This window comes from Peromyscus californicus, unplaced genomic scaffold (assembly GCF_007827085.1).
Source record: "Peromyscus californicus insignis strain IS unplaced genomic scaffold, ASM782708v3 Scaffold_10__1_contigs__length_136768540, whole genome shotgun sequence".
In the NCBI taxonomy this organism is placed as follows: Eukaryota; Metazoa; Chordata; class Mammalia; order Rodentia; family Cricetidae; genus Peromyscus; species Peromyscus californicus.
In genome coordinates this window covers 131,800,106-131,872,194 of record NW_026294391.1, presented here as the reverse complement: position 1 = coordinate 131,872,194, position 72,089 = coordinate 131,800,106, and the positions used below count along the sequence as shown (strand labels likewise).

At 41.2% G+C, this 72,089-nt stretch overlaps 1 protein-coding gene and 1 non-coding gene across 2 annotated transcripts; both read right to left on the bottom strand.

Moving 5' to 3' along the window:
* Positions 1-33,976: 33,976 nt before the first annotated feature.
* On the bottom strand, positions 33,977-38,187 carry Gpr50 (G protein-coupled receptor 50). The gene is given in 3 exon segments (XM_052747520.1): positions 33,977-34,440; positions 34,443-35,519; positions 37,977-38,187. Coding segments are annotated over 3 exon segments (1,752 nt in total).
* A 7,660-nt stretch (positions 38,188-45,847) lies between these two features.
* Trnak-cuu (transfer RNA lysine (anticodon CUU)) lies at positions 45,848-45,920 on the bottom strand. Its single transcript has one exon. It is a non-coding gene; the product is annotated as a tRNA-Lys (tRNA).
* Between the last annotated feature and the right edge of the window lie 26,169 nt (positions 45,921-72,089).

The window sequence follows — 72,089 nt, the reverse complement described above, 5'->3', positions numbered from 1 at the left end:
CTGCTACTAACTGTATAAGATTCTCTGTTATTGTTTTGTGCTTTGCTATGGTTTGATTCAGTGGAGTTCCTGGTGCTCACACATTCCAAATATCAGCTATGCTAGGACAGAAAAGGAATGTCTGTTGGCTCCCATTGCCCTGTGCCAGGTCTACTCAGTTTGTTTGCACTGCTCCTGGAACCTAGGATTGTAGAAAGTACTGGTGACTCCTCTTGTGTGAAAGAAAATGAACCCATTAGGCAAAGAGGGAGGTGCTCATAGACCCACACACTCTCTCACGTCCTACACTCAACACATGACATGTTGAAGAAGGAAACAGTAGGGCTTTCAGAAATTTCAGATCAAAGAAGTCTACATTGTTTTGTAAAAACCCCCAGGAAATTTTCCCTTCCCACAAATTCAAATCAGGGCTTTCCTCTTCTCAGTCTGACAAATCTACCTCACACTTCCCAGGCTTCCCATCATTATTAGTTTATAAAGATTCATTGATATTCAATTAAGTAGTTCTAATGTTCTCAATGCAGCTCTAGACAGCACTTGATAAAGAATACATCTGCCCTCTGGAGATAGCTGGAGAAGCCAATTAGTCTGGTAAATTTGCATATCAATCCAGCCGTGGAATGAAGTCAGCCTTGTTCACCAAGCACAAAGTGAAGAGCAGAGGGAGAGATCCAAGTGCCCCAAGTCCTTTATTCTCTCACCTCAAGGGAGCCCCAGCTTTCATGAAAGCCTGTGAATACTGGGAGAGAAAAACTCATAAATGTTCCCATTTGCTGCCAAGTTTGAGCTATCACTTAGAAGCAATTATTAATGGGGAGTGTTTAATGGCCTCCCAAAGGTTAGACTAATTAACATAAATATTGTATCACTTAGCAAAGGAATTTTGTTTGGGGGGTTTAAATTTGACTAGTAATTCTATTGTCAAGTTAAACTTCAATATAATGAAATTCCAATTTTCTAATTATTCCATCATATAGAAAAGATTTGATTCAACTCAAAAAATGAAAACATTTAAGGGTCACTACTATGCAAAGTACTAGAATTTGAGGAAGCACTTTGGCAAGGCAAAAACAACTTTTAGTGATAGCAAATTCATTCACTGTGTGAGTTGGAAGCATCTAAGCTCTCAGATATCTCTTCTGTGCCATTGCAGTCTATATGATGCTTATATACATCTCTTGAGGCAAGGCTGAATATTGACAACCCATTGTTTCTACAATGTTTTTGAATACATAGCATTCCATATAATCAAGGTACATGTTTTAAGGTGCATTTTAATTGTTAGACTGTCTGAACAAAAGACAGAGTGTGTCTTTGAATAATGAACTTTTTGTCCCTTTCCCTGTTTCTCCTTCTCCATCCCTGACACAGTCCTAGGGACTAACTCCAAGTCAATTTCTCTAGCTCTCTACCAACCAGCTAATCCCCTAACTGCATGTGCATACCTCTCTTTTATATCCATGAAGTGCTTTGCAAATGTAAATGACTGCTATTCACATTATTAGCCAAGAACACTGGGTAATTTCCAGTCAGCATTGCTCACATTAATTTAGGGGGAAAATCAAGGTGCTGAGAAATAAATGACTTCCGTATGGCCTTGAGCTCAATATAGCTCAGACAATGAACTAAATATCATTGTCCATCTTCATTAGAATCAAGAATGAACAGAAGCAGATTAAAATGTTTGTAACTGTAGCTTCAATTTCTTTTACTATTTTGATTATTTTTTCTGTCTTTTTGCTAGTTGGGCTTTTTCTGATCCACCCCAACATATGCCAACATTGTATTCATACAAATTAGACAATTTTAAAATGTTTGGGAGGTACTAGGGCAATAGCTCAGTAGTTAAGAGTACTTGTGAAAGCAAACAGACTAGAGTTCAATTTCCCAACATCATGCAAAAGGCATGCATGGTTGAGTGTTCTTGTAAGCCGAGCATTGAGGGGACAGAGACTAATGGATCACAGATCACTGGACAGCCAACATAGCCGAAACAGTGAGCTTCAGGTTCAAAGAGAAACCTTATCTCAAAAAAAGATGGGGAACAATAGAGGAAGACCCTTGATGACTTCCTCTGGCCTCTGCATGTTTGTACACAGGTACACACACTTGTGAACATATGCAAGCACATAAAACACACACACACACACACACACACACACACACACACACACACACACACACACATATATATATACAATCACTTTTTGAGGATAACTATTATAATTTGATGATAACTAAAGTAGCAAGTTTCATGAAAACATCTATTAAAACAAGAAACTCAAAGTCACTTGACTTTAACATGCCTCTGAGAACTTCCAGGAAGGAAAGGTAATTTCTTGCCCAAAGACATCAATGGAAGTTCAGAACCCTGTAGGAAATAAATATAAGAACTGATGACCACAGGTCCAGACCAAAGATTGACAAATATGAGCAAGGATGCAATTCTGTTCCCAACTGCAAGCCTAGCAATGTTTGAAGATCAGTTTGGTTATGGGAACTGCTAGCATCTATATGGTCAGGGTGACAAGTAAGCATGGTGCAATTCTTTCTACCACAAAAGAATTTCTAGCTCAAAATGCTAATCTTGCCATTGTCAAAAAAGCCTGGTTGTAGATGAAATTTTAAACAGTCTTAGTAAATAAGAAACACAGAGCCAAATACAGAGTTAAAAGCCCAAGAGATCAGAGCAGTAGCAAATAGCCTTTAGCTTACCACTCACTGTCGTTGCTTCTCCAGAGACAGAGAGGCTCTGGATTTGTTCCAGATGAAGATACATCAGGTTTGACCAGCCAAGACCCCCTGAAAGGTCTCTGATGACACCATGCATGGCCCAGATGATCCAACATCCAGAATGTTTTCAAGGCAACTGGCTCAGACTATACAGCCTCACGGACTACTCCATAATCCTAAGTTCTTTGTGTCCCCATAAGATACAGAGCCCCCCTCCAGCAGGAAGTAGGATGAGAAACTACACCCAAATTCCCAAATATACCAAGCTGTCTTTGGAGATGAAATTGGCTCACTCCTTCTCTAAACCCAAGCATATTGCTTAAAAAAAAAAAAAAAAAAAAAGGTTGAGAGAGATTTGTCCTGACCGTGGGCCAGGCAGGACCAGGAAAACTATAGCTTCACCTGGTCTGAAGACAGAGTCTTTCTACAGAGCCCAGGCTAGCTCAGAAGAGCAGATCTTCCCACCTCAGCCTCCTGACTACCAGGATTTCAGGGGATCCCACCACGTTCTGCTGAGGATTTTGTTTCCTTTCTATGAGGAAGTATCACTTTGGATTCAAAACAAAACCATCATTACATGTTTTTAAAGGCAGTGGCAGGAGGAGTCTAATCTGATGCTGGTGGCCACAACTTGGGCACACAGCTAGATATCTGGCCTTCTCAGAGTCAGCCATTTGATGGGGCTGCCTCTGTTTAAACATCTACTCATTACCCTGTGCTTTAGAGCCTTCCTGCTCTTCGAAGAATGGGCATCTGAAGAACACCAACAGTATCAACTTTGACAATTCCATATACCACAAGACATCAGAGGACTAGTGTAGCTTGAGAATTTTCTCTCTGGTCCTGCCAAGCCCAACAGCCCACTTATAAAATAAATACACAGATGCTTATATTATTTAAACTGCTTGGCCTAATGGCTCAGGCTTCTTGTTAACTGTTCTTATATCTTAAATTAACCCATTTCTATTAATCTACACTTTGCCACGTGTCTCGTCGCTTACCGGTACCTTATATCTTCCTTGTCATGGCAGTGGCTGGCAGTGTCTCTCTGCCTCAGCCTTCCACGTCCCAGAATTCTTCTCCTCCTTGTCCTGCCTATACTTCCTCCTGCCTGACTACTGGCCAATCAGTGTTTTACTTACTAATCAATCAGAGAAACACATCTGACATACAGAACATCCCACAGCAGACTAGGTCTATAGTGTCACAGTCAGAACCACCACATCTACCTGTCCAGACAGAAGATTAGAGGATCGTGTGGCATAAACAGCTTTGATAGCCCTGTTCCTCTTCACAATCTGTTGTCAATCATGAACAGGAAGAACACTTTATCCCTGTTCCTTTGAGAGCGATCTCCCTACCCAAGACTGACCTTGACACCACTTTGGCCTCCATGCTTGCTTTCCCAGAGCAAGAAAAGACCAAAGGCACACTGGAAACCAGTGAATTGTCTGCCTGGTTGTATATTTCTTCTAGGAAAAAGGACAGGCTGGGGGAGATGCCTGTGGAATTGATTCTAGGTGGGATTTTGTCTTGTCTCCATTTGAAGAAGAAAAGTTCCCAGAGTCAGAATGTGCACTGATTAGATTTTTTAATTGTTTTGTTGTTGTTGTTGTTGTTTTTGTCAACTTGACACAAACTAGGAAGAAGGAATTTCAATTGAGAAAATGTCTCCACCACATTGTCCCATAGATAAGTCTGTGGGGACATTTTCTTGATTCATGATTGATGTGGGAAGGCCTAGCCAACTGTGGGCAGTACTTCCCCTGATCTGGTGGTCCTAAGGTACATAAGAAAGCAGGCATACCTGGGCAGTGGTGGCGCACGCCTTTAATCCCAGCACTCGGGAGGCAGAGCCAGGCGGATCTCTGTGAGTTCAAGGCCAGCCTGGACTACAGAGCGAGATCCAGGAAAGGCACAAAGCTACACAGAGAAACCCTGTCTCAAAAAACCAAAAAAAAAAAAAAAAAGAAAGGAAAAAAAAAAGAAAGCAGGCTAAGCATACCATGAGGATCAAGCCAGTAAGTAAAAGTGTTCTTCCACGGCTTCTGCTTCAGTTCCTGCCTTGAGTTTCTGCCCTGACTTCCTTCGGTGATAAAGTATGGTCCAGGAGTTGAAAGCTGAAATAAATCATTTTTCTACAAGTTGCTTTTGGTTGTGGTATTTATCACAGCAACAGAAAGCAAACTAGTACAGGATGGTATCTCTCTAAAATTACATAAATGTTATAACTGACATGACACAGTGGCATCCTCTCTTGGATTCCTACATGGACACACCTGAAGTGATTACCCTGCTCTTTAGTATGCAATAAGGAGACACTGTGCCCCACTCTGACAAGCTTTTCATTCTAAGTGTGTAAATAAGTTCCTCTGATGATGTAGGTACTTTGTGTCTGCACTTTGTATATTTATTAAAACAGTTATCACCTATATGTAGATATGGATGATCTATTTACAAACCTTAGTTGCTGTAGTTGTTAGTGAAGGTCTCTGAGATGCCACATCTTTACATACAAAGATTATTTGCGTGGACTGGACTGTATACAGTGACTTTGAGAAGAATGAGGCTCATATGATGTGTGTAGGTTGCTTTGGGGGATTTTAATCAATCACAGCAGAACATACAGGCTACAAAAGTACCTACACAGTGGTTTTAAACTTTTAAAAGTTTAAATTTGTTTATTTAGATTTGTTTATTTATTTTATATATATGAATGTTTTGCTTGGATGGATGCATGTGTATCATGTGTGCTTTGTACCTGTGGAGTTCAGAGGAAAGCACTGGGTCCCTTAGAACTGGAGTTACAGATGGTTTTGAGTCACCATGTGGATAATGGGTACTGAACCTGGGTCCTCCACAAGACCAACAAGTGCTCTTAATCACTGAGCCATCTCTCCAGCCCTTGATTAAATTACTTAAATTATTCATTTAGTGAAATAAAAGAAAAGATAAGGAAAAAAGAGATGCTCTTCCAGATACACAATTGTTTATTGAACAAATATTAAGTAGCTTACTGTGGATCTCAGTTTGTCATTGTTTAGCAGGTGCCCACTAATTTACCACATCTATAAATTGGGAGATTGTAATAGTAGCTGTGCTCAATTAGTAGGGGCCCTTCTCTCACTCCTCACCTGTAACATTTACTTGGTCTAACCATTAGACAATTTTCCTTAAGCTTTTGGAGACTCTAGTTTTTATTTGTAAAACAGATCTAGTGCTTTGCGTGGATGGTGACCTTGACTTTGAAGACAAATAGGGTTTTGCCTTTTTAGTCAAAATGTATGTGCTTTTTTTGGAAGTGTATCTCACTGAGAAAAAGAGCAACCTAAACCAGTGTGCTTTTATTTTATGTAGTGAGGAGGGCTGCTAGATTCTAGACCAAGATCAAGGGTTATGCGGCTTCCTTCTCAAGTCCTTCTCACGGAGTCACTTCATTCCCATTCCTGTGAATGGAATTTCAAAAAAAAAAAAACCTCCTAAGGCGTCAGACATTCTGGAACTTAGTCTACCTCCTCTGTGCTCAGTGAACTTGTAACAGGATACAGAAAACAAGAGAAGGAGATGGAGGGCATGATCACTGAGCACTGATTCTATCCCAGTACTAGAATGGGAGCTGTGGGGCATAATTTTGTCTTCCTCCTATTGCACTGGTCAGATTTTCCCAGAGAAATAGAGCCAGAAGACATCTCTTAATCTCTTTCTCCATTACACACACACACACACACACACATACACACACACACACACACACACACACACTCATATATATATAGATATGTGTGTGTGATATTTTATCTGTGTCCCCCAGTAAAGTTTATCTGAGGATCAGAGGAAAAAGCCTGCCACTATATTAAACATAGAAGTCAGGCAATGGTAGCACATGCCTTTCATCCTCATCCTATCACTTGGCAGGCAGGGATCTGTCTGGATCTCTGTGAGTTCAAGGCCACACTGGGAACAGAGCCAGGCATGGTGGTATATGCCTTTAATCTCAGCACTAGTTAACCATAAAGGTCTGGAGGTCTGTACAGACAGACAGGAAGTGATGTAGCTTGGCAGAGAGAGGAAATGAGATAGCAGAACAGAAAGGCATATAGGCATGGGTATACAGGAAGTAGGGCTCTTTGGCAGAGGATTTCCAAGTAGTAAGAACATGGCTGGCTCCTTTCTGCTGTTCTGATCTCTCAGCCTTTTACCGCAATATCTGGCTCCAGGTGTTTATTAATAAGATCGTTTAGCAAGTTGGAGAGAAAGGGGTTTATCTGACTTACACTTCCATATTGGTGTTTATTATTGAAGGATGATGTCAGGACCGGAACTCAAACAGGACAGAAACCTGGAGGCAGGAGCTAATGCAGAGGTCATGGAGGAGTGCTGCTTACTGGCTTGCTCATCCTGCTTTCTTATAAAACCCATGACCACCAGCCCAGGGATGACACCACCCACCATGGACTGGGTCCTCCCCCGTTGATCACTAATTGAGAAAATACCTTACAGCTGGATCTCATGGAGGGATTTCAACAATTGGGACTCCTTTCTCTCTGGTGAGTCTAGCTTGGGTCAAGTTGACATAAAACCAGCCAGGATATCCCCCAATTGGTCATCTCATACCAGATGGTCATCCCCGAGAACATAAACATGCAGATAACGTTGTACAGACTGAGCAAGTTTTACCTATGTATTTAGGAATATATATTATATTATATATAAATAATTAAAGAAAAAGAAACCATGAATTTGAGAGAGAGCAAGGGAGGTGCATAGGAGACTGGAGGGAGGAAAGGGAAGGAGGGAAATGATGTAATTATAACTTCAGAAAATTAAAAAATTATATATATATATATATATATATATATATATATATATATATATATTTGAATTTTTGAGATGGGATTTCTCTGTGTAGGCCTAGCTGTCCTGGAACTCACTCTGTAGACCAGGCTGGCCTCAAATTCAATTATCTGCCTTCCTCTGCCTCCCAAGTGCTGGGATTAAAGGTGTGAGCCACCATCACTCAGGATATTATATATTTTTTAAAGATAAGATTGTGATGTAGGAGAGTCAAGTATAGTTCTGGTCCAAAAGCCAATAAACTTGACACTCAAGAAAAGTCCATGATTCAGTTTGTCTGAAAGCCAGAAAACATGATGCTCTGCCTTAAACAGTCTGTCACCATGAGTTCCCTCCCCTTGGTTTTTCTATTCTATCCATGTCTTCAACTGCTTAGATGAAACCCAAACACTTTAAGGAAAACAATCTTCTTTACTAAGTCACAGAGACAAATGATGACCTCATCCAAACCGCTCTCAGACACACCAAGAAGCATTCTGGCCCCACTCCATGTCGAAAATAAAACTGACCTAGAAAATTAACTATTACAACCTGGGCAGTGGCACATACCTTTAATACCAGCACCTGGGAGGCAAAGATGGGGGATCTCTGTGAGTTCAAAGCCAGCCTGGTCTACAAAGTGAGTTCCAGGACAGCCAGGGCAACACAAAGAAACCCTGTCTCAAAAAAAACAAACAAACAAACAAACAAAAATTAACTATTACATCTTCCTGTGTGTATCACTACACACACATACTCAGTTGTGCAATGCCCTAGGGTGGCTGTCAAGTACACATTTGGCTCACCACTACCTCAAAAACAAATAACAAAGCCAGGAAAGAGAAAAGGAACACAAATGAAGTGGGCTTAGTGGAGTAAGTCTCTTGCCAAATTCTTCCAGGTGTAAAATGAGACCACAAAATGAACTGTCCTTTGGATCTTTCTCTCTAGCTGGGTTCTGTCATCTCAACAAAAATGTTCAGATGCCCGACTTCAAAAGATCCTTTCCTCAGACCTGTATCTTGTAGCTACTGATGTATCACATCTCCCTTCCCCCTTAACCAAACTCCTTAGCAAGACAAGTTTTTGGACACTGCCTCCTTTGCTATTCTCTCTATCTATGGCTCAGTCTCCGGCAATTTTTGGCTCAACCTCAACCCTTCTCCTTAAAATATAAGTTCTTAAAGTGAAATTCAGCTTCAGCGGACATGTGTCAATTCTCAAGTCACTGCCTGACACAATGCTTACTCAGCAGCACTTCATTTTTAAAGTTTCTCTTCTGACCTTGCTTCTAGGATACTACTGTTTCCTTATTTTCCTTCTACTTCTCTGGAAGCTTCTTCTTAGTGACCTGCTCAGACTTGCCTTCTGCCCACTGTAAGCAATTATATAGCTACCACAGTGTGGAGCAGCCTTGAGCAGTAGAGTCCACTCTATCACTAGCAGTGTTCAGCTCAGTGTCTGTGAGAGATATTGTAGATAAATTCCTCAAACTCTACACAAGGTTCAGGTCAATTGCCTTTAAGGTTCTTCCCAAATCTAAAATATTCTGTGTCTGTATGCTCAGCACCAACTCAGGAGTACTGGGAGCAGGGAAAGCTTCTCTAGTTTTGAGCTAATTTAGTCTGAAGGTAAGTTGGCAAATCCTAGAAGACACAATAATTAAATGAAATAGACTCACTTCAGTCTACACTCAAATAAAAGATTTCCAGAACTATTGGCCAAGGTTTTCACAATGGCTTTATTTGATGAGCAGAAGGAAGAAGTGGATTTCACAACGGAATTAATTGCCTACACAATTAAATACCTGTCTGGGCTGCCCCTTTGTCAGGTGCTCTGGGCAGGTAGTAAGTAGGAAGGAGTAAACTAAACCAGCTCCAAATGCCAGGCTTCTTTCCACCACTCTGCCATCCATGTGCCACATTCCACTGCACATCACAGCTCTTACAACTTTCCATTCATGGTCCCATCTCTGAGTATCTCATCTAGGGACTCAGAAAATGATAAAGAAGCTGGGAAAGCAGGATTGTGCTATTATATAAGACAGACCTGAGTTTGACCCCTAGGATCCACATGGTGGAAGGAGACAACCAGAAAGTCTAGAGGAGATTTGCAATTCTCTTGAAATTTGACCACAGTAGAGTTGACCGGAAGCAGCTTCAGAAGCTCTTCAAGAAGCTCTCTCTGCATCTTCAAGATCACAAACTTAGCCACTGACTGTGAGGATGGAGAAGAGACAGATTAAAGAGCTATAGAAGAAGCAGAATTTTCTGAAATTAAACCACGGGTGAAGTGGGAGTCCTGGAGAAAAGCCAGGCCTGTCTTGCACAGGCCTGATGCAGGCAAGCACAGTGTGACCATGTTTGCAATGGCTATATCATGGTTCAAAGAGAGCATTCCACAGCCCCTCTCCCTGTCTTTCAGCTCTGATATTCTTTCTGCTCTTTCTTCCTTAATGCTTGTTAAGCCTTAGCAAAGGGGGTGGTACAAATGTCCTGTTTAGGGTTGATCACTCAAACATCACTTATTCTCAGCACTATAAGCAGCTATGACTCTGCATTCACTGTGTTCATTACAAAGGAAACTTCTTTAATAAAGGATGAGAGTAGTATTTGTCAATAGAGACAAACATAAATATTTAGAAATGGAATTAAGAATTTTTTGCAACACAAAAGGAACAATTTAGAGAATGGGAAAATATCTCTGACAGCTACACATCAGAGAGTGGATTAGTATCTAAGAAATATACAGAGCTGAAATAATTAGACACTAGAAAAATCAAATCATCAAATCAATAAATGGAATAATAAACAATTGAAAAGGTTCAAAATCCTCAACCATGGGGAAATGCATATTAAATGCAGTTGAGACTCTATCTCATGCCAGTCAGAATGGCTGAGCAGAAAACAAGTAACAGATACTGTCAAGGATTATGAAAAGAACACTCACTCACTGCTGGTGGGAGTGCAAACTATGGGAATCAGTATGGTGGTTCCTCAAAAAAAAAGAAATAAAGGAAGGAAAGGAGGCGGAGGAAAGGAGGGAGGGAGAAAGGAAGGAAGTAAGAAAAAGAAAGAATGAAAAAGAAAAGAAAACTATCATGATCCATGTATGACTCCCGGGTATATACTGAAAGGATTCTTTATTATTTTTTTTCAAGTACTAGGAATTGAACCCATGGCTATGCAAAGCAAGCACCCTACTACCATGTTACAACCACAGCCTTCAAACCCAAAGGATTCTATATCCTACCACACAAAAACTTATACATCTGTTGTTTATTGTTCCTCTAATCACAATAGGAAGGAAATGGAATCAGCCTGAACACCCATCAAATGATGAAACGATAATGAAAATGTGACACAAATACACAATGAGATTTCTTTCAGGTATAAAGAAAAACAAAATTATTAAATTTTCAGGAAAATTGATGTAACTGAAAATTATTATGTTAAGTAAAATAAAATTCAGAAAGACACTGAGTGTTTTATATTTGGAACATACATATATGCTTAAATGTGTGTGTGTGCATGTGCATATGCATGTGTGTCATGAAACTAGAAAAGAGACTGTGAAAAGGAGTGAGAGACTGTAAGGTATGGGAAGGACAGAGCATAGCGTAATATATGTGACATAAAAACAGAAGGCAGCACTCTCTAGGAGAAAAAGGGAGACCAGTTGGCAGGAAGAATAGGGAGGCCATGAGGGAGAGTTCAAATAAGAACAAAGCAGAGTGACTCATATGTATGAAAATGCCATAATGAAACCCATTACTTTATATGTTAACCTAAAAATAATAATTTAAAAAAACAGCTTGACAAACATTCAAATAAAATAACTATAGTATTTACATTTAAACTAAAAATATTTTCATAATACTCATAGGTGCTTCCAATATACAAAATTGTGATTACGTTCTAATAACTTTTTACTATTGCTGAAACATGAAACATGTGACTTTTAAAGAATAAAATGAGCATTATGCTGGACATGGTGATGAAAACATATATCCCAGTGCTTGGCAGGCTAATGCAGGAATTTTTATAGAGAGAGACTACATAGCGGAAACGAAGGAAGGAAAACTAAGCATTACATCTTTGCTTTAAAAAAAAACCCACAAATGTTTCTCAATAAATAGTACAAACCATGTACCTCAATTCTTTTTGATGCTGGTGTATTTGTTTTATTTATCCATTTATTTTTGGTTGACAAAGTGTATACAAATTTATGATGTATAACATAAAGGTTGGAAATATGCTTCCATTATTGAATGACTAATTGAGCTCATATTCCAAGTATGCTATACACTGTTGTTAACCTTGTCATAGTCAACCCAGAATCTTGTACTGGTCTCTTCTGCCTAAGTGCAATTCTCTGTCTCTTAGATATTACCTCCTTATCTCCTGGCATCTATATTTTATTCTGTTTCTTTAAGGACATAATTAAAATAGATTATAAGGTTAAATGTAAAATCTAAAGCTACAAAACCCCTGCAAGATACATTGGACAAACCTAGGTGATCTTGAAGATACAAGAAAAGGGCAATCTATGAGAGAAAAAAATAAGAACTTATCCTTCAAAATCTAAATGTTGTACAAGCAAGAGGACATGAATTCAAATTCCAAGAACCCACATAAAATCCAGGCATCTAACATATAAGAAGGAAGATTGCATTGTGGTGCAAGCCTCTAATTCCAGCACAGAGGCAGGAGAATTTTTGTAAGTTCCAGGCCAGCCAGAGTAAAAAGTGAGATTCTGCTTCAAAATTTCTAAGAATGCTTACAATTCAAAAAGAAAATAAGCCAATAAAAATGAGGAGTAGATTTAAACAGACATCTCAACCAATAGATGGAAACAATCATATAAAAGATTTTACTCAGAATTTAGCAACATGCCTTTTTCTACTTCTGTGGTCATGTCTTTTACCAACTTCATATACCTCTAAAATAAGTTAAATCTTACTTACAAAATGTCTAAGATAAGAGACATTACCATGGCAGTGATAGATCACTTAGAAAATGTTGCTTTAAATAAGATTTTAGAGGGTAGACCTAGTGAGTACTGGATTAAGAAAAAAAATAAGAGCTAGAGAGAGATGCTCAGTGGTTAAGAGCACTGGCTAAGCAGACGTGACTTCAATTGTCAGCACCCACACTGCAGCTCACAATCCTCTGTAACTCCAGTCTAATGCTCTCCTCTAGTCCCTATTAACACTATATACTCAGGTGGTGTCAGACATGCAAGCAAAATATCCATGTGCATAAAGTAATTTTTTAAATCATATAAAAATAAACCTCCTAATTATTTTAAGTTTAGATCATAGAGAATAAATCTGTGCTATTGAGATTAATCTGATCAAAAGTACAATAAGTACTCACTTACTAAATAAGAAAAAATAACACCCAGCAAGCTACAAAAATGAAATAATGTGATTTTCCATGAAATAGATGAACCTGGAGATTAACATGCTAAGTGAAACAAGCGACTCCTGCAAACATAAGCATCACATATTTTGTTTCATATGTAGAATTTAGAGGGAAAAATAAAGGGCATGAAAATGAAGGGAAGATTGTCTTAGTTAGGGTTTACTATTGCTGTGAGGCGACATCATGACCACAGCAACTTTAATAAAGGAAACATTTAATTGAGGGTGGCTTGCTTACAGTTTCAGAGGTTCAGTCCATCATGATCATGTCAGAGAACATGCAGTATACAGGCAGATGTGGTGCTGGAGCTGTGAGTGCTACATCTTGCAGGCAACAGGAAGTCACCTATCACACTGAGGGAAGCTTGAGAAAAAAAGACCTCAAAGTCCACCCTTACAGTGCCACACTTCCTCCAACAAGGTCACACCTCTAAATAGTAATACTGACTTTGAGGGCCATTTTCAAACCACCCCAGGGATTATTAGAAAGTATGTAAGAAGAGGAAAGAGTCTGGAGGGAGACAAGGGAACAATAGAGGGAATGAATTGATTAAAGAACATTGCATCCATGTTTGGAAATGTCGCAATGAAACTAAGAAGGTGGAAGAAAAGATCATGACATGCTATTGAGGATTTGTTTTTACTTTTTAAAAATAATTTTATGAGTTGCTGGCCAGCAGGCAGGTCTCCTGCGAGAAGGCCCCTCCCTCACCAAGACCTCCCAGTGGACCCTGCAATCTACATGCCCTACCCCATACCCATCTGCTCAAGACCCCAGCCACTTCCTGAGGCTTAGAAACCAACTCCCAGCTCTCATCAGGCCTACAGAGCTCTCAACAGGCCTAGAGAGAGAGCCCTCATTGAACAAAGAGCTGTCATTATACCAAGAGTAACCTCAGGAGACAGAGAATCTGCCAGCCCTCATTAGACCAAGAATGGCTTCCTGAGAAGTACAATCTGCCACCTGTCATTGGACCAAGAGAGGCTTCCTGAAACACAGAATCAGTCAACTCTGACTGGACCAAGAGCCCTGATAAGACTAAGAGTGGATCAGTGAATCACAGAATAAATTAGCTTGGGTTGACCCAAGAGAAGCTCCCTGAGACACAGAACCTGCCTGCTCCAATTAGACCAAGAGCTAAGATAGGACCCAGATGGGCCCCCTGAGACACAGACACAACAAGCACAGAGTGGACCAATGGTAACTCGCTCAGACACAGGCACCTCTTGTATCCATTAGAGGAGAAGATGGGCAGATGTCAAGGCAGAAGTACATATAACAACATAAAGAGCAAAACAGCATCTCCAGAACCTAGCCCTCCTCCAACAGCAAGACCTGAACATCACAAGGTAGACGAAGCAGAAGAAAGCGACCTTAAGAATAGAATCATAATACGGTCGACAAGGCAAAGCAACAGCCTACAGAATGGGAAAAGATCTTCACCAGCCCCACATCTGACAGAGGACTGATATCCAGAATATATAAGGAACTCAAGAAATTAGACATCAAAATGCCCAACAGTACAATTAAGAAATGGGCTATAGAACTAAACAGAGAATTCTCAACAGAGGAAACTCAAATGGCTGAAAGACATTTAAGGAATTGCTCAACATCCCTAATCATCAGGGAAATGCAAATCAAAACAACTCTGAGATACCACCTTACGCCTGTCAGAATGGCTAAGATCAAAAACACTGAAGACACCTTATGCTGGAGAGGATGTGGAGCTAGGGGAACTTTCCTCCACTGCTGGTGGGAATGCAAGCTTGTACAACCATTTTGGAAATCAATATGGTGCTTTCTTAGAAAATTGGGAATCCATCTCCCCCAAGATCCAGCTATACCACTCTTGGGCATATACCCAAGGAATGTTCAACCACACCACAAGAGCACTTGTTCAGCTATGTTCATATCAGCATTGTTTGTAATAGCCAGAACATGGAAACAACCTAGATGCCCTTCAACTGAAGAATGAATAAACAAAATGTGGTACATATACACAATGGAATACTACTCAGCAGAGAAAAACAATGACATCATGAAGTTTGCAGACAAATGGATGAATCTAGAAAAAATCATCCTGAGTGAGGTAACCCAGACTCAGAAAGACAAACATGGTATGTACTCACTCATAGGAGGATACTAGATGTGGAACAAGGATGACTGGACTGCTACTCACATCACCAGGGAGGCTACCTGGAAAACAGGACCCCAAGAAAGACACGGGGATTGCCCAATGACAGAGAAATGGAGGAGATCTACATGAACAGCCTGGACATGAGTGGGGGTAGTGAAGGGCGAGGGTCCAGGGAAAGAGAGCTTGGGGGAGCAGGAGATCCTAGCTGGATCAACAACAGAGAGGGTGAACAAGAAATAGGAGACCATGATAAATGAAGACCACATGAGAATAGGAAGAAGCAAAGTGCTAGAGAGGCCCACAGAAATCCACAAAGATACCCCCACAACAGACTGCTGGCAATGGTCGAGATACAGCCTGAACTGACCTACTCTGCTGATGGGATGGCCAAACACCCTAATTGTTGTGCTAGAAACCTCATCCAACTACTGAGGGATCTGGATGCAGAGATCCATGGCTAGGCCCCGGGTGGATCTTTGGGAGTCCAATTAGCGAGAATGAGGAGGGTTTATATGAGCAAGAATTGTTGAGACCAAGGTTGGAAAAAGCACAGGGACAAATAGCCAAATGAATGGAAACACATGAACTATGAACCAATGGCTGAGGGGTCACCAACTGGATCAGGCCCTCTGAATGGGTGAGACAGTTGATTGGCTTGATCTGTTTGGGAGGCATCCAGGCAGTGGGACCGGGTCCTGTGCTCATTGCATGAGTCGGCTGTTTGAAACCTGGGGCCTATGCAGGATCCCTTGGCTCGGCCTGGGAGGAGGGGACTGGACCTACCTGGACTGAGTCTACCAGGTTGACCTCAGTCTGCAGGGGAGGCTTTGCCCTGGAGGAGGTGGGAATGTGGGTGGGCTGGGAGGAAGGTGAGGGGGGCGGGAGGGGGGAGAACAAGGGAATCTGTGGCTGATATGTAGAACTGAATTGTATTGAAAAATAAAAATAAAAAAAATTAAAAAAAATAAATAAATAAATTAAAAAGAATAGCATCATGAAGATGCTAGAGGCCTTTCAAGAAAAAATGAAAACTGAAATTGAGGAAAAGACAAGCAAAAAAGTGGAAGAAATCTATAAAGAAATAGAGCAAAAGACAAATAAAAAATTGGAAGAAAACAATAAATACTTTAAAGAAAATCATTAAAAAGCAATTAAACAGGTGAGGAAAACAGTTCAAGACCTGAAAAGGGAAATAGAAACAACGAAGAAGACACAAACAGAGGGAATGCTGGAAATAGAAAATCTGAGTAAACAAACAGGAAACACAGATGCAAGCATAACAAACAGAATATAAGAGATAGAAGAGAGAATCTCTGGTGTAGAGCATACAATAGAGGAAATAGATTCGTCAATCAAATACCAAAGCCAAAAAAGTCATAACACAAAATGTCCAAGAAATCTGGAACACCATGAAAAGACCAAACCTAAGAATAGTAAGGATAGAGGAAGGAGAATAATACCAACTCAACGTCACAGAAAATATATTCAACAAGATCATAGAAGAAAACTTTCCCTACTTAAAGAAGGAAATGCCTATGAAGATACAAGAAGCCTATAGAACACCAAACAGACTAGACCCCCAAAAAGTCTCCTCGCCACATAATAATTAAACAACTAAACCTACAGAATAAAGAAAGAATATTAAGAGCAGCAAAGGAAAAAGGCCAAGTGACTTATAAAGGCAAACCCATCAGAATAACACCCAATTTCTCAATGGAGACTTTGAAAGCCAGAAGGACCTGGACAGATGTAATGCAGACACTAGGAGACCATGATGCCAGCCTAGACTAATATAACCAGCAAAACTTTCAATCATCATAGATGGAGTGAACAAGACATTCCAAGACAAAACCAGATTTAAACAATACCTATCCACAAATCCAGCCCAACAGAAAACACTAGAAGGAAAATTCCAACCTAAGGAAGTCAGAAACACCCAAGAAAACACAGATAGTAAAAACCCCACAGCAGTAAACCCCAAAGAAGAGAGGTACACACACACTACCACCAAAAGATAACAGGAACTAGCAATCACTGGTCATTAATATCCCTTAATATCAATGGACTTAATTCACCTATGAAAAGACACAAGCTAACAGAATGGATATGAAAGCAGGACCCATCTTTCTCCTACATACAAGAAACACACTTCAATTTCAAAGATAAACACTACCTCAGAATAAAAGGCTGGGAAAAGTCTTTCCAATCAAATGGTCTTAAGAAGCAAGCAGGTGTAGCCATCCTAATATCCAGCAAAATAGACTTCAAACTAAAAATCAATCAAAAGAGATCAAGAAGGACATTACATACTTGTAGATATAACAGTCTTATTATTAAATAAGAAACACAGATCCACATGCAGAGTTAAAAGCCCAAGAGGTCAAAGCAGTAGTAAGATCTGATACTAAAAACCTTTTTTCTTATCCTTCCTGCCACTGCTGTTCTTCCCCTCAGCAAGTGACCTACTTCCTGAGTATCTGTCTTTTTATTGACTTTCTGTTCTGCCTTCTCATTGGTTGTAAACCCAACCACATGACCTCCTCATCACTGCCTGTCTATACAGACCTCCAGGTCTTCTATGGTTGGTACTGAGATTAAAGGCATGAGTCTCCATGCTGGCTGTATCTTTGAACACACAGAGATCTGCATGTCATGTGATTGGGATTAAAGGTGTGTGCCACCGTCTCCATGCTGGCTGTCCTTGAACACACAGAGATCTGCATGTCATGTGATTGGGATTAAAGGTGTGTGCCACCACCGCCTGGCTTCTGCTATGGCTTGCTATTAGCTCTGATCCCCAGGCAACTTTATTTATTAACATACAAATAAAATCACATTTCAGTACAAATAAATATTACCATACATACTCATCACAGGAAAGATCCACAAAGATGAAGTTTCAATTCTGAACATTTATGCCCCAAACACAAGGGCACCCACATATGTAAAAGAAACATTACTAAAGCTTAAATTACACATAAAATCTCACACATTAATAGTGGAAGACTTCAACACCTCACTTTCACCACTGGACAGATCTGACAAATTGAAACTTAACAGAGAAATAAGGGACTTAACTGATGTTATGACTCAAAAGGACTTAATCAATATCTACAGAACATTCCATCCTAACAAAAAGGAATGTACCTTCTTCTCAGCACCCTATGGAACCTTCTCTAAAATCGACCACATACTTGGCCACAAAGCAAATCTCAACAGATACAAAACAATTTGAATAACCTCCTGTGTTCTATCAGACCACCATGGTTTAAAGTTAGATTTCAACAACAACAAAAACTACAGAAAACCTACAATCTCATGGAAACTGAATAATGCTCAACTGAATCACCAATGGGTCAAGGAAGAAATAAGAAAGAAATTAAAGACTTCCTAGAGTTCAATGAAAGTACAACATACCCAAACTTATGGGACACTATGAAAACAGTGCTAAGAGGAAAATTCATAGCACTAAATGCCCACATAAAGAAGTTGGAGAAATCTCACACTAGTGACTTTCAGCACACCTGAAAGCTCTAGAACAAGAAGAAGCAAAGTCACCCAGGAGGAATAGACGCCAGGAAATAATCAAATTGAGAGCTGAAATCAATAAAATTGAAACAAAGAGAACAATGCAAGATCAATGAAACAAAGTGTTGGTTCTTTGAGAAAATCAACAAGATAGACAAGCCCTTATCCAAACTAACCAAAACACAGAGAAAGAGCATCCAAATTAGCAAAATCAGAAATGAAAAGGGAGACATAACAACTAACAATGAGGAAATCAAGAGAATCATCTGGTCATACTTCTAAAACCTGTACTCCACAAAACTGGAAAATCTAAAAGAAATGGATAATTTTCTGTATAGGTACCACATACCTAGATGCTGAAAAGGCCTTTGACAAAATCCAACATCCCTTCATGATAAATGTCTTGGGGAGATCAGGAATACAGGGAACATACCTAAACATAATAAAGGCAATTTACAGCAAGCCAAAATCCAACATCAAAGTAAATGGAGAGAAACTCAAAGCGACTCCACTAAAATCAGGAACAAGACAAGGCTGTCCACTCTCCCCATACTTATTCAATATAGTACTTGAAGTTCTAGCCAGAGCAATAAGACAACATAAGGAGATCAAGGAGATACAAATTGAAAAGGAAGAAATCAAGCTTTCACTATTTGCAGATGACAATGATAGCATACATAAGTGACTCCAAAAATTCAACCAAGGAACTGATACAGCTTATAAACACCTTCAGCAACATAGCAGGATACAAGATCAACTCAAAAAAATCAGTAGCCCTCCCATATACAACTGACAAAGAGGCTGAGAAGGAAATCAGAGATACATCACCCTTTATAATAGCCACAAATGATATAAAATACCTTGGGGTAACTCTAACTAAGCAAGGGAAGGACCTATATGACAAGAACTTTAAGACCTGAAGAAAGAAATTGAAGAAGATGTCAGAAAATAGAACGATCTCCCATGCTCATGGATAGGTAGGATTAACATAGTAAAAATGGCAATCTTACCAAAAGCAATCTACAGATTCAATGCAATCCCCATCAAAACCCCAACACAATTCTTCACAGACCTGGAAAGAATAATACTCAACTTCATATGGCAAAACAAAAAACCCAGGATAGCCAAAAGAATCCTGTACAATAAAACAACCTCTGGAGGCATCACAATCCCTGACCTCAAGCTCTACTATAGAGCTACAGTAATAAAAACAGCTTGGTATTGACATAAAAACCAACATGTGGAACATCAGAACCAAACTGAAGACCCAGACATTAATCCACACGCCTATGAACATATGATTTTCAACAAAGAAGCCAAAACTGTACCACAGAAAAAAGAAAACATCTTCATCAAATGGTGCTGGCATAACTGGATGTCAACATGTAGAAGACGGCAAATAGATCCATATCTGTCACTGTGCACAAAACTTAACTCTAAGTGGATCAAAGACCTCAACAGAAATCCAGTTAATCTAAACCTGATAGAAGAGAAAGTGGGAAGTAGTCTTAAATGCATTGGCACCGGAGATCACTTCCTAAATATAACACCAGTAGCACAGACACTGAGAGAAACAATTAATAAATGGGACCTCCTGAAACTGAGGAGCTTTTGTAGAGCAAAGAACATAGTCAATAAGACAAAACGACAGCCTACAGAATGGGAAAAGATCTTCACCAACCTCACATCTGACAGAGTGCTGATATACAGAATATATAAGGAACTCAAGAAATTGGACATCAAAATACCCAACAATCCAATTAAAAATGGGCTATAGAGCTAAACAGAGAATTCTCAACAGAAGAAGTTCAAATGGCTGAAAGACATTTAAGGAATTGCTCAACATCCTTAAACATCAGAATGACTCTGAGATACCATCTTACATCCATCAGAATGACTAAGATCAAAAACACTGAAGACACCTTATGCTGGAGAGGATGTGGAGCAAGAGGAACACTCCTAAACTTTTCATGGGAATGCAAACTTGTACAACCACTTTGGAAATCAATATGGTGCTTTCTTAGAAAATTGGGAATCAACCTCCCTCAAGACCCAGCTATACCACTCTTGGGCATATACCCAAGGAATGCTCAATCATACCACAAGGACACATGCTCAACTATGTTCATAGCAGTATTATTTGTAATAGCCAGAACCTGGAAACAACCTAGATGCCCTTCAACTGAAGAATGGATAAAGAAAATGTGGTACATATACACAATGGAGTACTACTCAGCAGAGAAAAACAATAACATCATGAGGTTTGCAGGCAAATGGATGGAACTAGAAAAAATCATCCTGAATGAGGCAACCCAGACTCAGAAAGACAAACATGGTATGTACTCACTCATAAGTGGATACTAGATGTAAAGCCAAGGATAACCAGACTGCAACCCACAACTCTAGGGAGGCTATCTAGTAAAGAGGACCCTAAGAAAGACACAAGGATGACCCAATGACAGAGAAATGGATGATATCTACATGAGCAAACTGGGAGGGGGGTTAATGGATGGCAAGGGTCAGGAGAATGAGAGCTTAGGGGAACAGGAAGTTCCAGCTGAATCAGGAACAGAGTGGGAGAACAAGGAAAGAGACACCATGATAAATGAAGACCCCATGGGAATAGGAAGAAGCAGAGTGCTAGGGAGGTCCCCAGAAATCCACAAAGATACCTCCAACTATAGACTACTGGTAATGGTCGAGAGGGTGCCTGAACTGACCTACTCTTGTAGCATGAATCTTAACAGTTCTTATTATTAAAAACAAATCTGGAGCCAGGTATTGGAGTGAACGCTGGAAGATCAGAGAAGCAGAACAAGCCACAGCCACCTCACCTTCCCAATTCCTAAGCTGATCCTGTTTCCTCAGACTGGGAACCTCTGAGTCCTCATCCAGAATGAATCTCAGCTGAACTGCTGCTCCAAAGCCTGAATGCTTAACCAGCCAAAAGCTTCTAGTTTCTGGTCCTCACGCCTTATGTATCTTTCTGCTTTCTGACATCACTCCCTGGGATTAAAGGCTCACTTTCTGGGATTAAACACCACACCTGGCTGTTTCCAATGTGGCCTTGAACTTGCAGAGATCCAGAAGGATTTCTACCTCTGGAATGCTAGGATTAAAGGTGTGAATGCCACCATTTTCTAGCCTTTGTGTCTAGTTGCTCTTCTGTCTCTGGCCCCTGATAAGTTTATTAGGGTGCACAATATATTGGGGAACACAATACCACCACATTTCCCCTTATTTTGTCTAAAATTTAAAAAAGCTTATAACTAATACAAGAAAAACTATCCAATAAGTATATACAATATATACAGTCAAGATTACATTAACGATGTCTAGTCCATTCAGGAAGCATCATGTAGAGGCAACAGGTAAAGCCACAGAACACGTGGCACCATATAGATTAACAGAAATGGGCTTAGTATAAGAGTAAGAGCTAGGCAATGGTAGGCCTGAGCTAATGGCCGAGCAGTTTAAATAATATAAGTAAGTGTGTTTATTTTATAAGTGGGCTCCAGGACTGGCAGGGCTTAGAGGGAGCTGAAGAGAAATTCTCCAGCTACATACTCTGGTGATCAGATGGCTGAACTCCCTAACTGTCATGATAGAACTCTCATCCAGTGACTGGTGGAAGCAGATGCAGAGATACACGGCCAAACCCCAAGTGGAGCTCCAGGAGTCCAATCAGCAAGAGAGAGGAGGGATTATATGAGCCAGAGATATTGAGACCATGATTGGAAAAAGCACAGGGACAAATAGCCAAACTAGTGGAAATACATGAACTATGAACCAATAGCTGAGGAGTCCCCATGGAACTGGACCAGGTCCTCTGGATAAGTGAGACAGTTGATTAGCTTGAACTACTTAGGAGGCCCCCAGGCAATGGAACCAGGACCTGTCCTTGGTGCATGAGCTGGCTTTTTCGAACCTGGGGCCTATGCTGAGACACTTTGCTCAGCCTTGGTGTAGGGAGGAGGGGACTGGACCTGCCTCAGCTGAATATACCAGGCTAGGCTGAATCCCCAGAGGAGACCTTGCCTTGGAGGAGGTGGGAATAGGGGGTGTATTGGGGGAAGCTGAGGGGGTGGGAGGAGGGAGGACTGGGGAATTCGTGGCTGATGTGTAAAATTAAATTAATTATAAAATAAAAAATTTATTTAAAAAATAAAAATAAGAAAATGTTAAAATAATAATAATAATTTTATTAGACATAAATTTTCTGCTTGAACAGTCTTTGCCTTTTTCATGCTTGTTGAAGAGAAATAAGCTATTATTTGTTGTGTTTGTCACTTTTTGTCACTATGACAAAGTATTTAGGGTAATCACTTACTAAAGAAAGGATTTAGGTTTCAGTCCATGGTCACTTGGTTCTGCTGTTTCTGGCCTGTGATTAGTAAGGCAAAGAACATTGCAGTGAAAGGGCATGGCTGAGGAAAATCACTCATTCCAACCAGGCAGGCAAGAGAGAAGAGGGAAGCTGAGGAAAGGGAAGATACATGCCCCTGGATCCCAATTTTATCTAATCAGGCCTCACCTCCTAGTAGGACATTGAGCTACAGACCCATCATGGATTAATTAACAGAGTAATGAGCACCCTAATGATTCAATCACCTCTCAGCAGCACTTTCACCAAGAGACAAAGCTTCATCACCATAAACCTTTTGACAGGGAGCATCTCACATCTGAAGCCCTAATGATCCTATTGAGGACCACTGATGCTTTCAACAGTCTCTCCTTCTCTCTGGCTGGTTCTAACTCTGAATCTTTATGAGTTTGTTCTACTTGGAGTTCATTGAGCTCTTGGATCAAACAGGGTGTGGGGAGGGCGGAAGGAGGTTAGGGAAGAAATATGAGGAGAGACAACTAAAACTAAGGGTCATTTAAGGGGTTATATGGAAACCTAATATGGTAGAAGCTTCCTAAAATATATGCATATATAAAGGTAATCTTCATATATTTATATACAGCATATACAGGATGTATATATATATATACATACATACATACATATACATATACATATAAATGGAATTGCCAAATAACTCGGGAGAGAAAGCCCCAACTGGGCATCTCTTGCCACCAAGTGAAGCTTGCAGTCCTGAGAATGGATTAACTCTAATAGAGTTGTCTAAAGGGGCCCCATGTGAACCTCTGAACAATACTGCCAAGGCTATTGGTTGCTCTCCATAAACTGATGATAAGGCCCTGTTGCTGAAGACAACACCTACACAACTCATTGAAAATGGAAAAGTTGAGCTGACGCCTACCTAGAACCTTCATCAGTACTGAGTAGAGTTCATGGTACTAGAAGGAATTCTGCATACTACTAAAGGAGAAGGGTGAATACCCACCCAGCTACAAACCCTTCAATCTACAATAGTGACCACAATACAAGATGTGCTAATACAATACTACCACAAAGCTTGTGGGACTAACCAACCAATATCTTATTTGATTTAAGGCCCACTCCATGAAATGGATTCCATCCCTGACACTGCTAAAGTGGCCAAATACTACTAAAGCTAAAGGAACATAACCATAAAATGACTCCTGATGATATTCTGCTATACCACATAGATCAGTGCCTTGCTCAGACATCATCAGAGAAATTTCCTCCTGCAACAGATGGGAACAAATATAGACACCCACAGCCAGATATGCAGAGTGACAGATCTTGGAACACTAACTCCTAAGTGGGTTGTCTCCATTAAATCTCTCTCCTCACAGCTCAGAGAATCCTGTAGAAGAGGAGGAAAGATTCTAAAAGTCAGAGGGAACAGGGACACCAAGAAAACAAGGCTTTCTAGACACAGAATGACTGAAGCTCATATGAACTTACAGAGACTGTGGCAACATACACAGGGCACACACAAGTCTGGGCTTGATGGGGTCACAGTGTTGAGAGGGGAACTGGACACATGCCCCCATCCCTAACCCAGAAGTTATGTCCAACTGATAACTTGCAAAAGAAAACTTAGTTTTCTCTGGCCGAGTCTCACTGGGTATACAAAGAACTCTTGAGGACATCCCATGCCCAGCAGTAGATGGCCAACAAAAAATGAACTCTGGTAATTTTGGAGGTCTTTATTTTTTTTATAATAATACTTTGTATGGGCAATTCTTTTTCTTTTTTTCTCTCTTATCTTACAGGTCTTTTTCTTATATATTATGGCTTCCAGTTTTGTGGTTTTACAGGATTTCTGTTAGTGCCAATATGTGTGTCTCTGCATCTATATGTGTTTCTTGTGCTTTTTTTGGGGGGGGTGTTCTTTGTTTCTCTGTTCATTTGTTTGTTTTGTTCTATTAAAGTTTGTTTGCTTTTACCATTTTTAAGAAGCCAGCTTGTTTTCTAATGAGAGAAAGCAAGAAAAGATGTTGATTTGTGGAGGTGGGAAGGATCTGGAAGGAGTTGAAGGGGAACCATAACCAGAATATATTGCATTTAAAAATCTATTTTCAACAAAAGACAATTTAACAAAGAAGAAGAGGAAGAGAAAGGCAATGAGGAGGGGGAAGAAGAGGAGGAGGAGGAGGAGGAGGAGGAGGAGGAGGAGGAGGAGGAGGAGGAAGAAGAAGAAGAAGAAGAAGAAGAAGAAGAAGAAGAAGAAGAAGAAGAAGAAGAAGAAGAAGAAGAAGAAGAAGAAGAAGGGATTCGGCCAAAAATGTACCACGTACCTCCTTGGGAATAAAATAATGGCCCTCATTTTTAAAATATCCATTTTCTTGTCATTTGGTCTTTTGTCTTTGTGCCTCCTACAGTGTTAAAAGTGCTCTTGAAAGATGCAAGAGTCCACAGCACTCAGGAAGCAGAGATAGAGGAGTGCTGTTGCTCAGCTTGCTTGCTTCTTTTTGTTCATTCTAAGGCCACACTCTTTGGGATGAGATGACCTTATTTAAGGTGGATCTTCCCACCTCAGGTTAACATACTCTAAATGATCACTCCCAGGCAGGCTTGCCCATAACTAACCTAAATCTGGATAAGCTTTTCTCCTAGATGATTCTAGGTCATGCCAACTAGATAAACAAAATTATCCATGGCATCCACTAAGCCTAGTAGAATCCTTCACATTTTAGACATTTAAAGGCTTTGACAAGTCCCTTATCTGTACTTCCTCAGAAACGTTCTGTTGACTACACTTATTGTTTTAATTGATTTTCTTACTTTCCTATTTTCCATGAGACTTATTTGTACTTTATCATTTATTCTCTTTTTTCTGCCCACTTTAGGCTTATGAAACTTACTCATCTTCAATTTTATTTCCTAATAGACTTACCCAATGCTGATGTTTTTTGGTTTTTGTTTGTTTGCTTTTTATTAATTTTTAAAATTTATTTCACATATCAACCACAGTTTCCCCTCCCTCCTCTCCTCTTATTTCCTGCTCCCACTTCCTTTCTATCAACCCCATCCACTCCTCAGAAAAGGTAAGGCCTCTCTCCCATGGGAGTCAACAAAGCATGGCATACCAAGTTGAGGTAGGACCAAGCTCTTCCCCCCTGTACCAAGGCTGAGCAAAGTATCCCACCACAGGGAGTAGGTTCCAAAAAGCCAATTCATGTACCAGGGACAGATCCTGGTCCCACTGTTAGGGGCCCCATGAACGACCAAGCTACTCAACTGTCACCCACATGCAGAGGGCCTAGGTGGGTCCCATGCAGGCTCCTTAGCTGTTGGTCTAGAGTCTGTGAGCTCCCAGGAGCTTGGGTCAGCTGTCTCTGTTGGTTTTTCCATTATGATCTTGACCCCCCCTTGCTTATATAATCCCTCCTCCCTCTCTTAAACTGGACTCCATGAGCTTGGCCCAGTGCCTGGCTGTGGATCTCTGCATCTGCTTCCATAAGTTACTGGATGAAGGTTCTATGTTGACAATTAGGGTACTCACCAATCTGATTACAGGAGAAGGCCAGTTCAGGTACCCTCTCCATTATTGCTAGAAGTCTTAGCTGGGGTCATCCTTATAGATTCCTGGGATTCTCCCTGGCACCATAATGGCCCCTCTATCAAGATACTTCTTTCCTTGCTCTCCCTATCTGTCCCTCCCCCAACTTGAACATTCCCTTCCCTCATGATCCCATCCCCTATCCCCTCCCCTCTACCTTCCATGCTCCCAATTTACCCAGGATATCTCATCTATTTCCCCTTCCCATGGCGATCCATACATCCCTCTTAAGGTCCTCCTTGCTGCCTAGTTTCCCTAGGGCTGTGGAGTGAAGCCTGGTTACCCTTTGCTTTACATCCAATATCCACTTATGAGTGAGTATATACCATGTTTGTCTTTCTGAGTCTGGGTTACCTCAATCAGGATGATTTTTTTTTCTAGTTCCATCCATTTGCCTGCAAATTTTATGATGTCATTGTGTTTTACTACTGAGTAATGCTCCATTGTGTAAATATACCATGTTTTCTTTATCTATTCTTCAGTTGAGGAGCATCTAGGTTGTTTCTAGGTTCTGGCTATTATGAATAATGCTGCTATGAACATAGTTGAACAAGTGTCCTTGTAGTATTATTGAGCATCCTTTGGGTATATGTCCAAGAGTGGAATTGCTGGGTCTTGAGGTAGATTGACTCCCAATTTTCTGAGAAACCACCATACTGATTTCCAAAGTGGCTGTACAAATTTGCACTCCCACCAGTAGTGGAGGAGTGTTCCCCTTACTCCACATTCTCTCCAACATAAGCTGTCTTCAGTGTTTTTGATCTTAGCCGTTCTGACAGGTGTAAGGTGGTATCTCAGAGTCGTTTGGATTTGCATTTCCCTGATGACTAAGGACATTGAGCAATCGTTCAGCCATTTGAGATTCTTCTGTTGAGAATTCTCTGTTTAGATGTGTAGCCCATTTTGTGATTGGATTGTTTGATATTTTGATGTCTAGCTTCTTGAGTTCTTTATATGTTCTGGATATCAGCCCTCTGTCAGATGTGGGGTTGGTGAAGATCTTTTCCCATTCTGTAGGCTGCCATTTTGTCTTATTGACAATGTCCTTTGCTTTACAAAAGCCTTTCAGTTTCAGAAGGTCCTATTTATTGTCCATCTCATTGTCTGTGCTACTGATGTTATATTTAGGAAGTGGTCTCCTGCAGTGTCTTACATTGTAGCTCAGGCTGCCTTGGACTTACAGGCCACTCTAGCCTTCAACTTGCAGCAATTCTACTGCCTCAGTCTCCTGAGTACTGAGCTACTGGTGCATACCACCACACCCAGCAAGAGTCTTTGGCATTTTACTTCCATCAATATAGCCATATTAATAAGTATATTATATTTGCTATGGTGCTCTTTTTTTTTTTTGCTTTGATTCTCTCATCCTTGTTCTGCCTTCCTCAGGTGGAAATGAGCATTTCATAATTGTGTTTTCTTACCCCTTTACATATCAATCATACATCTTTCATTAAGTTTTGTCCTGGTTTCCCAGGAGCTTGCAATATACATTTAGTGCTAATCTAAACCCACATTTTAATAACACTACACCATTTTTCTGTGTAGTTTATAAGCCCCATAGCAGAGTAGCCCCAGTTCTTCCTTAATAATATTGCTGTTCATTCATTTAGTAAATAATGCGGTATCAATATTATTATTTCCACAAATTATCTATTAGTTCAAGTAAGAAGGTAGAAACTAAGAAATTTTGTTTTCTTCCACAGCCCTTGTCTTATCCTTCACAATGATCTTAAATTCCTGTTCTGATCATTATAACATCTCTACCATATGCTAAATGTGATTCTGGTGTTTATCTTGTCTCATTAGATAGTGGGTTTTTGTGAATCTTAATATAGCTCTTAAAATTTGATGATATAGTGTAAGAGAAAGGTAAACATGTTTTTCATGTGAAGTTTTAGATGCATCTAACTGGAAAAGGCTATGTTCAGAGTTTTCTGTAGGTGGACCAGAGGCTAACATTTCCTCTGTTTTCAATGCTGTGGTAAGTTTTGAAGAAAGGTGAAGCCTTGTACACTGCTGTCACTAGTTCTGAGTCCTGTAGTGAGCCTGTATCCCTAAGCTGTGACTCTGACAAATACTTTTACACTTCTTGCTCCTTGAGATGCAAAGGCTTAAAGGAACTGTAGTGTGATATTTCCCTTCTCTCAAGTTCCTTAAGCTCTGGTAAAACTCTAGTTAAAAAGGCACTGTTAACCCTTGGATCATGTTTTGTTAAAAGAACAGACAGCACTGATTGAGTATATGTCAAAATGGGTATATTGCCACAAGATCACTTTTTTTATTCTTAGAATATGGTAGAGCCCCTGCTGGAACAAGTCATGAAAGTGGGATCCACTCAATGTCGTGACCTCAAAGATGGACATGGAGAATCACTTGACCTCTTTATTTCTGCTTTTGACTGTGAGTTTGTTTCTTTGTGTTGTTGAAGGCAGGTAGCAAATCCTAGGTTTTTAGGGCTGCCAGGGACCAGACTCTCACCCCAACTCCAGTAACAAAACCACACTGAGATTCCATATCATACCTGCTACAATTTTTAGTGTTGGTATAGATGTAGAGAAAGAGGAATGGTAGTGCATCTCAGGTAGGTAGCAAAATGAAGCAATTGCTGTGAAAAACAGTATTTACATGAAATTACTATGTGATCAAGCAATTGCCCTACATATATATCCAAGAGAACTAAAAGTAGGGACTCAAACAGAGATCAACACACTAATGTTTATAGCAGAATTATTTACAATCAAATTTCTTTGGCAGATAAGTACATGAATAAAATGGAATATTATTCAGTCTTAAAATGAATGACCTCTTGCTACATGCTATCAACACAGATATATTAGGAAAAGAAACTAGACACAAGGATATATATTGCATGATTCCTTTCATATGGTAGGTCCAGAATGTGTAAATTCAGTCACAGAAAAAGTATCAGTCTCCCTATGGAAAGAGGGAAATGGAAATGACTCCCAGTGAAAATATTTAAAAATATTTAAAATATTTAAAAATGTCTGGTCACACAACTTTATGGATATACAAAACCCATGAAATTGAATAAGATGATGAAATTTGCCATATGTTAATCATGTCCCAGTAAAAAATACAATACAATAATGGGTAAATGGACAGAGATAGACATATTTACTGTAGACAGTGTTAAAACGTTGGTTTTGTTAATAAAATTATAGGTTGCTTTATTATGTGCCTGTTCAACTTAATAGAGATTGAAAATACTCCAAATCTTTAAATATTCCTCTGAAGCTTTAAAAATGGTTTATTTATTATTGTTGTATATGGGGGTGGTCAGGGAACAACTTTCTGGAGTTGGTTATCTCCTTCCACGGCGGGATCTGGGGATTGAGCTCAGACCATCAGGCTTTCATGAAGTTTTCCTGATGAGCCCTTTTGCCAGCCCTCTCTGAAACTTTTTAAAAACAATTTCAAAAGATTTTATTTATTTTTTATTTTATGTGTATGAGTGTTTAGCCTGCATGTTAAGTGCATAATTTACATACAGCATCTATGGAGGCCTGAAGAGGGTGTCGAATCCCTTGGAGCTGGAGTTACTGGTGGGTTTAAGAGACTGGATATGGGGGCTAGGAATTAAATCGACTTCCCCTGCAAGTGCTTTTAAACGCTTAGCCATCTCTCTAAACCCTCTCTCTCTGAAAACCTTGAAAAATAACTTCTGATACATCAAACAACGTGGACACATCTCCAAAGCATGTTCAATGAAAGAAAGTGAGGCTCAAAAGCCTGTGTGTTGAGTTACTTTATGTGAAGTCTAAGCCCAACTAATGGCTGGCTAACTATGATATACTGCGCTGGGCCATGGATTCAGAGTTGCAGTTTAGGAAGATGAAGAGCTTAAGTAAATTAACAGTTGTGGTCATCAAACAACACTCAGAATACAGTTAAAGTCACTGACCTATACACTGAAAATGGTTAAAATTCTGCTCTGTATAGTTTATCAAAATTTGTCACTAAAAGCTGGACACAAATACAATGTTTGTTTCCATTTTAACAAAATTCTACAATAGACAACATGAATGTAAATTGTTCAGAAGTGGGCAAAGGGAGCCTATAGGAAGGCCAGGGTGGCTATTACACTCATGCACCCAAAGAAAAAATTTGCCAAGATGTCACTTTACAGTATACAATATATTTTAGTTACAAGCAGAAAGATTAGCATCCAGGGAAATCTGGTATGGACAAATTGCTTGCTCGCTATTAAGTGTAATGTTTATCTAAAATTCTAGCATTTGGCAGGCACTCAAGGAGACTCAGGTGAGATAGTTCAAGGCCAGCCTGGCTGCATAGTGAGATGGTCTCAAACAAAATATAAATAAATAAATAAATAAATAAATTCTTTCTTGCAAGAATTCCTTGATTGTGAAGCACGTTTTGCATTAGAGTAAACCAGAGAACAGGTCCTTTGGTTGGGGGTGGGGAGGTTGGGGAATCACAAGGCATACCTATGCATGGTCTCAGTAAAACAAGGAAACTCTGCATTTGAAAGAGAAACAGCTTTGTACCTAGCGCCAGCCAGGTGGGCATGGTAAGTCAGACCCTTGAGTTCTGGGACTCCGGAGGAAACAAGATGGGGAGAAGGAGCACTTCTGGGATTCTGGGCAGGCTGTGAACTAATTATGCAAAGGTGAGGGGCCAACCAACTGAGCAGGGACTGCAGCTTCCTCCACTCACCAATGGAGTTGAAGCTGAGGCTGGACACTTGAGGGAGAACTTTGGAGCTTTGTTGTAATAATAAAGGCTTCACCCCTTCCATTTCCTCTTGGATCTGGCACCGCTAATGGCCTGGAGAACAGTAGCTTGGAGCATCAGGCCACAGTACCTTTATTTTGAACACTTCGAAGTGTCTCCCAGAGCAATTCTTTGGCAAAATGAGGGTGGGGTATGGGTAAAAGAGGGCTGGGGGATGACTCTTAGCCAGTCCATAAGTACATATGTAAGCATCCATCTAAGACAACCAGGAACACTTCGCAGGAATTTTGCACTCAGGGTGCAGAGTATGGGGCCTGAAGACCAGCAGACCTGCTAGGGTAATAATAGGGAGCTAGGTTCACTATAACTTGTGAATTGATGGCTAGCTAAGATGAGTTCAGTCTGCCAAAGCCTGGATAGACCCAATGAATGTGCACTACTGTCTATGTCCATTATATGAGCATGTGTTAAATGTGCATATCTTTAAAAAACAAACAAACAAACAAACAAAACTGGTCTGGTAAGATGGCTCAGAGTAAATGTACCTGATGCTAAGCTTGTTGACCTGAGTTTGATCCCTAGAACCCACATTTTAGAAGTTGTCCTCTGACATCCACATGCACGCAGTGACACACACACGTACCCCCGCAACACACACACACACACACACACACACACACACACACACACACACACACACACACAAAGTAAATAAAATGTTAAGTCCTCTAGGACTAGCAGAGGTTTTGCTTAAAATAAATAAAATTACATATATGTGTGTGTGTGTGTGTGTGTGTGTAATATATATCATGGTGTCCTAGTATATATTTGAAATTTTGAACTATTTCTTGTTCCAAGACATTCTTTTGAGACTGTGCTTCAGAGATGAGGAGGTTTACCCAGTGGTTAGAGTCCTGTCACTCATTCTCCACTCCTCTGTCTCTTTGCACTATCATATAAGCTCTTCTGCTTGATCTCTTCCATTTCTAGGGTTGTGGCAGGACTTAAGGCTAGCTTTACTTCTTCCACAGGGGGAAAATAACACCCAATGAGAAGAAAAGTATAACAGCTATGTGCCTCCCTAACCCCACCTCATCCAGTGTGCCCACAAACCTTCCCCCAAAGTTTGCTAATTAAAATAATCAAGGTGAAAGAGGTTCCAGGATGCTGCAGGCTTCTGACAGAGATGAAATTTGCAGGGAAGTCTTGTCCCTTCAGGCCAGTGCTCACCCACACACACACACACATCCTACACACCCTCCCCCCAATAAGTAACAGAAAGAAGAAATGAATGTGTGAAGAAGTCACATATTAAAGCCACAGAACCACTTTTATTTAATTGCTACCACAAATGCAGAATAGAATTAAGGCAGTATGATATATTTCATTTTCTCCTTAGAAGCTTGTGTACAGTTAACTTTGATTAAAGTGTTAATTTGAATCAGCAACTGAAATTTCATTTAAATGGCAGTTTGTTCTTGAGTCCTAAAGGAAAATCACTTTCAGGACTGTCATGAGACTAACTGCTTCACAGACTTACTGGTGCTGGCAGTTCTTCCTCCCAAGACAGGAGGGTCACAAAGACAAGGCTTTTTAATACTCCATTTGCTTCTAGCTATCAGTTATTACCTAAATTTCCCTTTAAATGAAAAAGAAAGTTAAAAACTGATGGTGTCAAAACATCGAGGTGTTTAAAGAGTGATTATGGATTATAATATTACAAACGTAATGATAACTGACACTCAAGGTTCCAAACCTTAAGAAATTACTTGCACATGGATCTATTTCTGTAGAAATAAAAGAATGTACTGGCCAATGCTTGAAAGACCCAAAAGCCAGCAGTGGATGTAGGATGACTGAGGGAAGAGCCAGCAGAGATACGGTGACTAGTAACAAGGTTGGAAGCAGCCCTGAAATGGACAGAGTCCCCCTTGAAATGGCGTAAAATCATCTCATCATTTCCAACCAAATCTATAAAAATCAGCACCGAAGTTTAAATTTACACAAAATAGAATCAGCTTAGTATGACATATCATTCCTTTTGCTACTTGATCTGCCAGGCATTAAAATGTACTTTAATAAGAACTTATCTAATTCTATTCTTCAGATAGGGTCATGTTTTGTCAAGTGTTTGCACTTCATCCTAAGTCCTTTTCTGACTTTCATTAAAGGTACAACACAGAGTTATACACTTAGAACATAAAGCTGTGAGGTCACAGTCACATTACAGAGCTGACCACCAAGACAAGCTGTCACATTACAAGCAAGTCACATTACAAGCTGACCCCCAACCCCTGGGAGTGGGAGAACAAAGCAGGAGGCAGAGGAAATCAGGAATTGGGAGGGAGAGCTTGAAAGTCAGGGAGGAGGATCAAAGCAACAGACAGTTCAGAGATCACTGAGGGATAAAAGCCAACCTTATAAGAACAGCAAGGCTTAGGAGTTCAGAATCACAGATGTCACACTTGGAAATTTGATCTCTAAGATAGAAAGAATATACACACACTTTCAAGTGTACAAGGTGCCAAAGAGGAGTGTGCTTGAAAGGTGGGTGGAACTTCCACTGTGTCTGGGGGTCCATGTCTGTGTGTGTCAGTGTGTCTGTGCAATGGAGATATCTCACGCTAGACTGCATAAGCAGGGCAAACTGTAAAGAACACTTTTCACACAGCCATCTCATCAGAACAATCGGAATCATCAGAATCATCATCAATAAGCAGGACCTTTCGGTAATCATCAATGGCAATGGGGATTACTGTGGGGTCAGGAGGGGTGGCAGAGGTAGCAGCAAGCTCAGGGAATACAATGGGAAGGCTGGAGGCAGGTTTGAGGTGGCCAGTGGTGGTCATCTCAAGGCAATGGGAGGCTGAGATCTCAGGGAGATCAACAGCAGTGAGCACAGAATGGCTAGTGGTGGCAGGTTCAAGATAGTCAACAGTGGTGGTTGCAGGGTGGCTGGTAGCAGGCTTAATGTAGCCAGCAGTGGATGTAGGATGGCTGGGGGAAGAGCCAGCAGAGATACAGTGACTAGTAACAAGCTTGGAAGCAGCCCTGAAATGGACAGAGTCCCCCTTGAAATGGACAGAGGTGGGTTTGAGATGGACCAAGGCGGGCTTGAAATGGACAGAGGGTAGACAGAGGCAGACTTGGGGTGGCCAGAAAGAGACTTATGATGGATAGAGGCAGGTTTGCGGTAGGCAGAAGTACACCTGGTTTGGGGCTTGGAATGGACAGAGACACGATCAGAGTGGGCTGCTGCCGCATCACCAGGCAATAGAACATTCCAGACATTCCGTGATGTTCCTTCCATAGCAAGACGGGTACGGGCACGCTCTTGTTCTCGGGCTTGGTCATGGGCACGGACATGGGCACAGACATGGGCACGAGTGAGAGCTTGGGTCTCCCGAGTCTCCCGAATGTCAGTGATGAGGTGAGAGATGAACAGGATAGGGTGCCGCAAAGCATGAAAGATGGTCCAATATTCTCGTCGGAAACTCTCATTGAGGATACCATAGATGACAGCATTGAGGCAGCTGTTGAAGTAGGCTATGTAATAGGCTGCAAGATAAAGCCAGTTGGGGATCTTGCCTGCCATATCTTTTGGACTGACAGCCACCAACACAGTGAGCACATTGATAGGGCACCAGCACACTGCAAAAAGGAGGAAGATCACAAACATGGTTAGAAAATTTCGAACCTCAGCAAACTGGTTATCAGGATTCTGTCCAGCTGGGTCATGGGCTGCCAGCACTTTGATCCAGATTTTGGTGTAGCAATAACTGACTATGATGAGAGGGAGGATGAAGTGGATGCAGACAATGGTCATGGTAACGACGGGGTTGTTCGCATAGTTGAAGATACAGGAGTAAGTGTGAGGATCATACTCAGTGGTGCCAATGTACATGTTAGGCAGGACAGCCAGGACAGTCATGACCCAGGTAATGACCAGGTAGATGTAAGTGTTGCGCAGGCTGAAGATCCGCTTATATTGGAGGCTGTGGCAGATGTAGCAATAACGATTGATGGCAATGGCCGTAATGTTGAAGATGGAACCAACCACACTCAGTCCTGAGACCAACCCGACTATCTGGCACTGGAGCTGACTCAGATCCCAGCCCCCAACTGACATGGCATACAGCATCATAGGGTAGGGGTAGATGGCCACCAGCATGTCTGCCACGGAGAGGCTGGCCACAAAGATGTTGCCTGGAAAACACGAGAGGAAGGAAAAGAAGGAAAAAGACTGAAATCAATGGTTAATGTTTGGAAAGCTACCTCCCAAAAAGGAAAAGGCTAATTTGATGGGTGGCAATTTAGAATACTAGATTTCTTTTGAAGAACAATTTTCTTCTTTCTTATTTACAAGAAAGTCCCAGCAAGTTTGGGACACCTGCGCTTTGCCAACCTTTTGCTTGTTGGTTTCCAGTGTCATCCTTGCTCCGAGAAAGAAGTGAATATAAGACAGAGTGAGCGAGACAGCACACAAGCATCATAGGTGTGTGTTGGGGGGAGTCCTGCTGATGCCATTTTAGAGAAATACAACTATGCCACATTTTCTGCACTGGAAGAGGTGGGGAAGGAAGAGTGAGAGAGAGGGGAGGTACATGGAGCTGTCCAGAAGTAGAGTCAACCTAAAATTAACAATGATAGTAATAATGTATTAACCCTCTTCCTTATGAAGGAAGACCTATCTACTGAAAGAGACCACCCTGAGAAGGCCTTGGGGGCTTGTTCAAAGAGATCAAATAGTACTGTCTGACATCCCAGTGAAACACTGGCCATTCCCCAGCTACCTTGAGAAAAAAGCCTAAGAAGAGGGGAGAACCCCTTTAATATCAAGTCTGAAGTCAAAGACAGTGATCAGGGGAAAGGAGAAATCTCTCCAAGTGCAGTTTTACCCTCAGCCATGCACAAAGCATCCTGCACAGACTCCTCTTGAGCCAGGCTGAAGAGAAAATAGCTGTGGGTAAACCCTGCCTTCTGCCCTGCCCCATTCAAAGGACAGCAGTACCATATATATATCATTCTTTACAAAAAGTAGACGAAAAAGGCCAAGTGCAGGCACAGGGTCCTCTTTCTTTGGGAACACCTCGTTGCTAATTAGCTTTGGTTTGGCAAAATACTGCACTTTGTCCTGGACTGGGAGAAAATGAGGGCTTTTTAAAAGGATACCAAGACTTGCCCTCCGTGCTTTTTTGCCAAAAGTGCTTCTTTCTAGGGTTTTCCCGCAAAGTAATGAACTTTCAAAAGAAAAATAGGAAAGAAATGTCAAAAGCCTTAAAACCCACAACACAAAACAACTTTTATTTGCAATTTATAAGAAAAGAGAAAAGGAAGAAGAGGAAAGGAGAGAGAAAAGATGAGTGAGCTTTCGAGGTAACTGCCCGTGTTCTGTGGATCTGCCCTTGGATACTGAATCAAGAGTGAAAGGTGAGGTCCAAGGCTCAGCCTCAGGTCTTTGGGTTACAAAGGAGAAATCAGAAGCTCTCACGGGAGTTTGAACGAAAATTTTTAATGACTCTTGAGTCTGTCACTGAGTTTTGAAACTTGTTCCCACTAAGCAATTCGCTAGGACGCTGCCTGGCTCTTTTCCACAGCCCCAGGCTGAGGGTCTACTTGGTTCCCAACCCTCCCAGATTTGTACATTTTCCCAAGCCGCTGAGATCTTGGAAAAGACGATCCAGGGCGCCACCATCACCGGCCCTCCTTTCATCTACAGCCTTCTCCCACCCACACTGGAAACCAGACTCACAGCTTTCCAATCCTCTATACCCCCACCCACCCTGCTCTGCACAGGTCTCAGTGTCCAGCACTTTCCCGCGCTGTTCCCCTGGGATCTGCCCTGATGGGCAGCTAGCGGAATCTGGCTCGCTGTTGACACATCCAAGCTAGGAGCCTCTTGCCTCCCCAGGAGCACTCAAGCTGCCCTCCCGCCTTTCCTACCTGGTTCTGCCTCCTCCTTCCCCGCGCCTGCCGCTGCGCAGAGCTCCTGAGCCCCTCCGCCGCCCTCCTTGTAACTCCTCAGTACAGACCTCCGGATGTCTGCTGCCCTCACCACCGCCGCCACCGCCTGCAGGGTCCAGCCCGTCGCTTGCCCTGGGACAAGCAGACGGAGCTCGGTTCCAGCGGGCTCAGACCTCCCTACTAGATACTTGGGCGTGGTGTCTGCACTATGCCTCGCTGCTGGAGAGCAATCTGGGAGCACTAGGAAGCTGGTGAGCAGAGTCTCCTTTGACTTTGTGGGAAGCCGCAGCATTGCGCTCCTGGGAGCGCCGCAGCCGCGAACTTCTCAAAGCCTGTCGCAACCGCTGCTCTTTCAGAGACAGTTCGGCTTGCAGTGCCTCTAAGAGGCCGCCCCTCTGGTGTCCAGTTCGGCCGGCTGTCCCCTGGTAGCAATCAAACTCTCCGTTCCTGTGCCGACTCCCTCCGTATCCGGGCTCTCGGACCAGACACGGGTTGGCGGGCTGCCGTGCACCCTACGAACCCAGGCTTTGCCTTTGGCTGCCCCACGCTAATTTCCTGAGCTCCCCCAGCGCTATGAAGCTCGAAGTTTAGGGGAACCCGGTAAAACGTCATCCCTACCGCCCTCCAGGCTTGGGAGGAATTTGGGAGAGGGGACTGCAAATTGCTGTTCATTAAATAGGGAAAAGAAGGGCGACTTACCAGAATTTTGGAGCTTCTTGTTCTTGGTCACAGCCAAAAGGACCATGGAGTTGCCGATCAGGTCTAAGACAACAGTGATAACCATTGCGCAGAACATGAAGGTGATTAGTGCTAGTGGGTAGTCAGGTTTTGGCAGCTTACAGCCAATGCAGCCGAATGGTGTGGGAACCGCCTTGGTAGGTCCCATGTTGCTCTTGGGGACCACGGCCATCCCTCCTAAGCAAGCTCAGGTTCCTTGGTGAGTCCGTACAGTGAATACCTGCTCTGTCACCAGGAGCTCTGGGAGCTCCTGGGAAGCGTGGTGCTCTCTGAGGCTCTGGGAGCAAATGACAGCTCCCTGCCCCTCTCTGGTGAGCTTTTAAAGCCTCAATGAGCGACTAGCCCCACCTCTAGCCCCTCCCCCTGACCAATCAGAGCTTTTTGGCCACCCTCCACCCCACCCCCGCTTAGTCACCACCTTGCCTTGGAGGAATCCACTGCTAGGTGTCCTCTTGCCTCTGACTACCCTATTTGTGCTTCCCCTACTCTCTAGCCAGCCCCACCCGCCCCTGTGAATCCCCTAGGTACTTTGCTTTGTGACTAGCTCTGAGTCACTAAGCATCCATTTCTAGCAAGTTCTCCTTCTCTCTCCAACACAAATACCTGTTAAAGAGATGTAGCTTTCAGAGAGGGCTCATGAGGTGCTTCTTGGGGTCTACTGCCAGTCCAATCAAGTGTGCAACCCCCCCCCCCCACTTAAGGTGTAAGGGACAGCCAGCGACCCTTTAAAGCCCCGTACCCTTGTCTTTACAAATTCCTTTAGAGGTTTATCCTACTCCCCACGCTCTAGACTGTCCATAGCTTTCTGTAGCCGGTGAGGAACGCAGGACAAGTGATCTCTCCTCTCCCACAGCAAATTGAGGTCCCTATACTCTAAGAAATTCTTCCCGCTCTGGGTCGGTCATTCTAGGAGTGGGTCTGCTCCTGTAGCTGCTGGACTTTCATTCTCCGTGGGGAAATGTACTCTGTGCTGCACTTTAAAAGCCCAGACCAGGTCTGCACCCCGGGAACTGGGAAGAACAGAAGGTGGTTGCTCAGCTTTAGGACGGGTGGGAGCTGGACCTCCTGTCCTCCCAGTTACCCACAGCCTGGCGATAGGAATTTAGTAACTGCTTTAGGTAAACATAAAACCAGCAAGAAAGCCTCTCTCCTGGGTTCCTGCTCTTTGAAGCAGCCCTGGGAGAACCGGTCAGGCTTCTCTCCCTTTCTTGGTGCTCTGCACTTCCTATCTGGTGGTACCTAGCAGTCGGACAGGCGGGGGATCTGCGGCACTGTGGCCACAAACCCGTTGTGGCAGAACCTGGCCCATAGCAAAGAAGCTGCAGGAGCATCCGCAGCCCCCAGCCCAAGGCACAACGTTTGCAGGCCTCTCTTAGCCAGGGACTCTTTTTTTCAATCTCTTCCTTTTCGGGCTGCACTTTCACACCGCGGGTCTCCTTCCCCATAGATACAGGCACCAACCGCAGTGTGCGACCAAAGGGGGATTTGAACGTTGAGGCTCAGACACAAGGGCTCCTTTCGGACTCTGGATGGTTCCAAAAGCCTGGTCAAGGAAGTGGATTTCAGCTGACTACTAAAAGTTATTGATCATGCTAGGGAGCCTTGAAGCGAAGAGGGAAAAAAAGACAAAAATCCTGAGGTAACACCTGGAGAGTCGCTGTGCAGACCAGCCTTCCCCCCCCCCCCCCCCCCCCCGCAGGACTGATGGATTGCAATGGCCCGGAGTGCAGCCATCTGGACATCGAAACACCCTACCCTGGGGTGGGGGGCGGTCACGGGGACGGGCTAGGGCAAGTTTCACATTGTACTTCAGCGCATTTATAGACATTCAACTGAAAAACGAACACTGCTGGTAACTAAAATCACACACTTTGTCTGACTAAAATACTAGAAGAGAGTCTCTGAGCTAGAAAAAAAAGTCCCCGTCCCCATCCTGGCTCACAGCTGAGAACCCAGCGCTAACCCCCACCTCCCACCAGGAGCTTTTTCACATTTTATTGACTGTTTCCTGGCTGCAACCCTGGCCCGCCTCAGCCAGGATTTTACATAAAGGAACCACAGCCCAAGAGTCAGCTTGAAGTACGCGGTGCCCTACTGTGCATCTGGACAGGAGGCTAACAACTCAAAGCCTGTCCACTTCTAAGACTATGTAAGAACGATGTTAGGCTCAACATAAGACATGATTCTGCGAGAATTCAGAACCTTTTGCTTGGAGGACCCGAAGCAGTTTTGAATTCAATAAACAGACTAGAATGGAAGAAAAATGGAAAGCAGCTTCTTAGGGGCTGCAAACACTATCCTCTCCGTTCCCTGCAAACATCTGGAAGGCTGTGGCAGACTATTCAGCCAGTTGTGCTCCAGTGTGAGAATTGTGGAGCTGAAGTGGCCCTGAAGTTGGCAGAGTCCCTGGCGCTGGAAGCTAGCCTTGAAAGCAGAATGAAATGCCTAGGGACTGAGGAGCAAGCCCAAGAGTGAGCTGAGGTCTGACCCCTGTCCCATTTGGACACTATTTGACCATGACTTCATGAAGTTTTGATTTTTCAACACCAAGGAGCAAATACTTTAATAATTGCTGGAGAAAGAATTCTGTTTCTACTTGAATTGTTATTTTTATGAACTAGTTTAATACACATTCTGAACATCACCTCAATACTAAGAAAAAGACGTGGATATTAAAGCTGTCATATGAACACAAATGAGGGAGAAAGTGGGGCCTGCTTACAGGGGTAAGTAGGACAAGTCTCATGCATAATAAATTTGATGACTTTGGAACATTTAAATCGTGACTCCTTTGTGGGTACAGTGCAGAGTTTGTGATTTTAGAATCTAAAGGCATTTTTAAAAATTAGTAAAGCCTGCTTAGAAGTCTTTAAAACTAGGATAGACAGAAACACTGAGACTTGAAAACTATTAACTATTAGAATCCCAAAAGGGAGACCTGGGGCCTTCTCTCAATGGGTACTTTCAGTTCCAGAAAAAGTGACCTTTCTCAGCATATAAGCCAGCACCTGTGGGGTTTGAGCTGATTGTGGTGGAAGATGGCATTTCAGCCTCCAGGCTCTCTGTTCGCTCCTAAGCACTGTAATAATGCCTCACCTATGGTTAGTCAGCTTGCTTGTTTGCTTGTTTTAGTACTAGTTGAACCTAGTACTTCCAGCATGCAGGGTAAACTCTCACAATTGAGCTATATTCCAAGTCCATGAATGCAGTTTTATATAAGCATTTTGTAGTTTTATAATGCTCATTGGGGATGTATTTTCTCCCGACAACAGCATTAAACAGATGGTGAAACCACTATCTAGAGGGATGAAAGTTGTGCCAAAGCTAGTAGAGGACCCTCAGCTAAGATTTAGACTCAGTCCCTGCTCAGTCCAGAGCCTTGCTCCCAAGCACCAGCTTCATAAGAAGTATTCACATGCTTTGCCATGCTGGAGGACTTGATAAGAGAAATGTTTTATTCTCATTTTCATTATTTTACTGTTTGTTCACTTGTTTTTACTGAGATATAATTCACATATTCACATACCATAATATTCTCTCTCTCTCTCTCTCTCTCTCTCTCTCTCTCTCTCTCTCTCTCTCTCTCTCTCTCTCTCTCTCTCTCTCCCCTTCTTAATAGGGTCCTTCCCACATAGCCCAGTCTGATTTCAAACTCACTGTCCTCCTGCCTGAGACCCTTGAGTGCTAGGATTACAAGCATGTACTCACACCTGGATTTTCAATTCACCCCCTCTCTTTCTTTCTCACATATTTTCAAAGCTGTATAAACATCATTACTGTCTAATTTCACTCCTCACACTCTTCATCTGGTTCTCCACCTCCCAGAAATCACCAATGTTCTTGCCTTTATGGATTTTTCCATCTAAGCACTTCACAGATACAGAATCACACAATATTAGTCTTTTCTGTCTGGTTTTTTTCCCTAACACAATGCTTTATGGTCCATCAATGGAAAAAACGTGGGTCAGGACTCCATTCCTTTTTATGGCTGAATGATGCTACATTGTGTGGATAGACTATTTCTTCTTTATCCACCCATCCACAGATGGACACATGACTTCTTTCCACTTTTCTACTACCATGCCAAGTATTTCTAGGAACACTCTGGATTCTCTTTAGCCCCAAGAAGCTCTAGGCTGAGATAGATAAGCAAAGGGCCTCTTGGTCTCTTTACCACTAGCTCCCACGTTTGCTAAGGGATGTCTCCAACCTCCTTTTACTAATGTGCTCTGAAATTTTCAAATCACTTGCCAAAGGCATGTAACACCATTGGATCTAATATGCAAAACTGACAAATGAGAATTTGGTATGATTCTAATAACAGTGCAAATGTCTTTTCAGTCTGAACACAAACAGGGCAGTCTCTGTTTTCACACCTCTGAGATCTCTCTCTCCTTGTAGGAAGACAATAGAAACCCTCTGCTGTGGATATCGCTCTGTACAAATAAAACACTGATTGGCCAGTAGCCAGGCAGGAAGTATAGGTGGGACAAGGAGAGAGGAGAATTCTGGGAAGTGGAAGGCTGAGACAGAGAGAGGCCTGCCAGCCGCCTCCATGACAAGCGAGATGTGAGGTACCAGTAAGCCACGAGCCACGTGGCAACTTATAGACTAATAGAAATGGGTTAATTTAAGATAAAAGAAGTAGATAACAAGAAGCCTGCCATGGCCATACAGTTAGTAAATAATATAAGCATCTGTGTGTTTATTTTATAAGTGGGCTGTTGTGTGGTGGTATTGTGTTCCCCAAAATGTTGTGTACCTTAATAAACTTATCTGGGGTCAGAGAACAGAAAAGCCACAAGATACTTAGACTAGAAAATGTTAGCACACGCCTTTAATCCTAGCATTCCAGAGACAGAAATCCCTCTGGATCTCTGTGAGTTCAAGGCTGCATTGGAAACAGCCAGGCATGGTGACTCACACCTTTAATCCCAGAAAGCAGCCTTTAATCCCAGGGGGTGGTGGTAGAAAGCAGAAAGGTTTATAAGGCATGAGGACCAGAAACTAGAAGCATTTGGCTGGTTGAGCATTTGGCCTGGTTAAGCTTTTAGCTGGTTAAGCATTCAGGCTTCTAGCAGCACTTCAGCTGAGAGCCATTGGGATGAGGACACAGAGGCTTCCAGTCTGAGGAAACAGAACTAGTGGAGGAATTGGCAAGGTGAGATAGCTGTGGCTTGTTCTGGTACTCTGACCTTCCAGCATTTACCCCAATAACTGGCCTCGGGTTTGATCTTATTAATAAGAACTGTTAAGATTCATGCTACACTGTTGGACTGCCAGGGCTTGGTGGGATTTGGAGAGAAAACTCCAGCTACAACCCTCTAAGGACCTGAGTGGGCCCCATTGTCCCCCATCTTAGCACCAAGGAGATACTTGATGGATGGTGGCTATATTTCACTTGATTCTTAGAAGGAAAAAACACATTTGAGGCTTGAGGTGTGCTCAGTGGTAGAGTGCTTGGCTAACATGCATAAGGTCCTAGGTTTCATGCTCAGGACTGAAAAAATTAGTTCAAAGTCAGCTGTTCCACTTGTCTCAGACCAGCTATTTATCCTCTTTATATCTCCATTACTTCACAGCAGAATGCAGATAATCATAAGTTCAGAATGAGATGTAAGCACTTAGAACACTATTCAGAAACAGGGAAGCATTTAACAAACACTTATTCCTGCAATGATGGTGATGAAATCTTCTAATATTTTGTTAAAATTGCATTTTATTGCACTTCCATGGAGGACAGGATCTCTCAGGAGATCAGAGATTCTGCACCCTGCTGGCTCAGGCTTCAAGACCCCTTGCCTTTAGTCTGTAATTTCAAGCAGATGTGAGCCAATGGGCACTGTCCAGCATCCCAGCTACTGTGAATGTATCAGATGGACAGAGTCCTACAGAGGGATCTGTGTTCTCTGTCATTCTCACCATCTGCTGTACTTTCTGTCTTTTCCACAAGAAAGAACACATATTTCTTGGCACCAGTCAGAAAGAGCATACAGAGTCATTGGCTTATAGATGGTCAGACCCACAGTCCACAGCTGGCCAAGTAAGCTCATACAGGAGAAGCTGGGACTCCATGGAGCAGGGTTGGGGAGTGTGGCCCAACCTAAGAAAAGCCACTTCAAGGCTAAGGCTGAAGCCTCAAAAAAACTGAGGAGGGATTTAGGCAAGATCAAATCCCTAGACCTGAGATCCAGCAAGGTCAGGATATCAGCCACCTCAAGAGCAGTTTGGGACAGTTGCTGGGTAGGCGATTTTGCAATCAGACAATGTCTGGTCACATTTACATCCCAAACTTGGAGACAGCATTCACAATCATTAAGTGAACAAAAAGAATGATTGCCCTCTCTGATTAAAACCTCCAGGTTTCATTCATCATGGTTGGAACTCCTCTGTCTTCTCCCTCTGCTTGAGTCATCAGGAGGCATCTGTTTCTTTTAAGGCAGTCAGGGACTCAACAAAGTAATTAGCAGCTAGTGTTTCCAGAATCTTAGCACCTGATAAAGGTTGCAGCTTAGGTGGCTCCAATCAAAGCGTGGCTAGAGAGAATAGCAGCACATTAATTACTTGTAGTAACACTTGGACTCTCTTCCCCCTGCACAATTTACCTGCTAATTAAAACTTAATAAACAGTATCTATTTTCCTGGTTTCTCATTCTAGCTGAACATTAGAAGGCCCTCCCCTTTATCAATCACCCTTACAACTTGATGCAACAAGCTGCCTAGTACTTGCTGTGGGAGGTCTGTTCAACTCACCTCACATAAGACCGGTTAGCCAGCAAGATCCACACTGGTCCAGAGCCAGTGCATGTTAGAGCATGAAAGCAGGCACATATGTCCAGGTCTGCCCTTAGGGCTTCTGACTCAGAAGGTCAGTCTTTCATGCAACCCCAGAGCCTGCACATTCCCCAAAGGGTGCTGGTGATTCTGATGCAAGTAGCACAGAGACACATCCTAGAGCAATCCCATTCTTTTCCTAAGCACCCCTAGACATTGGCCATGTAATGGGATCCAGGTGTGTCAGTTAGTGCCTCTGTTACCAGATACGAAGAGGTTCAGACCTGCTGAAACTTCATACATGTTTCTCAGTTCATAGCATGTAGATTTGGTCCTCACATCATTCCATCTCTGCTGTGGCCGGGGAGTCTTAGCACAAAGCTGGGCAGGGACCCTTGCCCTTTCAAGCCCAGAGCTTGATCAGGGGCACTATGCTGCTGGAAAGTCCATCCTAATTATGCCTGCCTGATTTGGCAACTAAAAATACAATGAGCCATCGGCATCTCAAGGCATGTGAAATCTTAACGTAAGAGCATCTCATATTGTAGTTAGACATACTTGTCCTAACTCATCTCTTTTCCAGAAATTTGTGTATGGTAATATTTTATTTGTATTAAAATGTTATTTGTATGTTAATAAATAAAGTTGCCCGGGGGTCAGAGCTATTAGCAAGCCATAGGAAAGCAGGGCAGTGGTAGCGTACGCTTGTAATTCCAGCACTTGGTAGGCAGAGCTGGGTAAGTCTCTGTGTGTTCAGGGATACAGCCATTATTGGATACACATACCTTTAATCTTAATACCAATCATGGAAAACCTGGAGGCCTATACAGACAGGCCATGAGGAGGCGGTCATGCGGTTGGGTTTACAACCAATGAGAAGGCAGGACAGGAATTCTATATAAAGACTTTAACACAGGGGTAGCTCTGGTTCGGAGAGGTAGGACCACCGCAGGAGGAAGGGTAAGGTTTTAGCTCTTAGCTCTGACCTCTTGGCTTTCTTCTTTGCATTGGTTCTGTGTTTCTTATTTAATAAGAAGGTTGGATACATCTACATTTGGCGCCCAACGTGGGGCTCGAACCCACAACCCTGAGATTAAGAGTCTCATGCTCTACCGACTGAGCTAGCCGGGCCGCCCAGGCCAGAAACCGGACCTGCCGCCAAGCCAAGCCAAGCAGTTTTTAATGAATTCTTGTCACGTTGTTAAACCGGTAAAAATGAATTATAGAGAAATTCAAATTCAGACAGAAGAAATAAATAGTGAAGTTGTTTCAAAATTGGGTAATAAGGTTACAGAAAGAAAGCCAGTTTTCACACAATCACCCTTAATTTATCCAGTAGCCATACAGCAGCTACCTGATGAAGAGAATGAACAAAATACTTGGGTTCCAGTTGAAATGTTAGACTTACGAAGATTTAAGGAGGCAATAGCATCTTATGGCATGCACTCCCCATATGTAAAGCAAATGTTAAACACCTGGTCAACTTGTAATAGGATTCTACCAAAGGACTGGCGGGAATTGGCACAGGCTGTTCTTGAACCCGGACAAAATCTCCAGTGGAAATGTGGTTCAGTAATGAGGCTAAAAATATAGAAAGACAATGGAGGGATAGCGGAATACAAGTCTGCCAGGATCAGCTTATTGGAGAAGGCCAATATGCTTCAGTACAAACACAATGTTCATATAATGTCCAAACCCTATTTCTATGTCGAATGGCAGCTTTGAATGCATGGGACAGAGTTGAAGAACCAGGAAAAAAAACTGAGTCATTTACAAAGGTTATACAGGGCCCCAAAGAATCTTTCACAGATTTCTTACAAAGATTGACTTCAGCAGTACAAAAAATGGTCCCGAATTCACAGGCTAGTCAGATAATAATTGAATCTTTAGCCTTTGAGAGTGCAAATGCAGCGTGCAAAAGAATAATCAGGCCATTAAAGGCAAGATCTGCACCTTTGGAAGATTGGATTAGAGATACAGTTAATGTAGAGGCTTATGACCATGATGATATGTGGGTAGGAAAAGCAATTTCAAAAGGTTTGAGCAATATTAGATGTTTTGGATGTGGAAAGCAAGGACATTTGAAAAGGGATTGTAAACAGGTCATTCCTAGAAATAATGTTTCTTCAAGGAACACTGGCAACAGAATGCCCCTTCCTTCTGGAGTATGCAGAAGGTGTGGTAAGGGAAAACACTGGACCAACGAATGTAGATCAACAAGGGACAAACAGGGTAACCCTCTGCCTCGAGCTTCGGGAAACTCCCAGAGGGGCCTCAGGCAGGCCCCCACAGTAAATCCAGTTCAAACCTTTCCTGCAGTTGTAGAGGAAACCCCTACTCAAAGCAACTAAATAACCAAATGTCTATTGGAATAAATCATGTTAGTCAAGATGATGAAACAGAGAAAATAGGAAATACAGGAAAAAACATAAAGAAAATTTTTTGGCAAACTTCTATTAATGAACAAAGACCAAAACTAACAATAAAAATAAATGGTGTTTTGTTGTCTGGTCTGGTAGACACAGGTGCTGACATTACCATAATTGCACCAGAATTTTGGCATCCAACTTGGCCTCTTCAGGAGGTAAACATTCAACTCTTAGGAATTGGGACGTTATCTCAGGTGAAACAGAGTGCAAGATGGCTCGAATGTATAGGTCCAGAAGGACAGAGAGGAAAATTAAAAACATATGTGGCTAACATAGCTATGAACCTGTGGGGTCGAGACGTTTCAACAATGGAATACTCAGATTAATATCCCTCCAATCTCAGAAACAAATCATAAATTAGTACATGTTTCTGAGAGAAATATTAAAAGATATTCTAATGAGTGCTCACCAGCCATCCATGTCATACAAGAACAGGGCACAACAACTGATAATCTTCCAAAAACACTAACAGCTCTACCTTTAAAATGGTCAACAGACAGGCCTGTATGGGTTCAGCAATGGCCTTTAACAACAGAGAAACTCCAGGCTTTACAAGAGCTGGTGGAAGAACAGTTAAATGCTCATCATATTGAAGAATCAACCAGCCCTTGGAATTCTCCTGTATTTGTTATAAAAAAAAATCTGGTAAATGGAGAATGGTAACAGACCTTAGAGCAATTAACAAAGTAATTCAGCCAATGGGCTCTTTACAATCTGGAATTCCTTTGCCTACTCTGTTACCAAAAGGCTGGCCTCTCATAGTTATTGATTTAAAAGACTGTTTCTTTTCAATACCCTTACAAGAAAAAGACAGAGAAAGATTTGCTTTCACAGTGCCTACTTATAATAATTCTCAACCGGTTAAAAGATTTCAATGGAGGGTTCTCCCACAGGGAATGTTGAATAGCCCAACTTTGTGCCAATATTTTGTAAAACAGCCATTAGAAGTGGTACGTAAAAAATTTCCTAAATCTATAATTTATCATTATATGGATGACATTTTATTAGCTGATTCAAATGCAGATACTTTAGAAAGAATGTTTGAAAAAGTAAAGAAAATTTTGCCTTGCTGGGGATTACAAATTGCTTCAGAAAAGGTACAAAGAGGAGATTCTATTAATTATTTAGGATATAAAATAGAACTTCAAAAAATTAGACCTCAAAAGGTACAAATTAGGAGAGATAGACTACAGACTCTTAATGACTTTCAAAGATTATTTGGAGACATTTCTCATCTAAGAACTATTGTTGGGGTAAAAAATGATGAACTGAATAATTTGTTTAAAACCTTAGAAGGTGATAAGGACTTAAATAGTCCAAGAGAATTATCACCTGAAGCTGAGAAAGAATTGGCCTTGGTAGAAAAGAAAGTACATGAAGGGCACGTAGATCGTATTGATCCAAAGCTGGAGTGCATTTTGGTTATTTTAACTTCTAGGCATTCCCCAAAAGGAATATTAATGCAAAGGGAAGATATTATATTGGAATGGATATTTTTACCAAATAAACCAAATAAAAAATTAAAAACTTATGTGGAAAAAATCTCTGACTTGATTTGGAAAGGAAAATTGAGACTTCGTCAATTAGCAGGAATAGATCCAGCAGAAATTGTCATACCTTTAACTAAGGAGGACATTGAAAAATTATGGATAGAAAATGAAGCTTGGCAAAAAGCTTGTAGTAATTTTTTGGGAGAAATTAACAGCAAATATCCCAAAAGCAATAGAATTGATCTTATAAAGAGAGCTGATTGGATCTTGCCTCGAATTGTGAGGAAAAAACCCATATCTGGAGTTCGTACATTTTATACAGATGCCAACAAACAAGGAAAGGCAGGTTACAAATCAGAAAATTTAAGTAAAGTGGTTCAAAGTCCTTATAATTCAGTTCAAAAATCAGAATTGTATGCTATTCTGTTGGTATTAATGGATTTTTCAGAACCTCTCAATATAGTAACTGACTCTCAGTATGCTGAAAGAGTAGTATTACATATTGAGACTGCAGAATTTATCCACGATGCTTCAGAATTAACTTCATTATTTATTCAATTACAAGATACAATCAGAAAAAGGAGTCATCCTTTATATATAACTCACATTCGATCCCATACTGGTCTGCCAGGCCCTCTAGCACAAGGCAATGATGAGATTGATAAATTATTGATAGGAAATGTGCTGGATGCCTCAGAATTTCATAAAAAACATCATGTCAATAGTAAAGGTTTAAAAAAGGATTTTTCCATAACCTGGCAACAAGCCAAAGAAATAGTAAAGAAATATCCTACTTGTTCCTTCTACAATCAAACACCATTACCAGCAGGATGTAACCCAAAGGGTACTCAGAGGAATGAAATATGGCAGATGGACATGTTTCACTTTGCAGAATTTGGAAAACTGAAATATGTACACCACACTATCGATACTTATTCAGGATTTCAATGGGCAACTGCTTTGAGTTCTGAAAAAGCTGATTCTGTAATCACTCATTTGCTAGAAGTTATGGCCATTATGGGTATACCTGCACAAATCAAAACTGATAATGCTCCATCATATGTCTCTGTTAAAATGAAACAGTTTTTTGCTTATTATAATATAAACCATGTTACAGGTATACCACATAATCCTACAGGTCAAGCAGTTATAGAAAGATCAAACAGAACTCTAAAGGATATGCTAAATAAACAAAAAGGAGTAACAAAAACCCCCAGAAGTAGACTACATAATTCTCTATTAACTTTGAATTTTCTCAATGCCAATGAGAAAGGAACAACAGCTGCAGAAAGACATTGGATAATAGAAAAAACTACAGAATTAAATCAACCTATATACATTAAGGATGTGCTGACCTCAGAATGGAAACAAGGATATATGTTACATTGGGGACGAGGTTTTGCTTTTATTTCTACAGGAGAAGATAAGTTGTGGGTACCATCAAAATTGATAAAGGTTCGATTTGAACAAGAGAGACCTCTTAATTAGAGGAGGTGATAGTTCATCAACTATCGTAAATATCCAATTTAAACTAACTTACACCAGTAACACATGCCTTTTCATTTAATCAGATAACTTGTCAAAAAGGAACATCCCCAAAAAACCTTGGGGAAAGGTTTTTGTTTTTGTCTTTTAGGAGAATGAAGGTTAAGGAATTTGAAGAACACTGGACAAATGAGACAACTGAAGAAAAGGGACAAATCATCTATCCTAAGAAACAGAGTGAAATGGCATATGGGTATGTTATCTAAAAAATTTTATGTCTTCCTAAATGTTTGTTTCTGCTTTTCTTTAAAGATTTAACACTATTGATCTTCTAATAGTCCCAGTTCAATTAAAATTTAAAGCTGACTTTGGAGTTGGAGAATGGCTCTCTCCTTCTTTAAACTCAAGTATGTTGTTAAAAGGAAAATGCAAACTCCCTGTATCATGCCAGAAGAAAAGAGCCATCTTCTGCTATGGGACAGGAAAAAAGCCAAATTAATTAAGGGACTATTCTATTATGAATCTCAACTCTTTGATTCTATTCTGATTCTTTAAACTTTTCTTAAAGTATGAATTTTATATCAAAATTTACAAGATCAATATATATAGATTATATATACATTTTAAACTTTGTTAAGATATAAATGGTCATATAGAGTACTAACTAATTCTAAAAGGTCGCATATATAGTCTTTGTGTTCGAGTCTCTTATCAGTTTTTTGCAGGAAATCACGGTTAGGCCTAACATCAACTGAAGTCTCCAGGAAGAAGATGGGGCCCCACAACAACAACAATTCCACGTGGACAATAATAACATCACTAAGCTGACAAACATCATCTACAGATCAGCTTTGAACTACAAAGTGCTCAGAGCAATTTTGAGAGAGCTAGCTGAGATGATCCAGTCTCAAAGACTACTTGAATAAGGATTTGAGATAAACCCTGAATTTTGGCATTATACACAGACTGGATAACGAAGGATATATTTACCTTTCCTAGAATTTGACAATTAACCTAAAATTTTTCTTTCAGGATAAAGATACCTTCGCCCATACCCAGCAGGAAGCAATTTCAAGAATACGACGCCCACATTCCCAAAGAGGTGGTGTGGGGCGGTTGGTTTTTTTGGTCTTTTAATGGGTTTTGGGTCTGGGATAATTTTCATTGATTAGGGGGGTTGGTTACAAGTTGTTGTCAAGGGTTAGGAAAAAGGCTAAGCAAAGGAGATTAGATTTAAGGTTCTTATTAAAAAAAAAAGAAAGAAAAGAAAAATGTAAATACGTTACATTGGATTGGATTGTTTTATATTGTACACAAATTATATATATTGAAATTGATATTGTTAGAAAATGTTATATATATTTTTTAATTGTACCGTTCATCTAACAATGTAATGCAATTTTCTGATCCTTGATTGTTATTACCAACTATTAGGATATAAAGAAATGAAAGTTAGTAGTTAGACATTATAACAGAACTTGTAGTTATATTAGGTATGTTTTCAAGATTGAGTAGATATATTTTAGATAGACAGGTTATCTTCAAACCCTTCAGAGATCTACAGAATATGGCATTTAAAATGTTTTAATAACTTAGAAAATTTTTCTTTTTTGTTATGACTATGAGACATATCGGCTCCTGGCAGTACCAATCTACTTCAGAGAAAATATGGGCATTGAAGAAACTGCATATGGAGTTAACTTTCATTGTGGGAAAAGTTAGCCACTGGACAACAGAGTATCCTCGAATCAACAGGACAAAATGGACAGACAGGACATAAAACAAAGGATTACTGATTCTTGCCAAAACAAGTGTGGTTATGGCTTTATCAAAAGGCATCTTCAGAGGCCAGGACAATATGGCACCATCCCTGAAGTGGCCTTCGCAATTCGGAAAAGGTACAGTGCCCTTTTCTTCGAAGGCAGTTGAATAGGCAGTGGGCCGATGGCCTCTGATGTGCAATGGAACAGCAGCTGAAACAGTTATTCTTGAAGAGTAACTAAGCTCACGCCTCTCAATAGTAGACTGGCATTTGATAGAGGGATATGGAGAAGAATGGGATGCTGAGATGAAGCCATATATACACAGCCAAGAAGAATGGACAGCTGAATTAAAAAACCATCAACAATTTCCAGAATTTAAAATCCTGAATCATGACATGACACTAGTGGAATTCAGGTGTTTCTGGTACATGGACTACTCTCACTCAATGTGAGGTTGAACTGTTGACCTTGTGTACATCCTACTTCACAAATGAGTCTGTCAGATATGCTAAGCCTATAGGCTGAAGATGATGCCCCAGCACTTCGGAGAAACCTCAGGTGACTGTCCAGACAGCTGTCTGTTTCTGTCAACTCACAAATTTTTTGGAAGTTGCTTGCATGCACTTCCTGTTTTTATTTTTGTTAGCTAATATTATTTCCTTCTTGGGTCTCTGAGGGAGTTGAAGATTAGTTAGTTTTAGTTGAAGGTTAGTTAGTTATAGTTGAAGATTAATTAGGATACATTTTGGACTTACCAAAATAGGATAGATAATGAAATTATTTTCTCTGAATTTGTCAAATACAAATGGACTAGACATTGTTTAGGTATTTATTACTTGTATATATTGTATATAGTTATTGTACTTTTGTATATAGTTTTTCTTATATTAGTTATAAGCTTTTTCTTTTTTTTCCTTTTTATTAAAATAGAAAAGGGGAAATATGGTGATATTTTATTTGTATTAAAATGTTATTTGTATGTTAATAAATAAAGTTGCCCGGGGGTCAGAGCTATTAGCAAGCCATAGGAAAGCAGGGCAGTGGTAGTGTATGCTTGTAATTCCAGCACTTGGTAGGCAGAGCTGGGTAAGTCTCTGTGTGTTCAGGGATACAGCCATTATTGGATACACATACCTTTAATCTTAATACCAATCATGGAAAACCTGGAGGCCTATACAGACAGGCTGTGAGGAGGCGGTCATGTGGTTGGGTTTACAACCAATGAGAAGGCAGGACAGGAACTCTATATAAAGACTTTAACACAGGGGTAGCTCTGGTTCGGAGAGGTAGGACCACCGCAGGAGGAAGGGTAAGGTTTTAGCTCTTAGTTCTGTCCTCTTGGCTTTCTTCTTTGCATTGGTTCTGTGTTTCTTATTTAATAAGAAGGTTGGATACATCTACATTTGTGTTTAACTGGGCACCTTGTACTTTATCAGGTAACTCTGAAGCCACTTGTGACTGATCTAAATGAGTCACATATGGGGAACTGGACGTTGGCTGGTAGAAGTGTTTTCTACATGAGGATCTGTGGAGCAAGGAGTATTGAACTGGAATTGGGTGGGTCTGTTCTTTCTCCATCTGCCACCTTGTCCTGTTCCTGAGGGATATTCGTTCAGTATGTTTCTGACTCCCATTCACCAGCCCCTACTATGGTATTGGAGATGTTCATGATCCATTCTTATATATATACCTACTTCCCATTTATCTCATATTTGCAGCTCTACAGAATAGTACTTTGATTGAAAATTGACCCTGGCATCTTGAAGCATGTCCACTCTGGTATTTCAATTTGGGCTCACATTCAAAACTAATGTGTGTTTCCTACCTGTGGCATCTGAAAAATATGGTGAATCTCCAGAACCTCAACATCTGTTTTCCAGAAATTTTAGCTTTTGGAAGTCCTTCCCAGAACTCTTTCTAGAGAATTTGCTGTGTCCTATGTAACCTATCTTCCATATGAGGCCATCTCAAACCTCTTCATGTAACAAGCACCCATATAGCAGTTTGACCTGACTTTACAAGCTAAAAGCAATGTGCCGTCTGAAATGTTTTACTTCTATTGAAGTGGGTATGTGCTGTAAACAGAGAGTCACGGCTGTCTTCTATTACTTCGGTATCTATCCCAGGCCAAGAAAGTCTCAGGAGTGGAAGGTGAGGATAGTGACTGTATCCAGGCATCACTTCCTCAAGTGAGGTGTGAGAAGGAAGAGGGGATTGTGTTGTCCTTGGGGAGAATATGTGGCTGCCTGGAATGCTAAAAAGCCAACGGATAAAGTGCAGTGAAGCATCCTAACAGGATCACCCACTTGGCAGAAGAGTCACTAGAGGAAATCATGGCATTTTCTGTGAGAGGCAACAATCACAAAGGAGCCTGGCTCCAAAAGACTCCAGGATCTCACCTGTTTTCCATGTTGAGAGTTCAGTGCTGGTTAGCCATACTTAAAGCCCCAGAGCCTTAGCTAGAGCAGATGACATGCTTTGGACATCCTGGGCTCATCCTGAGCTACCCTTTGGAGCAGAATGCAAAGTGAAGCACTTTCTGAGACTGCCCCTGTGTTCTTGCCCTCTGTGTTTTGCAGTCCTGGAGAATTCAGGTACATCCATCCACAGTGAACTTCCTCCCTCTCCTGTCCACCCTGTCAGGATGGATCCAGGAGCTGGACTTCTGGTCAGTGTGGTAGGAAACATTTGCACTGAAAAACAATTGGTCAATTGAAATATTTCTCTTGTCTGGAGATGGCAGATAAGACCCCAGGACCAGGGCCTCATCCTGGTCCTGAAAGGCAGTCAAGCTTCATCTAGTTCTCTTTGTTCTGGTGGCTTGGGTGTTAAGTGCTGATGTCATCAAAATGGTTCCAGGCTCATGTGCAAGCAGCATGAGACCTTTCTTCGCTAGAAACCACAGGGGAGGGAACCATGGTTGTGCACATAAACTCTCCTTTGGCCTTGCCTTTGACTAGGGGTTGATTGAGCAGATATAACAAGAAATATGTTGGGTTGTTCTTGTTGACAATGCAAGCCCTCCCTTTACGTGGGCTGCCAACAGTTACACTTGGTCTGCCTAGGGTAGGGCCTTTTTGGCTTGTTCTAAGATACTCTGCCCTATTTTATATATATATATTCATTTATGTATTATATATATCCATTTATCTTATTAAAAGCTTTGTGATTTTTCTTCCACCTTAAGTCATTAATTTATCACAGCTTGTTCTTTATGCATGCATGAGTCAGAATCCAGAATATATATTCAGAAACCCTAGTTACAGAATCAGTTGTTGAGGAGCCCATCCTCACCCCAATGGCAGTGTCAGCTCTGTCAAATAGCAAATAACAAATGCCCACATATGTGCAGGTATGTTCTGGGGGCTCTACTCTGTTACATTAGACAATTTTCTATCCCTGTATTAAAACTGCACTCTCCTATTTGCTAGGGCTTCAAATTAGCTTGGATATACAGGAAGGCATTTCCCATCACCCTAATCTTCTACAGCATCTTGAGTATGCTTCATCCTTTGCATTTCATATATATTTACAATAATCTTGTTAAACTTAAGACAAAAATCACATGTATACACCTCTGCAGAGTTTTATTGGAATGCATTATTATCATACATTAACTATAGATGTCAATTTAAGGAGATTAATTATAATTTTGTGGGTTGTATTTTCTTTAAATTGACACAGGATCTCATGTAGCCCAGGATCCTTGAACTTGATATGTAGCGAAGGATGACCATGAATTCTGATCCTTTTGTCTCCACCTCTGAGTGCTAGGATTACAAGTGTATACTACCATGCTCAGTTTTATGTGGTTCTAGGGATTGAACCCAAGACCTCATGCATGTTAAGTAAGCACTCTTCTAATTAGACTGCATTCCCCAGCCCAATACTGTGGTTATTAATGTATCTTTCCATTTATTTTAGTGTTTCCCAAAATGAAGTTTTACAGACACTTTGATGGTTTCACTTTGAGGTACATCAATATTTTGATGCCATTTTAAATTCCAACAGGCTGACTTATCTTTTTATTTATTTTTTTCTATTTTTTTTTTTTTTTGGATTTTTCAAAACAGGGTTTCTCTGTGTAGTTTTGGTGCCTGTCGTGGATCTCGATCTGTAGGTCAGGCTGGCCTTGAACTCACAGAGATCCATCTGTCTCTGCCTCCTGAGTGCTGGGATTAAAGGCGTGTGCCACCACTGCCTGGCTGACTTATTTTGTTAATACTCAAAATTTATGTATTGATTCATTAATGTATAAAAATTCAACTGGATTGCATATGTTAATCATGTAATATGCAGCCTTGGTCAATTTATGTATTAGTTCTAACAGTTTTATTAGGGAATTCTTAAGGGTTTCCTATGCATAATATTTGTCTGTAAATGAGGATTATTTTACTTTTTTCTTTCCAGTTTGCATGCCTTCTGCTTCTGTCCTATAATTGCTCTGGTTTGAATTTCAAGGAGGAATGCTTGTTTGATTGTTGACCTTAAAAGAAAAGCTAGCAGCCTTGCACAGGTAAATAGGGCTTTATTATATTATAGTAGCTTCAACTGATCTTTGTAGAGTGTTTTCATCATGACATGGTCTTATATTTTGTAAAATTCCTTTTTTAATATCAATTGAAATTTGACATAAAAATTGGAAAAAAATGATGTATCATGTTGTTTTGTCTTCTTTTTGTGCTGTATTTGTTGGTTTATTTAGACAAGAACTCTGTGAGTTCGTGTGAGTTTTGATCTTGTTGACTTAGAGAGTATTGTTTCCTTGGTGTCCTCCACCCATTCTTGCTCTTACACTCTTTCTACTTCCTCTTCCGAGGGGTTCCCTGAGTCCTGAGGGGAGGGATTTGATGGAGACATCCCATTTAGGGCTGAGTTTCTCTGCATAATCTCTGTCTGTGGGTCTCTGTATTTGTTCCCATCAGCTGCAGGAGGAAGCTTCTCTGATGGTGGCTGAACAAGCATTGCTCTATGAGTATAGCAGAATGTCATCAGGAGTCATTTTATTGCTATGTTCTTTTAGTAAAACAGTAGTGTTCATTTTTTTATCTCAGGTCCCTGGACTATCTCGTCACTGATTCTTGGTTACCCAAACAGTGTCCTACATGGGTTCCATCTCATGGAGTGGGCCTTAAACAAAATCAGACATTAGTTGGTAACTCCCACAAGCTTTGTGCCACCATTGCCCTAGCCTATCTTGCAGGCAGGGGACCATTGTAGATTGGTGGGTTTGTGGCTGAGTTGGCATTTATCATTCTCTTTTGGCAGCGCAGTACTAAGATTTTGTAATCCCATATTTGAAGGCCTTTCCAGGGGTAGAATCATAGAAATAGCTTCTGTGAGCAGGGCCACACTAGTTTCAGCTAATAACCAATGATGCTTCCTTTTGAAGATGGGAACTTCGTTAGAAGAACAAGTGCCCTTTAGGGGCAGTATATTTCATTTAGCTGAATATGATGTGTGATCAAAAGCCTTTTCCCATAGCTCCATCCTGTGCAGAACTGAGAGTTTAGGGAGAAGCATTTCCACAACCTACTGAGGCTATGTTGGAAACAGGCAGGGCCTGAAGATACAGCTTAATGGCTAAGAACGCTTGCTGCACAAGTATGCAGACTTGAGTTCAGATCCCTAGAGCCCATGGTGCTGTGGGAGGTAGAAAGAAGAGAATCATTTGGGGGGATTGCTGGCATCCAGCCTAGCTAAAATGGCAAGTTACAGGTTGAGCAAAGGACCCTCTCTCAAAGTGATAATGCAGAGTGACAGATCAGGACATTTGATGTCTTCCTCTGACCTCTACACAGAGACACTCACCTGCACGTACAAGTGTACATATACCACAGTCACACAGAGGAAGAAAAGAAAGGGGGAGGGCTAGCACACAAACCAAAATCACAGGGTTCTCACAGTGGGACACCCTGATTAACACAACTTGAAAACTCAACCCCCAGCAATGAATCCTGTATCTTCAGTACTATGAAGGGATTCTGGTGCCTTCCCTCTTAGAATTTAGTCACTTATATATGATTTAAAAATAAAATAATCACAAAACTTTATGGTGAGTGGAAGGCAACTACTCCCTGTAGATGTAACCAACCATCTTATTAAATAAGAAACACAGAGCCGATTCAGAAAAGAAAGCCAAGAGGTCAGAGCTAAGAGCCTCACCCTTCCTGCTTCAGTGATTCTCTTCAGCCAAGAGAGCTCTCTGAAAGGGAGCTACTTCCTGTGTGTTTGTCTTTATATAGTCTTTCTGTTCTGCCTTCTCATTGGTTGTAAACCCAAACACATTACTGTCTCGTCACTGCCTGTCTGTAGAGACTTCCAGGTCTTCTATGGTTGGGATTGAGATTAAAGGCGTGTGTCTCCAATGCTGGCTGTATCCTTTTACACACAGAGATCTACCTAGCTCTGTCTACCAAGTGCTGGGATTAAAGGCGTGTGTCACTACCGCCACGCTCTTGCTATGACTCTAATAGCTCTGATCCCCGGGCAACTTTATTTATTAACATACAATTAGAATCACATTTCAGTACAAATAAAATACCACCATAACTCCCAACTCCCGCAATGGTTTATTTGATCAGCAAAGTGTCTGAAGTTCCCAGACATGTGGGAACTGGTCACTAGCTGAATTTCCTTTTGTGATATGAATATCTGGGGAAAGGAAGCATTAAGTGTATGTATGCTTAAGTGGGGTGAAATGCAGCTGGCTTGTCTGTATTAATGCTTCTTCTCAGAGAACAAGCAACACACTGATGATGTTCTAAGCTTGATCTCAAAGGAGGTTGTGGCCAGGCAGGGTCCCCTTGAGCATGGGCATAGTTGGTGGCACAGAGCAATGCAGGGTAGGGTGGAGAACACAGCAGTGAGTGGGAAGCAGCCTGAGTGAAGAGGGAAGTTGTAACTGCTGAAGAGACTGAGGCTGCCTGGAGCAACACACACATAAATGGGTTTGGCTCCATGCAGTGGCCTAGGAAAAATCAGAAGCTACTAGAAGCTTGAATGTTCACACCCAAATGTTGCAAAATGCAGCCATCGTATACTGGAAAATCTAGTAGCATATCTCTGTGCCTGAGTCACTGTGGGATTTGAAAATCCACAAAGACACCATATGCATATTTTACAATCTTAAGGTACTGAAAAGATCAAGAAGGCAAATAATTGAATCAGTTCTAATTGATAGAGCTGTGCCAAGGGCATGGCCACTCTAACTTCCAAGCCTGTAAGATTTATACAAGGTGACCTGTGAAAGACAGAGAAAAAGAGATCATGTAGGGTTTTGTTTCATTTTATATGCATGCAAAGAGATGAACGTGTTAAAGCCGCAAATGGGTTTTGTTATTTCCATAAAGATCACTTGAAGCCTTACAGCATGACTGCACTGATGAGCTGTTTCTTCTAAGAGAAAAACAATATTCCTTAATTTACTGAGATAATATTACATCCAGATCCCCCAGGGCCATGTGAGTGACAGGCACTCACTGGGTAAAAAAGGCTGAGCAAGGGTCTGCATGTCCTCACCCAATAGCAGGCTCTCCTCTCTGCAAAAGACCCGCAAGTCGGCCAATTAGTCTGAACAGATGACACCCACACAGGTCGCTGTCCTGTAGTGGCTGGAGCCAAATTTTCCGACTTGGAAATGAACAGATTTCAAAGTTTTATGAAAATTGTGCTTGCTTTATTTTACCAAATCACTTATGTGGACAAAAAGACAACGCCAACCAGGGTGTGCACCACAGAAGTGGAGAGATGGAAGGGAGGGCAGGGAAAAAGACCCTGCAGGGAGTCCAAAATCCTACCCTTTTCCCCAGAGGAGACTTTGTTGCCCCCACCCCACCCCCTGCATATAGTCATCCCAGTGTCTGTGATGTTCCTAATATTTTACATCTTCACATTTCTGGTGAGTTGGTAGACATCCTAGTAAAGCAGAGGTTCATTTTCCCCCCGTCTTTCAAATTTTTTTACATTTTTTTTATTTTCAGACAATATATTTCATTATATTCTTCTCCTCCCCCAAGTCCTTCCAGACCCTGAGGTCCTCCCCACCTCTCTACCCACCTAACTTCATGTTCATTCTATTAAAAATAAACAAACAAAAAACCAAGAAAATAAAAAAGACCAAAATGCCAAACCAAAACAACAACAAAAGCACACACAAAAGCTGTGGAGTCTGTCTTGTATTGGCCAACAACTCCTAAGAATGAGGCCAAAGCAGAGTTTCTTAATCCACCCCCCACCCCCCCAGTCAGTTTGGCCTTGATGCCCTCTACCTTGGTGAACATTCTATGCTGTTTAAAAATCTTGATGTCAGACAAGATCTTATACTGACTCTGAGACTCCCAAGTGTAGGAATCAGTGCTTACACATCCTGAGAAGGTTCATGAAGGATGGGCAAGCAGCCTGTTGTGGCAGATGCCAGTAAGGTTAGCAGTCTGACATCAAGATGTTTAAACAGCTCCAGTCTGAGCAAACAAGGTGACTAGTTAGACAACAGCACCCCTAGTGTGCAGAATGGCAGCATGCTTAGCAAAGAGCAAGCAATTAGGATGGAAGGCTACAGATGATGTACACTAGAAAAGTACAAATTTCCAGCCAGTACAGACAGCTGCTGTTCATTACAAAAAAAACCAATGACACCCCACTCCTGCTAGCCTTCCAAGGATGCCAATATCCAAGGCCTCCATACTATTGGAGTTCAGACCAGAAATCAGAGCTTTGGAATGCAAGATCTGCTCTGCTACAAACTCACTTTATAATTCTGGGAAGTCACTTCACTCTTTGTCACCATGATTTGTTCTAATCTGCCCTATTGCTTTGGGAGCACTAGTGGAGGCCTTTTAAGCCCAATTAGGACCCATTCCTTCCATAGAAAAAAAGGGAGGTTCCTTATATGTACTTGCTCTCTCCTCCCACCTGCTGAGAATGTAGACATCCCTGCAGCTACTTGTCTCCAGGTACAAATCAGATGGGGTGAGGACTCAGGTGACAATGGACTGTCGGGTCAGTTCCCAGAGATTCTGGGAGCTCTACAGAGAAGCTCTGATTTGAGTCAGTGAAAATTTTGGGGAATCCATTTCTCTGTTCCAAATGTGAATAAAGAGCTTTCAAGTTTCAGTACAAAGAAAAATATCCAGTAAGCCAGGGGTCCTCAGCACTTAGCTAAGAAGAGAACAAAAGGGTAGTTCTGGTGTGAAAGGGGGTCTAGGAGACTAAGTTGAGACATCCTAAGAGGAGGAACGGGAGATTTGACCTTGGTAGTGATTTATCTGTCGCTGCTGAGATGGCTGTTTAGGAACTCATAGCAGTGCCAGCCTGGCAGTATAAGAAATAGATCTTTCTTTCTTTCTTTTTTTAACAGTGTAAGATAAGATTTATTCAAATAAATCTTGTACAAGCATGCTATCTATGAAGTAAAAATTTTGATGTAAGGGTAGCCTAATTTGCTCTGTAAAAATAGTGGATTTTTAAATTTTTTATTTTATAATTAATTTAATTTTACATATCAGCCACCTCCCTCCTCCCACCGCCCAAGCCTTCCCCCCAATTCACCCCCCCCTCCGTTCCCACCTCTTCCAAGGCAAGGTCTCCTCTGGAGAGTCAGCCCACCCTGGCAGATTCAGTTGAGGCAGGTCCAGTCCCCTCCTCCCTATAGCAAGGCTGAGCAAAGTGTCTCAGCATAGGCACTAGGTTCCAAAAAGCTGGTTAATGCACCAAGGACAGGTCGCAGTTCCACTGCTGGGGGCCTCCTAAACAGTTCAAGCTAATCAACTGTCTCACTTATCCAGAGGACCTGGTCTAGTTCCATGGGGACTCCTCAGCAATTGGTTCACAGTTCATGTGTTTCCACTAGTTTGGCTATTTGTCACTGTGCCTTTTCCAATCATGGTCTCAATATCTCTTGCTCATATAATCCCTCCTCTCTCTCACCGACTGGACTCCTGGAGCTCCACCTGGTGCTTGGCCATGCATCTCTGCATCTGCTTCCACCAGTCACTGGATGAGAGTTCTATCATGACAGTTAGGGTATTCAGCCATCTGATCACGAGAGTAGGTCAGTTCAGGCACTCTCTTGGCCATTGCCAGTAGTCTATAGTGGAGGTATCTTTGTGGATTTCTGGGGACCTCTCTAGCACTCTGCTTCTTCCTATTCCCATGGGGTCTTCATTTATCGTGGTATCTCTTTTTTGTAGGGCAAAGGACATGGTCAACAAGACAAAATGACAGCCTACAGAATGGGAAAAGATCTTACCAACCCCACATTTGACAGAGTGCTGATATCCAGAATATATAAAGAACTCAACAAATTAGGCATCAAAATACCCAACAGTCCAATTAAAAAATGGGCTATAGAGCTAAACAGAGAATTCTCAACAGAAGAAGCTCAAATGGCTGAAAGACATTTAAGGAATTGCTCAACATCCTTAATCATCAGGGAAATGCAAATCAAAATGACTCTGAGATACCATCTTACACCCATCAGAATGGCTAAGATCAAAACCGCTGAAGACAGCTTATGCTGGAGAGGATGTGGAGCAAGGGGAACACTCCTACACTGTTGGTGGGAATGCAAACTTGTACAACCACTTTGGAAATCAATATGGTGCTTTCTTAGAAAATTGGGAATCAACCTCCCTCAAGACCCAGCTATACCACTCTTGGGCATATACCCAAGGAATGCTCAATCTTACCACAAGGACACATGCTCAACTATGTTCATAGCAGCATTATTTGTAATAGCCAGAACCTGGAAACAACCTAGATGCCCTTCAACTGAAGAATGGATAAAGAAAATGTGGTACATATGCACAATGGAGTACTACTCAGCAGAGAAAAACAAAGACATCATGAGGTTTGCAGGCAAATGGATGGATATTGGTGAAATTATTAAGGCCACTCCACGTAGTTAAAAGGAGATTTATTTAATGGCGTAACTTACAAATTAAGGAATAGATAGGTCGCGGAGTCTGGGGAAGGTGTATCACAGTCCAGCGGTGTTCTCTGGAGCTCTGCTCGGTCCACCTCTCCAGTCCAGGGTCCCGCAACAGAGAGAGCGCCCGCCGATCCAGATCTCGGGTCCCCCGGCGCCTCCCTTGGCCCCGCCTTGTAGGCGTGACAGTTGCCGAAGTCTCAATGGGGGTTGGAACTTCCAGATCAAAGCTGGAATGGCTACCCACTACATCTCCCCCTTTTTGTCTAAATAAGAAAGTTCTAACCTAATACAAGACTATATACAAAGGAATGGTTATCAAATATTGTCCAGGAATAATGAGGGATAATGACCTAGATAAGATGGAAGTACAACCAACGCAAACAATATCAAGCAAGAAACACATACTAAAGTCCAGAGAAGTATAGAGCATAGGTAAATGGCATGTTACAAAGTGCTGTGGGATGGTCTGTATGTCAAATGTGTTGCTGATTGGTCAATGAATAAATCACTGATTGGCAGTGGCCAGGCAGGAAGTATAGGCGGGACTAACAGAGAGGAAAATTGAGAGAACAGGAAGCTGGGGGGAGAGACACTGCCAGCCGCCATCAGGACAAGGAAGATGTAAAGTACCGGTAAGCCACAAGCCACGTGGCAAGGTATAGATTAATAGAAATGGATTAATTTAAGCTGTAAGAACAGTTAGCAAGAAACCTGCCACGGCCATACAGTTTGTAACCAATATAAGTCTCTGTGTTTACTTGATTGGGTTTGAGCGGCTTGGGACTGGCGGGTGAGAGAGATTTGTCCTGACTGTGGGCTAGGCAGGAAAACTCAAGCAACAAATGGCATCCAACGTGGTGGCAAGAGTTTCCACCTAAAACCTGACAAAAAAGATTCTAAAACGGAGCTAAAAACAGCTTCCTAATTGTCTCTCTCAAATGAGCGGCAGCTGCCGGTTTGAGCTACTGGCGGGTTGCTGGCATGTGCGCTCGACCTGCCGTATGGCAGGAATGAGGCCTCTGCAAGTGGCACATTAAGCTACATTGTAGATTTAGCCTTTGCTAGTACAAAACAAAAAAAGAGGTTTCTGGGCTACACGCTGCTTGGATAAAAGCATAGACCCACAATAGCTCCCAGAGCTGGTGGTAAAGTACCATGCCACGTTGGGAAGCTGAGGTGGGCGGAGCCAGCAGCCACAGCTGCTGCAGCTTAAAGCAATAGATTCACAATAAGACAGATTCAGATGTAATAGTTTAAAATGTGTGTAAAATATACGTAGGCTTGAAAGAGACAAGAAAAGGTGATATATACAATATAGAAACAAATACATGGTTTTAAAAAATAAAGTCTTTAAAGAGACAGTAAAATTAATATAAAAAATAAGCCACGTAGAGATGACTATTACACAGAGAGTCTGGATTGTGTTGTCTTTGGGATTCTTAACTACAGAGAGATATTTGATTATAAAGGAAGCTGAGTTAAACCAGTATGTATATTTTAAAGATACTTTGACTTCAAAATTTAGATGTAAGGATATGTTGCTTTGGAAAAGAGTCTCTTTTGTTTCCACAGAAAGCAAGAGGCTATGGATTTGTTCCAGAGTAAGATACATCAGGTTTGACCAGCCAAGACCCCCTGAAAGGTCTCCGATGACACCATGGCCCAGATGATCCAACATCCAGAACCGTTTCAAGACAACTGGCTCAGATGATACAGCCTCACGGACTACTCCATGATCCTAAAATTTTCTTTGTTTCCCCAGAAGATACAGCGCTCCCCTCCAGCAGGAAGTAGTAAGAGAAGCTACGCCCAAATTCCCAAATATACCAAGCTGACTTTAGAGATGTGTAAAGGTTAAAACCTTCCTTTTTAAGAAAAGAAAAGGGGAGGTGCTGTGGGATGGTCTGTATGTCAAATGTGTTGCTGATTGGTCAATGAATAAATCACTGATTGGCAGTGGCCAGGCAGGAAGTATAGGCGGGACTAACAGAGAGGAAAATTGAGAGAACAGGAAGCTGGGGGGAGAGACACTGCCAGCTGCCATCAGGACAAGGAAGATGTAAAGTACCAGTAAGCCACAAGCCACGTGGCAAGGTATAGATTAATAGAAATGGATTAATTTAAGCTGTAAGAACAGTTAGCAAGAAACCTGCCACGGCCATACAGTTTGTAACCAATATAAGTCTCTGTGTTTACTTGATCGGGTTTGAGCGGCTTGGGACTGGCGGGTGAGAGAGATTTGTCCTGATTGTGGGCCAGGCAGGAAAACTCAAGCTACAGATGGATCTAGAAAAAATCATCCTGAGTGAGGTAACCCAGACTCAGAAAGACAAACATGGTATGTACTCACTCATAAGTGGATACTAGATGTAAAGCAAAGGATAACCAGACTGCAACTCACAACTCCAGGTAAAGTTGCTACCTAGTAAAGAGGACCCTAAGAAAGACACAGGGATGGGCCAACAACAGAGAAATGGATGAGATAGATCTACATGAGCAAACTGGACATGAGGGGGGTGGTAATGAAGGGCAAGGGTCAGGGAAAAGAGAGCTTAGGGGAGCGGGAGGTCACAGCTGAATCAGAAACAGAGTGGGAGAACAAGGAAAGAAATACAAGGAAAGTGATACCATGATAAATGAAACAGATCTTTCATTCTCAGCAAGGCCACAGATGAGGCAGTGTGTCATTCTCATTGCTCACGCTCCCTCTAGTGGTCAAAAGAGACCATGACATCATTAAAGAATTTGGAGAGCTTGGGAAGTACACAATCTGGGTTTCCTTGATCTACCCAAATTTGCCCTCAAAAATATAGGCAGTACTGTGTACAATATAGTTTCATGCATGCCGCTCTGCTTAGTGGAGCTCTTCTCTGACAGCACAAAAACTGCATGAGTAACTCGGAGAAGCATACAGGAGGCTTTTGAAAGTACCATTAGTGTCTCTCGTTAATATTTTAGGTTTTGTTTTCTTTTGTTTGAAACAGGGTCCACTCTCCAGTGTTGGCTTGCCTGATAACTCACCATGTAATCTAGGCTGCCTTGAACTCATCATCCTCTTGTCTCAGCCTTCCAAGTGTTGTGATTTTCAGTATGTGTCACCACATGTAGCTATAAAAGTTAAAATTTTAAATTAGGTTTCCAAATTATTTGTATATCAGGAAGCAGTTGGAATAAAACTTGAAATTAAATCAATATTAAGATTATTATTTATTTTCATGTGTATGCCTGCAAAAAATAGAAAAATAACTGAGTCCTATGGTAGTTTTATTTTTTAGTGTTTTAAAAAATATCCAGACTGGATTCCATAATGGCTGTACAAGTATGCTCCCCCACCTCCTCTCCAGCATTTGGTGGTATCTGTTTTCTTGATGGTAAACATTCTGACTGGAAATGAGACAGAATCTCCAAGTAGTTTGAATTGGTTCTTCCCTGATGACTAAGGATATTGAATGATTTTTATTTAAGTATGTTTATTGATCATTTGTATTTCTTCTTTTGAGAACTGTCAATTCAATTCATTTTTCCAATTATTAATTGTATGGTGGCTTTGATGTCACTTATTTACTGTGCATACCACAGAGAATTTCACCCATTCACATCTGTGCTGCACAGTGTACAGTCCAGTGTATGGAACCACCTTAGAGGCCTGACAACAAATGACTGTATAATGTGCTCATAGCTGTTATCAGACTTTCTTTGGGACTGCCAGCCTACAAATAATGCTATGGAGACTTATTAATTATGAAAGTTTTGCCTTTAGCTTAGGCTTATCCTCAACTAGCTCTTATAACTTAAATTACCCTGTGTTATTAAAGTACATTTTGCCACGTGGCTTTTACCTTTCTCCCATTCTGTACATCCAGCTTGTTCCACGTCTCACTGGCATCTCTCTGTCTCTCTTCTTCCCAGAGTTCCTCTCTCACCTCAGAAATCCTGCCTACTCTTTCCTTCCCAGCTATTGGTAATTCAACTCTTTATTAAACCAATCAGAAGGCACCTCAGGCAGAGACACATCTTTAAAGTGTACAAAAAGATTATCCTACAACACATAGCCTAAAAATCATTCTTGTGATATTTTGGTGAAGAATGTGGCTGCTTTTTGCCCTTGTCCAAAAAGTTTGCCTGAGGCTAAAGTGAAGAGTTTTGGATTAATTCTGTTGACAGAGGAAATCTCAAAACAGCGTAGTATAGACTCAGTCGTATGGTTGGTTATTCATGGTAATTCTAATGATGATTTATAATGAAAAGGAGCAAGCTGGGCAAGGAGATAAACAGATTAAGAAATGGAATAAAGGGAGTGGTTACCCCAGGGAAAGATTCTACCCAGCTAAGTGGTTTAGAGTGTTTGCTGGTCTTGCAGAGGACCTGGGTTCAATTCCCGATACCCACATGGTGCCTCACAACCATCTGTAGTTCCAGTCCCAGGGAATCTTATGCCCTCTCTTCTGGCTTCCTTGGCCACTAAAGGTATATATTACACTGACATACATTCAGGGAAATACTCATATACATAAAAATAATAAAATCTTAAAAAAATCTTTAAAAAGTTTCCATTTTATAACAGTAATACTTTTTCTAGAATACTTTCAAAGAAAACAAGAAAATATTAAACAAGGATTTTTATTCCCCAAAACACACCAGAGGTTTGAGATTAAAAAAATTCTTGTAGTGTTTATAGAACAGCAGGATAATTGTGATTGATAATAATTAAATGGTTCAAAATAGCTAAAAGAGAATATCATTTTGAACATTCATTGCACAAATAAATGACAAACGTCTGAGGTAATAGATATGTTAATAAAACTGATTTAATTATTACATATTATAAATACACAATGAAAAGTCTGACTGTTCCCCATAAACAAATATAACTAGAATGCCAGTTAGAAATTCTGAAAACTTAAGAATATGTATACACGGGAACATTTTGAAATTACAAATACTAGCGGCAACAGAAACATCTAGAAACAAGGAGATGTTTCATAAATGCAACTTATGAATCAATAAAGAATGTTATATTTACAATGGTATTTATTGATCTGAGCTAATGCTTACACTATATTAAAACAAAAGAGCAGGATACAAAATCTTACACACAGAGGAACCTCAATAGCTTGTGTATAAGGGAACAAAACCCATTATGTTAGCTCCCAGTGTTGGTACTATCATTAGGCTGCTGCTCATGCTTGCTTGGTTTTTATAAGCCTCCTGCAATAAATATGAATTACTTTTATAATAAAATGTTTGTTTAAGGATTTAAAAAGCTACATACAAGCCAGGGCCAGTGGATGATCTTGTCCAGTCTTAAGGCAATGAATATAAAGTGGAGAATGTTGACCGAACACAGGATTTCTAGCTAAAAATGAAGAAGAAAAGAACCAGTTAAACAAGTTGCATTTAACATAGTGGTTATTTGTTTAACACACTAGTAGGCAATGCAAATTATAATATGGTAAATGTTAACACTACTGTACTGCTTCTGGTTTTTGTTTTTTGTTTTTTGTTTTTTTGGGGGGGGGTTTTGCCAACAGAAAAGCACAGTAGTATCATGCTTAGGGGAATTGTGCACAAGTCTTTTGTCTCATCCTTATGGTCAGCTGGTACCTTGGCCATTTTGTTGTTCAAGATCTGAGTGCTATTGGCCAGACAGTGACCTTTTTTGAAAAAAGAAAGAAAAAATAGTTAATCTGCAGTAGATTTCCTCCAAGCCTCCTTTTGGCCCCTACTGTCAATCATCTATACTTATTATCACCCTCAAACTTCTTTTTACTTCTACCCAGGACTCTGTCCTAAATCCCATGCCTTCTTTTCCAATTCCTTGAGGACTGTCTCACCTCAATCCAACTTTTATAGATTTGGTGTTGCATTGGATTCTGACTATGCTACTGACCTTTCCCAGTAAGAAACTAGTTGCCTGTGGTGGTTTGAATACAATTGGTCCCATAATCTCATAGGGAGTGGCTCTATTGGGAGGTATGGCTTTGTTGGAGTGGGTATGTCCTTGTTGGAGGAAGTGTGTCACTATGGGGGCAGGCTTTGAGGTTTCTTATGCTCAGGATACCACCCAGTATCTCAGTCAACTTCCTATTGCCTGCAAGATGCAGGACTCTCAGCTACTACTCCAGCATCCATGTCTGCCTACATGCTGCCATACTCCTTGCCATGATGATAATGGACTGAACGCAAAAACTGTAAGCCAGCCCCAATTAAATGTTTTTCTTGTAAGAGTTGCCGTGGTTATGGTGTCTCTTCACAGGAATAAAAACCCTAGGACAACATGCATGTATGAAAGTGTCACAAGTCAACCAACTCTTTTGTATCCTAATGAAAAGTAAATTAAAAATACAATAGAAAATAATCAGGGCTGCATGTGAGTATACACTTACTTATATGGCTACTAAATAAAATATAATAGGCAGGAAAGTACATTTCCCTTTATGCAAGGAGCTCCACATTCAATGCATTGGTTTTTCCAATCTGGACCATCTAGAATGCTTTCCCTTTGTTTAGCATGGTTGTAATTTTTTTAAGCAGTAGCAGCAAATTAATGAAGTTGTATGTCTCTACCGGGACACATTTAATTTACTGAGTAGAGAACTGCTGTTGCTTCTTTGTAGTTTAAAATGTATGACTTGCATTTTAAAATAAATATTATAACATTATTTGCAGACAAAGTATAAAAATTATCCAACTGATTGAAATAAAACAATTAGGGTAAATTTAGTGGGAGAACTGGAATCTCCAAAAAGTCACATTTTTCTCCTAATTTTTTTTTTTTTTTTTGGTTTTTCGAGACAGGGTTTCTCTGTGTAGCTTTGCGCCTTTTCCTGGAACTCACTTGGTAGCCCAGGCTGGCCTCGAACTCACAGAGATCCCTAATTTTAACAACTGCTTCAATCCTTAAGAATTCTCATTGCAGAGTATGCCAGACTGTAAAATGTTTATTTTAAAATGAAATCTATCTATTAGCTTTCTTAATATTCATCTTATTGTACAATCAAAATTACACTTTTTTTGGCCTGAAAATAACACATCCTCCAGGTAATGTTTAAGACTTACTTAGCATCATGGGTAGTGTTTTTGTGAAAAAAAATGTAAGGATGGCCTTTCTGATTTGGAGATATTTTAATGCTCAAGAAGCTAAGGAAGAAGAATTGCGATAAATTCAAAGCTACTGATAGATTCAGGGAGAGGGGGAGTCATTGCCTTGCCTTTATCTGTAGACCTGTTGATGACCCCACCAGGCCCCAGTGGACAGTTTGAAACAAAACATCACACACAGTTAAACTGAATGAATCACAAAGCAAAAGCAAGAAATCATGGCTCTTGGAAAAGGACTGATGGGGTGGGAGGGAGATACAAGAAGGTGAGAAGAAATAGTGACTCAAAGGCATTATGTACATGTAAGATTTTCCAAAGAGCTAACTTAAATTTTAAAATGCTTCTGGCCACAAAGAAGTAACAGAATCTTCCATAAACAACCATAAGCTGGACAGAATATGTGAAACAACTAATTTTAGATGTTAGACAAGACTTAGTAAACGCCCATTGTATCCAGAAAAAGAAAGAAATGGGGTGAGCCTAAAGTGGAGCATGGAGGAAGGATGCAGATAACAGGATGCTCTCTTTTTTAAATTTATTTTTATCTGATGTGCATTAGTGTTTTGCGTGTCTGTATATCTGTGTGAGGTCCCCTGGAACTGGAGTTGCAGACAGTTGTGAGCTGTCATATGGTTGCTAGGAATTGAACCCAGGCCCTCTGGAAAAACAGGCAGTGCTCTTAACCACTGAGCCATCTCTCCAGCCCCCACAGGACGTTCTTGAGTTGAAGACTGTGATAAGAGTTCAAAGAGGCTGAGCAGCTGGGAGGTATGGAACAGAGCACTATAAATGGGGTACCTGCCAGAAAAGCCCCAGAAATCTGGTGTATTTTAACTGGAATTATTCTCAGATCTCTTACTTCAATGGGAATAAGAGAGAGTTTCTTCAACACAGGAGAAAAATTGAGGAAGACACCAGAAGATGGAGAGACCTCCCATGCACATGGATTAGTAGGATTAATACTGTGAAGTCATCCAATCAAAAGAATCTACAGATTCAATGCAATCCCCATAAAAACTACAATGCAATTCTTCACAGAATTTGAAAAAGAAATCTTAAAAGTCATATGGCAGTACAAAAGACCCTGGAGAGCCAAGGCAACAAAAATAATACTGGATGTGTCACCTTTCCTAATTTCAAGTTCTACTGCAGAGATGCCATGTAAAAACAGTGTGGTACCAGCACTAAAACAGACACACTGATCAATGGAATAGACTTAGGACACAGATATAAGCTCACACTCCTAAAGCCAAATGATTTTTTTTTATGAAGAGGCCAAAAAACACACATTAGAGAAAAGAGCATCTTCAACAAATATTGCTGGTCAAGCTAAGTAACCATGTGTATAAGAATGAAACTTGATCATTATCTCCGCACAAAAATCAATTCCGAGTGGATTGATTAAAACTGGGCTATATAACTGAACAGAGAGTTCTCAAAAGAAACACAAATGGCTAAGAAATTGTTTTTAATGTGTTCAAAATTCTTAGCCATCAAGGAAATGCAACTTAAAACTACTTCAAAATTTCACTGTATTCCAGGCAAAATGGCTAAGAAGACAAAGGACAGCAAATGCTGGTGAGGATGTGAGGAAAGGGGACCACTTCTTCCCTGTTAGTGGAAGTGCAAACTGGTGCAGTCACTATGGAAATTAGTTCCTTAAAAAGTTAAAAGTAGATCTACCATGGCTGGAGAGATGGCTCAATGACTAAGAGTACTTGTAACTCTTGAGAAGACATGGGCTTAGTTCCTAGCACCCACATAGGGGCTCATAACCATCTACAACTCCAGTTCCAGGGAATCTGACATATTCTTCTGACCTGTACAAGTACCAGGCATACACTTGGTGCACAGACATACATGCTGGCAAAACACTCATACACATAAAATAAACAAATCTAATTTGTTTTTTGGTTTTTAGAGACAGGATTTCTCTATGTAGCCCCAGCTGTCCTGAAACTCACTTTGTAGACCAGGCTGGCCTTGAGCTCACAGAGATCTGCCTGCCTCTGCCTCTTGAGTGAGTGCTGGGATTAAAGACCTGTGCCACCACTGCCTTCTTTAAATCTATATTTAAAAAAGAAAAGCAATAGATCTACAAT